The sequence below is a fragment of the Rhinoderma darwinii genome, unplaced genomic scaffold (genome assembly GCF_050947455.1).
Source record: "Rhinoderma darwinii isolate aRhiDar2 unplaced genomic scaffold, aRhiDar2.hap1 Scaffold_721, whole genome shotgun sequence".
Classification (NCBI taxonomy): Eukaryota; Metazoa; Chordata; class Amphibia; order Anura; family Rhinodermatidae; genus Rhinoderma; species Rhinoderma darwinii.
The window spans coordinates 298,899-370,987 of NW_027464282.1; the positions used below are offsets into that span (position 1 = coordinate 298,899).

At 43.2% G+C, this 72,089-nt stretch overlaps 2 protein-coding genes across 4 annotated transcripts; both read right to left on the reverse strand.

Moving 5' to 3' along the window:
• Window positions 1-12: 12 nt before the first annotated feature.
• On the reverse strand, window positions 13-3,260 carry POP7 (POP7 ribonuclease P/MRP subunit). Of its 3 annotated transcripts, none has more exons than XM_075849261.1 (2): window positions 3,097-3,154; window positions 13-935 (listed from the first exon to the last, which is right to left on the reverse strand). In XM_075849261.1, the coding sequence occupies exon 2, from the start codon at window positions 930-932 to the stop codon at window positions 546-548; it is 387 nt and encodes a 128-aa protein (XP_075705376.1). In that variant the 5' UTR covers window positions 933-935; window positions 3,097-3,154; the 3' UTR covers window positions 13-545. The 3 variants fall into 3 exon arrangements, with proteins under 3 accessions (XP_075705376.1, XP_075705374.1, XP_075705375.1); XM_075849259.1 differs by having other exon boundaries at window positions 3,056-3,138; XM_075849260.1 differs by lacking the exon at window positions 3,097-3,154 and adding an exon at window positions 3,164-3,260 and having other exon boundaries at window positions 104-935.
• A 14,120-nt stretch (window positions 3,261-17,380) lies between these two features.
• Window positions 17,381-51,245, reverse strand: LOC142729570 (chloride channel protein ClC-Kb-like; the record flags this gene model as incomplete). Its single annotated transcript, XM_075849255.1, has 22 exons — window positions 17,381-17,622; window positions 17,872-17,958; window positions 20,387-20,491; window positions 25,423-25,485; window positions 25,814-25,881; window positions 26,321-26,360; window positions 26,600-26,736; window positions 27,383-27,516; window positions 27,597-27,810; window positions 27,931-28,041; window positions 34,158-34,227; window positions 36,067-36,249; window positions 36,322-36,409; window positions 39,487-39,588; window positions 40,038-40,122; window positions 40,214-40,339; window positions 40,938-41,016; window positions 41,268-41,345; window positions 41,464-41,603; window positions 44,171-44,299; window positions 50,747-50,875; window positions 51,113-51,245. Coding segments are annotated over 22 exons (2,472 nt in total), but the record flags the coding sequence as incomplete, so codon positions are not given.
• Window positions 51,246-72,089: the final 20,844 nt, after the last annotated feature.

Here is a 72,089-nt window from a genome sequence, read left to right on the forward strand (position 1 = left end):
GTGCAACACATATCCAATTATCTCTTTATAGTTTGATGTTATCTGATATTGGACGTTAGACTCTGAGTTGGGTCAGGTCTGTTAACCCTTTGCACGCAGGAAATCATCTCCTCACACTATTTATTACCGGCAATAACAGAAGTGACGAGTCCTCCGCTCAGGGCGGCCGCGCCGTGATTTATATCCACACAAGTCAGGTCAACGACCGGCACTGTACAGGTTATATCTTTATCATGTCTTTTACTCCAGTCACATCCAGAGCTGCAGTCACTACTGAGCTGTTACATCAGGTCATGTGCTCCAGTCACATCCACAGATTTTATAATACAAGAGATAGAGCGATACATATCAGCATGTGACTGGAGTATAAGACGTTATGTAAGAACAAAGTTATGACTGCAGCTCTGGATGTGACTGGAGTATAAAATATAATGTAAAAGCAGTTATGACTGGAGAAGACGATATATCAGTGTGTGCACAGTCCTCTCATTGTATACAGTCTATAGTCCTGTCCCGGGGCCGGTGGGTCATGGGGTTCTCCCGGCTCACTCCTCATGGGCTCGGTATACTCGGATGTGGATGGCAGAGTTGTTCCTGTTGCGGGTGCCCGGTTCTCCGTCCTCTCCTCCCTCGGCCTCCATGTCATCCGTCAGCTCCACGGTGGAGGTGCTGGCGGACAGGAGGAGGGTCTCCGGCATGGCGAGCTGCAGCTGTAAGGCCAGGTTAATAGCACGGCCGATGGCGAGGCCCAGCCCGTGCACCCTCAGCTCCTTCTGCGCTCCGCTCTCCAGGAGGCGACGACACCGAGACAGCTGGGCCCGGAAATCAGTCTTTGTGTTAACGTAGATGTCATTGGGGCCGCGGGGCGGGCGTGGAGCCGGCCGCCGGCGATGAGTAGGGGGGCGCTCGTGAAGAGACGTCTGCTCAGCCATGACCTGGGGAGGAAAAAAGAAAATAATGAACACAGCGATCCAAGCCCAACTTCATAATACAGATTGTAAGAGATGCCGAAACCTCAACCAATACACACAAAGGGGAGGACCCCTATAGTTGGTGGGCGTATTGGTTAAATGGAAATAGATTTATTGCCTGCCGGCAACAGAAGCCCTGTTTTCCAACTAACACTTAGAAAATAACAAAGTATTTATTGAATTTATGCAAAGAAAAGACAGACTACATATAATTTAAAAATTAGAGTCCATTGCTGACTGCAATCAGCTTAGTGCAAGGTACAGAAAGCCTGGAGCTGACGGCTGCAGCACGCAGCTCCAGACCAAACGTTCAATTCTAAGAGTCAGCAGGACACGTGTTTAAAATTTCAGACTAGAAGCCCCCCCGACATGTTTCGCTACGATGTAGCGTCTTCAGGGGTATCATTAGCCCCGATACCCCTGAAGACGCTACATCGTAGCGAAACATGTCGGGGGGGCTTCTAGTCTGAAATTTTAAACACGTGTCCTGCTGACTCTTAGAATTGAACGTTTGGTCTGGAGCTGCGTGCTGCAGCCGTCAGCTCCAGGCTTTCTGTACCTTGCACTAAGCTGATTGCAGTCAGCAATGGACTCTAATTTTTAAATTATATGTAGTCTGTCTTTTCTTTGCATAAATTCAATAAATACTTTGTTATTTTCTAAGTGTTAGTTGGAAAACAGGGCTTCTGTTGCCGGCAGAAACCTCAACCAACACCCTGCAGATTACAGAGCGCCCCATCAGCACTGCGCCAGAAAACTGCTCCTCTACAGGGGAAAAGTAGTATTACATGAGGTGACCAATACATGATGTACGGTGTCCTCCAGAAAACTGCTCCTCTACAGGAGAAATGTAGTATTACATGAGGAGGTGACCACATAATACATGATGTACGGTGTCCTCCAGAAAACTGCTTCCCTACAGGAGAAACGTAGTATTACATGAAGAGGTGACCACATAATACATGATGTACGGGGTTCTCCAGAAAACTGCTTCCCTACAGGAGAAACGTAGTATTACATGAAGAGGTGACCACATAATACATGATGTACGGTGTCCTCCAGAAAACTGCTCCTCTACAGGAGAAATGTAGTATTACATGAGGAGGTGACCACATAATACATGATGTACGGTGTCCTCCAGAAAACTGCTTCCCTACAGGAGAAACGTAGTATTACATGAAGAGGTGACCACATAATACATGATGTAAGGGGTCCTCCAGAAAACTGCTTCCCTACAGGAGAAATGTAGTATTACATGAGGAGGTGACCACATAATGCATGATGTACGGGGTCCTCCAGAAAACTGCTCCCCTACAGGGGAAACGTAGTATTACATGGGGAGGTGACCACATAATGCATGATGTACGGGGTCCTCCAGAAAACTGCTCCCCTACAGGGGAAATGTAGTATTACATGGGGAGGTGACCACATAATACATGATGTACGGTGTCCTCCAGAAAACGGCTCCCCTACAGGGGAAACGTAATATTACATGAGGAGGTGACCACATAATACATGATGTACGGGATCCTCCAGAAAACTGCTCCCCTACAGGGGAAATGTAGTATTACATGGGGAGGTGACCACATAATACATGTAGTGCCGGCCACATAGTACAGAGTAGCGGGATGATGGGTGATGTAGTGCCGGCCGCATAGTACAGAGTAGCGGGATGATGGGTGATGTAGTGCCGGCCGCATAGTACAGAGTAGCGGGATGATGGGTGATGTAGTGCCGGCCGCATAGTACAGAGTAGCGGGATGATGGGTGATGTAGTGCCGGCCGCATAGTACAGAGTAGCGGGATGATGGGTGATGTAGTGCAGGCCGCATAGTACAGAGTAGCGGGATGATGGGTGATGTAGTGCAGGCCGCATAGTACAGAGTAGCGGGATGATGGGTGATGTAGTGCCGGCCGCATAGTACAGAGTAGGGGGATGATGGGTGATGTAGTGCTGGGAGCTCCTGGTGTGATCACGTGACTATATAATGTATGGTGCAGTGGCCCCGGGTATGACGTCACCACACTATGGATCGCTAGAACAGGGTACAGCACATTATAACAGACGTCTATATCAGCCCCACCATGTGAGACACAAAACACGGGGAAACACCGCGGCACGTACTCCCGGTATAACAGACACGGGAGGGGGGACACGGGGTACAGGCGCCGGGCCGGGACATTTCTCTTACCTCACAACGACCGTGAGCGCGCCTGCGTGCTTCTCAGATCCGCCTTACGCCTATGGGCGGAGCTTGATAAACATTACTGACCAATCAGAGTAGGACATGCAGATGCGGCTTAGTGTTTTTTCTCCTTATTTTTATTAAACGTGCATTTCTCTTGTTACCATGACGACTCCTCAGTGACGGAGCGCGGGAAAATCTCCTCGGCTGCCTAAACGGAATTTGCTCCCTGTGAGGGCCCTGAAGTCGTCCTGGAGGCCGGAGGAGCAACACCGGGTATATGCCATGGACAATACAGTGCATACCTGTGCCACAGTGCCCCCATAACAGGACAGACACAGGGTCCCCCCTGTAACTAGTGCCACACAGCCCCTGTAGGTACTTCCACACACAGCCCCCCTGTAGGTAATGCCACACACAGCCCCCCTGTAGGTAATGCCACACACAGCCCCCCTGTAGGTAATGCCACACACAGCCCCCCTGTAGGTAATGCCACACACAGCCCCCCTGTAGGTAATGCCACACACAGCCCCCCTGTAGGTAATGCCACACACAGCCCCCCTGTAGGTAGTGCCACGCAGCCCCCTGTAGGTAGTGCCACGCAGCCCCCTGTAGCTAGTGCCACGCAGCCCCCCTGTAGCTAGTGCCACGCAGCCCCCCTGTAGCTAGTGCCACGCAGCCCCCCTGTAGCTAGTGCCACGCAGCCCCCCTGTAGCTAGTGCCACGCAGCCCCCCTGTAGCTAGTGCCACGCAGCCCCCCTGTAGCTAGTGCCACACAGCCCCTGTAGCTAGTGCCACGCAGCCCCCCTGTAGCTAGTGCCACGCAGCCCCCTGTAGCTAGTGCCACGCAGCCCCCCTGTAGCTAGTGCCACGCAGCCCCTGTAGCTTGTGCCACGCAGCCCCTGTAGCTAGGGCCACGCAGCCCCCCCTGTAGCTAGGGCCACGCAGCCCCCCCTGTAGCTAGGGCCACGCAGCCCCCCTGTAGCTAGGGCCACGCAACCCCCCCGTAGGTAGTGCTACACACAGCCCCCCCGTAGGTAGTGCTACACACAGCCCCCCCCGTAGCTGGTGCCACACAGCCCCCCCGTAGCTGGTGCCACACAGCCCCCCCGTAGCTGGTGCCACACAGCCCCCCCGTAGCTGGTGCCACACAGCCCCCCCGTAGCTGGTGCCACACAGCCCCCCCGTAGCTGGTGCCACACTGCCCCCCGTAGGTAGTGCCACACACAGCCCCCCCGTAGGTAGTGCCACGCAGCCCCCCCGTAGGTAGTGCCACGCAGCCCCCCCCGTAGGTAGTGCCACGCAGCCCCCCCCGTAGGTAGTGCCAAGCAGCCCCCCCTGTAGCTAGGGCCACGCAGCCCCCCCGTAGCTGGTGCCACACAGCCCCCCCATAGCTGGTGCCACACTGCCCCCCCCCGTAGGTAGTGCCACACACAGCCCCCCCCCCCGTAGGTAGTGCCACACACAGCCCCCCCCGTAGGTAGTGCCACACACAGCCCCCCCGTAGGTAGTGCCACACAGCCCCCCCGTAGGTAGTGCCACACAGCCCCCCCGTAGGTAGTGCCACACAGCCCCCCCGTAGGTAGTGCCACACAGCCCCCCCCGTAGGTAGTGCCACACAGCCCCCCCGTAGGTAGTGCCACACAGCCCCCCCGTAGGTAATGCCACACACAGCCCCCTGTAGATAGCGCCACACAGCCCCCGTGTACATAGACACCCCCCATGGATGACCCCCCCCCCTCCTTCCTGTAGGTGAGCACTCCAGGAGAAGTCTATATATGTCTTCAATGTCTATATATGGACAGTAAAGTCAGGGACTTCTCCTGGAGCGGAATCCTCCTCCCACAGTACCCCCCAAATAGTGACATCCGCAGTACCCAAAAAAGAACACTAGAATTAGTGACTGTCTCTTGTGAGTTCTGATAAGTGGGTGGGGTTAACTGGTGGTGGGCGTGGCCAGAAAATTTTCCGCTAGATTTGTGGCTTCTGAAAACAGAAAATGGCGTAAACGTGCGCCTGCTTATAACAGACGTAGACTTCATTCTCAGGCCTTAGGACAATCTCAATCAATATATAGACTCCAAACAGACTTGTAATAAGGGCTGGGCACTGTTTATAACACAAACGTCCCCCCGTGTCACATCCGCAGCTCCATAGACTAATCCATACACCGCAGAGAAACAATCAGAGCCTTTGACGCCAATATATATATCAAATGTTGCATTTTTATTAAACATATATCACAGACAATATAAAATACAGGAAGATACGACTCTAGTAGGAAGTGCGGAGCCAATACCTGTAGTTATTGCTGACTAAAGTATCTGGGTAAACACGTAAATAATTGGACAGATGCCTATTACAGAAAAATGGTTATTAGTGCGCCTTCCCTCACAAGGAGGGATTCTCTCAAATACAATAAGTGTGATGTACAGGTCTGATGAATAGCTGCGGACAAGAGAAAGTGTAACAAAAGTACCGGAGATTTAGGAAGGTCATCTGTCTGATCACAGTCTTACCCACAGACAGCAAGAGAAGTCGTTAGCAGTGTCCGCTCCGCCACATGAACCCCGACGCGCGTTTCGCCACGTGTGCTTCCTCAGGGGGATGTGTAATCATGTGTGCCCTGCAGCTACCCTTATATAGTCCCTAGAAAATGGGATTAATTAGATGTACAGCGGTGCATCTCCGCTGGAACGGCCGGAAGCGAGGCAAGCCCCACATCCGGGCACGGCAGCACGTATCCGGATTCCTGACGCGTAACGGGAGTTCCGGGCATGCGCAGTGCGCCCGTGGAGGCGGAGGGGGAGTGCATCGCAAACAGCCGCCGCAGCGGGTATGCGCACCACATCGTGAATGAAGATTGTGAGTACGTGGACCAGTATGTTATGCTAATTTGTCTCCCTATCTTCTATCTTTAGGTTGTATTTAGGATATGTTTAATTAATGAACCCGGATGACCATAATCCCCTTATACTCGAGTATATGTGAGACGTATGTGTAGGGGTTATATCGTATATCCCAATGGATTTAAACATGTGTGGGAAAATTTGTATATTTAAAAAAAAAATCAGGACAATCTGACAGACTCCAGTATAAAAACCCCCGTCTGAATAAATCCCCCCCTATTATGGTGATGGGATTGGCCGATTGGACTGAACCTGCGCCTCCGATAAAGCGGTTCCCTGACGTCTGCCCATGACGTCCTCACGGAGCGTTCTGCGGAGATAAGACGAGGACGCCGAATCAGCAAGCTCCTTATTATAGATCCATATTATATCCTAGCGTTCTGCGGAGATAAGACGAGGACGCCGAATCAGCAAGCTCCTTATTATAGATCCATATTATATCCTAGCGTTCTGCGGAGATAAGACGAGGACGCCGAATCAGCAAGCTCCTTATTATAGATCCATATTATATCCTAGCGTTCTGCGGAGAAAAGACGAGGACGCCGAATCAGCGAGCTCCTTATTATAGATCCATATTATATCCTAGCGTTCTGCGGAGAAAAGACGAGGACGCCGAATCAGCGAGCTCCTTATTATAGATCCATATTATATCCTAGCGTTCTGCGGAGAAAAGGCGAGGACGCCGAATCAGCGAGCTCCTTATTATAGATCCATATTATATCGTCCCTTGTCTTATACGGTTCTATCATTAGTAATAGGTGAAGATCAGCAGTGGCCCGAGGCCGCTTATCTCTCAACAGTATAACAAGAGAGCAACTGCATCTTCTCTAAGTCTTCATTCACACGAGCTGTCGTCCGCGCGCTGTCCGTGTTTTTCACGCAACCCATGACTTCAATGGCGACAAGGTCTGCAAAAACGGACCAATATAGGACATGCAGCGAGTTTCACGCAACGGACACGTGCTGTGCGAAAAATCACGGACGTCTGAATAGCCCCATTGATTTGCATGGGTCCGTGTGCTGTCAGTGACTACAACGGACAGCGCACGGAAGCGGAGCGCGTCGTCTGAATGAGCTCCGGTAACAGTCGCTTCCAGCTTGTAATTCTCAGTCCGGACACCAGATGTCGCTGAAGCTCCATATACAGATGTCCTGGTCTCTATATACTGTCTAGTGCAGACACCGGGACTGAGGACAGGATAGGTGTACACGAGAGTATCTGCACTGGATCTCCATGTACTAATAGTGTCCACATATATGTCACCGGCTCAACGCTGCCCCTCATTGCCATTTGCCTCAGCCACAAGTCCAGCCCAAGCTCAATTCCTCATGGCGAAGACGGCGGGGTCAGGACTGGAATCAGTGTCCTGGTTCCGGGATCTAGGACTTCAGCATTTAAAGGGGGTTTCCAGGATTTTTGTATTGATGGCCTTACTTTAGGATAGTTAATCAATATCAGATCTGTGGGGGCCCAAATCCCGGCACCCCCACCGATCAGCTGACTGAAGCGGATGTGCCTGGTAAACTATTAAAAGGTCTATAATAAGGACATTCGGCTCCGGCGGCTGGTTTGTAATGAGGACACTTGGATCTGGGGGCAGGTGTGTAATAAGGACACTTGGATCTGGGGGGAGGTGTGTAATAAGGACACTTGGATCTGGGGGGAGGTGTGTAATAAGGACACTTGGATCTAGGGGCCGGTCTGTAATAAGAACACTTGTTTTCGGGGGCAGGTCTGTAATAAGAACACTTGGATCTGGGGGCAGGTGTGTAATAAGGACACTTGGTTTCGGGGGCAGGTCTGTAATAAGGACACTTGGTTTCGGGGGCAGTTCTGTATTAAGAACACTTGGATCTGGGGGCAGGTTTGTAATAAGGACACTTGGTTTCGGGGCCAGGTCTGTAATAAGGGCGCTTGGATCTAGGGGCCGGTCTGTAATAAGAACACTTGGATTTTGGGGCAGGTGTGTAATAAGGACACTTGGTTTCGGGGGCAGGTCTGTAATAAGGACACTTGGTTTTGGGGGTCAGGTCTGTAATAAGGACACTTGGTTTCGGGGGCCGGTTTGTAATGACACTTGGTTTCAGGTGCAGGTCTGTAATAAGGACACTTGGATCTTGGGGCAGGTGTTTAATAAGGACACTTGGTTTCGGGAGCAGGACTGTAATAAGGACACTTGGATCTTTGGTCAGGTGTGTAATAAGGACACTTTGTATGGGGGCAGGTCTGTAATAAGGACACTTGGTTCCGGGGGGCAGGTCTGTAATAAGGACACTTGGTTTCGGGGGCCGGTTTGTAATGACACTTGGTTTCAGGTGCAGGTCTGTAATAAGGACACTTGGATCTTGGGGCAGGTGTTTAATAAGGACACTTGGTTTCTTGAGCAGGACTGTAATAAGGACACTTGGATCTTTGGTCAGGTGTGTAATAAGGACACTTTGTCTGGGGGCTGGTCTGTAATAAGGACACTTGGTTTCGGGGGCTGGTCTGTAATAAGGACACTTGGTTCCGGGGCTGGTCTGTAATAAGGACACTTGGATCTTTGGTCAGGTGTGTAATAAGGACACTTTGTCTGGGGGCTGGTCTGTAATAAGGACACTTGGTTTCGGGGGCTGGTCTGTAATAAGGACACTTGGTTCCGGGGCTGGTCTGTAATAAGGACACTTGGATCTTTGGTCAGGTGTGTAATAAGGACACTTTGTCTGGGGGCTGGTCTGTAATAAGGACACTTGGTTTCGGGGGCTGGTCTGTAATAAGGACACTTGGTTCCGGGGCTGGTCTGTAATAAGGACACTTGGTTTCGGGGGGCAGGTCTGTAATAAGGACACTTGGTTTCGGGGGCAGGTGTGTAATAAGGACAGTAATTACCTATAACTGTATATGAAGACAAATCAAATCTCCCAAAAGGGAAAAATAATGACACCAAGTACAATAAGTAACTTGCAAAAAATATAAATTCTTTATTACAATATACATAAGAACATATTGGCCATCAGGACCTAAAAACCACAGACAATTAAAATCTACAATGTGGAGAACATGAGGCTACTCAGAATGGCCTATATTCAACATTCAATAATACCAGGCAGGGTCACTGTGACAGTCATGCTATAAATGTACAGTACAAGGATAACAGACACCGCAAAATGTGTCTCCAGAAAGCATGCTGAAACAGAACAATGTAATACAGACCCCGTGAAAAATAGTATACACGAGAGACTTGTAGCTAACACTGAAATCTCAGTGTAAATAGAGTGGTATAGAGACCAGGGTATCACCAAAAATCAGAGCAGGTCCCAGAAGCCATACCAACCCGTGTATTGCATATCAAGCCAAAAATGAGCTCCACAGCAAGAGCCCCCACGCACGTTTCGCGGTAGCTTTTTCAAGGGGTACTGACTAGTAAGGTGACCGGCGTTGTATTTATACTCAGTGGTGGGAGAGGTTTATTCAGAGATAGCAAATAGCAGCACGATATTCTCAAATCCCCAATGCTGAACACCTGAAATGTACCAGGTGTTCTACATTGGTGAATCAGTCTGTTTAAAGTTACCTGAATGCTGATCGGTAGGCAGCAACCGCCGCCATTACAGATGTCCAGTGCACGTCTCAAGGATGCAAACGCGCATGCGCGTGCGCATCAGCCCGCAAGCGCCGCAGACAACAGATGTAATCGCATATATATGACGTATCACATCATAGTGGCCATTTTAAGTATGGGCAAGGACAATCCGAGATCAAGTTATAGGGCATATGTATCACGATCCGATTTTTCACATGAGAGACAAAATAAAATGGGACTCTAATGTCTGAAAATATAAACAATAATACATATATAGAAAAAATACATCATTTGATAATACATCAAACATAGTGTCATGCTGTCATTTCATAAAACCATCAATACAAAAAAGACCATATATTAACTTCTATATATACATGAATAAATATATATAATACGTAGTAAACCGGGGAAACAGTTTATGAAAGAATATTATTTCATAAAAAATAATAATAAATAATAAGTGATAGTGAGAAGTGAGTGAACACACGTGCACAGTGAGGTGATCAATGAAAACCAAATTAAAAAAAAACGTGACAAAAACGCATAAAAAAAAATACAATTCTATTTATTAGTATAAATAATACATACAATAATATAATAAATGTACAATGTCCTAATATACCAAAAATATAATGATGAAAAATATATGTTTTATTATTAGCATATATACAAATAGCAAACGTGTAAAAAATATATATATTAAGAGTGAATATGTGTAGACATGAATGTGAGTATATAAATATAGAAAAATATGCAACATAACGAGTGTGTTGACAACATTTATATAAGGGTATATAAAGTGTATAATAAATATGCGTGCAGTGTGTGCACAAACACACGAATAAAGATAAGTACCTCATGAAAAAAGCTAAAATAGAGTCCAACCAAAAACATTATTCAGAGATATAATATGTGATACATGGTATTCTATTCAGCGCAATAAATACAGATCGTATGGCCCGTAATAAGGACACTTGGTTCTGGGGCCGTTCTGTAATAAGGACACTTGGTTCTTGGGCCGTTCTGTAATAAGGACACTTGGTTCTGGGGCCGTTCTGTAATAAGGACACTTGGTTTCGGGGGCCGGTCTGTAATAAGGACACTTGGTTCCAGGTCTGGTCTGTAATAAGGACACTTGGATCTTGGGGCAGGTGTGTAATAAGGACACTTGGATCTTGGGGCAGGTGTGTAATAAGGACACTTGGTTTCGGGGGCAGGTCTGTAATAAGGATATTTGGTTTCGGGGGTCAGGTCTGTAATAAGGACACTTAGTTTCGGGGGGCAGGTCTGTAATAAGGACACTTGGTTTCGGGGGGCAGGTCTGTAATAAGGACACTTGGATCTTGGGGCAGGTGTTTAATAAGGACACTTGGTTTCGGGGGCAGGTCTTTAATAAGGACACTTGGTTCCAGGGCTGGTCTGTAATAAGGACACTTAGATCTTGGGGCAGGTGTTTAATAAGGACACTTGGTTTCGGGGGCAGGTCTGTAATAAAGACACTTGGTTCCAGGGCTGGTCTGTAATAAGGACACTTGGATCTTGGGGCAGGTGTGTAACAAGGACACTTTGTCTGGGGGCAGGTCTGTAATAAGGACGCTTGGTTTCGGGGGCCGGTTTGTAATAAGGACACTTGGTTTCGGGGGCAGGTGTGTAATAAGGACACTTGGTTTCGGGGGCTGGCCTGTAATAAGGACACTTTGTCCGGGGGGCTGGTCTGTAATAAGGACACTTAGTTTCGTGGGCAGGTGTGTAATAAGGACACTTTGTCCGGGGGCTGGTCTGTAATAAGGACACCTGGTTTCGGGGGCAGGTCTGTAATGAGGACACTTGGATCTGGGGGCCAGTCTGTAATGAGGAAACTTGGATCTGGGGGCCAGTCTGTAATGAGGAAACTTGGATTCGGGGGCAGGACTGTAATAAGGACACTTGGTTTCGGGGGCAGGTCTGTAATAAGGACACTTGGTTTTGAGGGCCGGTCTGTAACAAGGACACTTGACTTCGGGGGCCGGTCTGTAATAAGGACACTTGGCTTCAGGGGCCGGTCTGTAATAAGGACGCTTGGTTTCGGGGGCCGGTCTGTAATAAGGACACTTGGTTTCGGGGGCCGGTTTGTAATAAGGACACTTGGTTTCGGGGGCCGGTTTGTAATAAGGACACTTGGTTTCAGGGGCAGGTCTGTAATAAGGACACTTGGTGCCGGGGGCTGGTGTGTAATAAGGACACTTGGTTTCGGGGGCAGGTGTGTAATAAGGACATTTGGTTTCGGGGCCAGGTCTGTAATAGGAACACTTGGATCTGGGGGCAGGTGTGTAATAAGGACACTTGGTTTCAGGGGCAGGTCTGTAATAAGGACACTTGGTTCCGGGGCTGGTCTGTAATAAGGACACTTGGATCTTGGGGCAGGTGTGTAATAAGGACACTTGGTTTCAGGGGCAGGTCTGTAATAAGGACACTTGGATCTTGGGGCAGGTGTGTAATAAGGACACTTGGTTTCAGGGGCAGGTCTGTAATAAGGACACTTGGTTTCGGGGGCAGTTGTGTAATAAGGACACTTGGTTTCGGGGGCAGGTGTGTAATAAGGACACTTGGTTTCGGGGGCAGGTCTGTAATAAGGACACACATGGTTTTGAGGGCCGGTCTGTAACAAGGACACTTGGCTTCGGGGGCCGGTCTGTAATAAGAACACTTGGTTTCAGGGGGCCGGTCTGTAATAAGGACACTTGGTTTCGGGGGCAGGTGTGTAATAAGAACACTTGGTTTCAGGGGGCCGGTCTGTAATAAGGACACTTGGTTTCGGGGGCAGGTCTGTAATAAGAACACTTGGTTTCAGGGGGCCGGTCTGTAGTAAGGACACTTGGTTTCAGGGGGCCGGTCTGTAATAAGGACACTTGGCTTTGGGGGCCGGTCTGTAATAAGTTACTTTTGCTAGTGATGGTTGAGGTCTGTTAGGAGTCTACAGAGTAATGTAAGTGCCCCCTGTTATAAATGCTGGGACTCTTGCACAGTTTACACCACGAGACTTTCCTGAGTTTTATGTCAATATTTTTTGTATAATAAAATCTTTACAAACTTTTCAATTCACTTTGTGTTTCAATCCTCTTCATTTTCAACATCTCTGCTTGCTGTCAGCGAGTGGTAAGCTCGATGCCTGTTACAAAGTATCGGAGCTCTCTCCTGTGACAGGCTGCGCACCAGTGCGAGCAGGACGGGGCCAGGATGAGTTTTTTAGCCTCTGGATATAATGTTCGCCATCATTGTCAACAAGCAGAGATATTGAAAGTGGAGTGGATGAAGAATGTTTCATTGGACGGTGATGGGACTGGATCAGCCCTGTAATATGCATCACTAAATATTCATTAATCATGGGGACAAGCGGCTCGGGGTCACCTCCCTCATCCCAGACTGCAGGGCTGCATGTCGGCTGGTCACGGGCAGACATCCTGTACGAGGTAAACACTGCGCTTCCCACGACCATTGTCTCCCGCTATGTGTCCAGGAATGCAGCTGGAAGACGCCCGCGCCTTTGATATGAGACCTCTCCTTTTATTACATGGAGCACAATAAATGTCTACACCAGATACACATCGGATCAGTAGCTGCCCCCGGCGGTCAGGCCCTCGTCTCATCCAGCGAGATGGCACCCATGCTTTCCTGTATGTCTGAAGGAGAGGGGCGCCGGCAGTTTTCGAAAACAAAAGAAGCTTGGGAGAGCCGGGTCACTGGTCAAGAATATAGACTTGTATCATAGAGATCATGAATATACAAGATAAACAGTGCCCCCCCCCCCATTATTCACCCAAATATCACCACAACATGGCTCATGACCCCCGACCACAGGCCTTAACCCCTTAATGACCGGGCCATTTTGCACGTTAATGACCAAGGATTATTTTTTGTTTTTTCACGGTCGCATTCCAAGAGTCGTAACTCTTTTTTTATTCCGTCGACATCGCCGTATAAGGGCTTGTTTTTTGCGGGACGAGATGTATTTTGTAATTGGACCATTTTTAGATGCTTATAACATATTGATTAACTTTTATTAACTTTATTTTAGGAGAGAATTGAAAATAAGCAGCTATTCCAGCATTGATTTTCACGTTATAAATTTACACCGTTTACTATGCAGCGTAAATAACATGTTAACTTTATTCTAAGGGTCGGCACGATTACGGGGATACCAAATATGTAAAGGTTTTATATGTTTTTTCTACGTTTGCACAATAAAAAGCCTTTTAGAAAAAAATTACTTGTTTTTGCATCGCCGCGTTCCAAGAGCCGTAACGTTTTTATTTTTCCGTCGATGTGGCCGTATGTGGGCTTGATTTTTGCGGGACAATGTGTAGTTTTCATTAGTACTATTTTGGGGTACATAGGACTTATAGATTAACTTTTATTTTATTTTTTATGGGGGGAATGGGAGAAAAGAGAGAATTTTGACGTTGTTTTTTGCGTTTTCTTTGGACGCCGTTCATCCGGCGGTTTAATTAATGTGTTCATTTTATTGGTCAAGTTGTTACGATTGCGGGGATACCATATATGTGTATGTGTGATTTGTTTTGACAGTTTTACTAAATAAAACCACTTTTTGGGCCAAAAAAGTAGTTTTATTTGACTTTGACTAATTTTTTTTTTTTTTTTTTTCACAAACTTTATTTAACTGTTTTACATTTTTTTTTTTAGTCCCACCAGGGGTCTTCACTATGCGATGTGCCGATCGCATATATAATGCTTCGGTATACTTCGTATACCAAAGCATTATTGCCTGTCAGTGTAAAACTGACAGGCAACCTGTTAGGTCATGCCTCTGGCATCGCCTAACAGGCAGATGCTGAAGACAGACCTGGGGGTCTTTGTTAGACCCCCGGCTGTCATGGAAACCCGACGGCGACCCGCGATTTGTTTGCGGGGGCGCCGATCGGGTGACAGAGGGAGCTCCCCCCTCTGTCAAACACATTAGATGCCGCTGTCACTATTGACAGCGGCATTTAATGGGTTAAACTGCTGGAATCGAAGCGCGCTTCGATTCCGGCAGTTGCAGCAGGAGCCAGGCTGTGTATAACAGCCGTGCTCCTGCCGCTGATCGCGTGGGTACAGTCTCAGTACCCGCGCCATCACAGGACGGATATATCCGTCCTCCTGCGCGAACTAGCAGCTGCTGAGGACGGATATATCCGTCCTTCGGCGTTAAGGAGTTAATAAGTTCAACGAGTCCCTTTTTTCCCCATCATATTCTACATAAACAGCAGTCCCTGTTACTTCTCCTGTACTGATCCTGAGTTATATCTTGTATTATACTCCAGAGCTGCACTCACTATTCTGCTGGTGGAGTCACTGTGTACATACATGACATTACTTATCCTGTACTGATCCTGAGTTACATCCTGTATTATATTCCAGAGCTGCACTCACTATTCTGCTGGTGGAGTCACTGTGTACATACATTACATTACTTATCCTGTACTGATCCTGAGTTATATCTTGTATTATACTCCAGAGCTGCACTCACTATTCTGCTGGTGGAGTCACTGTGTACATACATTACATTACTTATCCTGTACTGATCCTGAGTTATATCTTGTATTATACTCCAGAGCTGCACTCACTATTCTGCTGGTGGAGTCACTGTGTACATACATTACTTATCCTGTACTGATGCTGAGTTACATCCTGTATTATATTCCAGAGCTGCACTCACTATTCTGCTGGGGGAGTCACTGTGTACATACATTACATTACTTATCCTGTACTGATCCTGAGTTACATCCTGTATTATACTCCAGAGCTGCACTCACTATTCTGCTGGTGGAGTCACTGTGTACATACATTACATTACTTAGCCTGTACTGATCCTGAGTTACATCCTGTATTATACTCCAGAGCTACACTCACTATTCTGCTGGTGGAGTCATTGTGTACATACATTACATTACTTATCCTGTACTGATCCTGAGTTACATCCTGTATTATACTCCAGAGCTGCACTCACTATTCTGCTGCAGTCACTGTGTACATACATTACATTATCCTGTACTGATCCTGAGTTACATCCTATATTATACTCCAGAGCTGCACTCACTATTCTGCTGGTGGAGTCACTGTGTACATACATTACATTACTTATCCTGTACTGATCCTGAGTTATATCCTGTATTATACTCCAGAGCTGCGCTCACTCTTCTGCTGGTGGTGTCACTGTGTACATACATTACTTATCCTGCACTGATCCTGAGTTATATCCTGTATTATACTCCAGAGCTGCACTCACTATTCTGCTGGAGGAGTCACTGTGTACATACATTACATTACTTATCCTGTATTATACTCCAGAGCTGCACTCACTATTCTGCTGGTGGAGTCACTGTGTACATACATGACATTATCCTGTACTGATCCTGAGTTACATCCTGTATTATACTCCAGAGCTGCACTCACTATTCTGCTGGTGAAGTCACTGTGTACATACATTACATTACTTATCCTGTACTGATCCTGAGTTATATCCTGTATTATACTCCAGAGCTGCACTCACTATTCTGCTGGTGGAGTCACTGTGTACATACATTATATTACTTATCCTGTACTGATCCTGTATTATACTCCAGAGCTGCACTCACTATTCTGCTGGTGGAGTCACTGTGTACATACATTACTTATCCTGTACTGATCCTGAGTTATATCCTGTATTATACTCCAGAGCTGCACTCACTATTCTGCTGGTGGAGTCACTGTGTACATACATTACATTACTTATCCTGTACTGATCCTGAGTTACATCCTGTATTATACTCCAGAGCTGCACTCACTATTCTGCTGGTAGAGTCACTGTGTACATACATTACTTATCCTGTACTGATCCTGAGTTACATCCTGTATTATACTCCAGAGCTGCAGTCACTGTTCTGCTGGTGGAGTCACTGTGTACATATATTACATTACTTATCCTGTACTGATCCTGAGTTACATCCTGTATTATACTCCAGAGCTGCAGTCACTGTTCTGCTGGTGGAGTCACTGTGTACATACATTACATTACTTATCCTGTACTGATCCTGAGTTACATCCTGTATTATACTCCAGAGCTGCACTCACTATTCTGCTGGTGGAGTCACTGTGTACATACATTACATTACTTATCCTGTACTGATCCTGAGTTACATCCTGTATTATACTCCAGAGCTGCACTCACTATTCTGCTGGTGGAGTCACTGTGTACATACATTACTTATCCTGAGTTATATCCTCAGGATAAGTAATGTATGTACACAGTGACTCTACCAGCAGAATAGTGAGTGCAGCTCTGGAGTATAGTATAATAAGGGGGGGGGGGGCCCTGTGGTATATATTACATCCATTATCATAAAATACACTGAAGAAGAAATGTTATTAAAAAAAAGCATTAAATATTTTTTATTTATAAAGGTTGTGAATTGTTTCCGCCGTTTTGACCGCTGAGGATCCTTTTCTGGGCTGTAGGTTGCTGTAGTCTCTGCGGTTTCATACAGTCATCGTTTATAGCAGTAGTCTGTAATCTGCAACTCTTCAGCTGCTGGGGGAACTACAACTCCAAGCATGATTTGACTGAAAAGCCTTACTGAGCTAATACCTCTTTTGAACTGCTGGGAGTTGTAGTACCCGGACAGCTACATAAGAGAGAGGAGCCACAGGTTGCTGACCGCTGCTTTGTAGTCTCTTGACCTCGTCGTATCTCAGCTCGCTCTCGCATTTAATTCACTGATGATAATAATATAGACACATTTATGATGAGATCCGCAGCTGCCGGCTTGTTGATAAGTCCGCTCTCTCGCTGGATACGATGGGGTCATGTGCTTGAGGTTTTTGTGGACGGTTCTTCTAAATCGTGAGATTGACAGTCTGGGGGGAGATGAACCAGGGGCTGCAGGCAGTAGTCCTCGTGAATGTTGTCTTCGGTTCCGGGGGCTATCCTTGAGGTAAAAGTGCCCTTTACGGTTCCATGGACAGCGTCCTTCAGCTGAGGATAGACATAGCGTGATCAATATTACAGAACCGTTCATGATGATTAGTAGGGTCGACCCCTGATATGTGACAGGGTCAGGATCTGTCATGAATCCCCCACCTCCCTCCCCCCCCCCCAAAAAACCAGCCAAAATCTGTGTGTGTGTGTGTGTGTGTGTGTGTGTGTGTGTGTGTGTGTGTTCTTGACCTTACCACCATCTGTCACACGTTATAGGTGGAAAGCATATGATGACGTCATAGTTACCTCACTCAGGGACACCACACCCACCAGCCGCCCAGTTCTGGTGACGTAAGCGATGCGCAGGCCCAGGAGATTGAAGAGATCGTAACACTGAGGGGACACGAGAAGGCGGATGAGTGGCAGCATTGTACAGTCCTCACATGTTGGGGGATATAGGACTCTCTAGATCAGGGGTATCAAACTCAGCCGGGTAAGCGGGCCACATATAGAAAAAATGGGAAGTTGACGGCCGCATTACTTATAAATTTGATACAATACTAAATGATTGTTAATCAAATAGTTATCAGAACTATAATAATACTACATTACTATAACAATACCACATTACTATAATACTACATTACATTACTATAAACAATACTACATTACTATAATAATACTGCTAGGTTTGAAGATTTAATGGAAATTTGCTCGTTTTCTCCCAAGTTCTTATTTTAACAATTCAGTTTTCCAGTTTAAGTGTCGCTAAATGCAGTTCGGCGGCTCAGTTGGCAGCTTTTGGCAGACACACGAATGTCAAGATTGGGCAGCCCAATTTTAGATAATGCCACAGAGCCCTCTGTACATAATGCCACAGTGCCCTCTGTAGATAATGCCACAGTGCCCTCTGTAGATAATGCCACATTGCCCTCTGTAGATAATGCCACCCCCCCCCTAGATAATGCCACAGTGCTCTGTAGATACTGCCACACACACACCCGTAGATAATGCCACAGTGCCCTCTGTAGATGCCACCCCCTATATACCGCCACAGTGCCATCTGTAGATACTGCCACAGTGCCCTCTGTAGATACTGCCACATTGACCTCTTTAGATACTGCCACACACCCCTTGTAGGTAGTGCCACACCCCCCCCCCCTCAGTAGATAGCTCATTTGGGGCTCCCTCTAGGAGTGGAATCCCCAGCCAGAGTGTTGCGACGCTGGGGCCGTGGATTTCTCTGCTGGAGGAGCCCCTGACGTCACTGTCCGTAGACAGTGACGTCGGGATCCTCCTGTACCGGAATGTGATGTCAGGGGCAACCCCCAGAGAAGGTGTCACAGAGCACTAGTATAGGCTCTGCTCCGGAACTCTGGGGAAGCCACTGACATCAGTGTCCATATATGAACAGTGATGTCAGGGGAAACCCCAGAGCCGGAGTCCCAGAGCAGAGCTCTAGTATAGGCTCTGCTCTGGGACTCTTGGGAAGCCTCTGACATCACTGTCCATATATGTAAAGACAGGAAAGAGAGGCAGTACTCCAAAATTAATTTCAAGAATGTAAATTTATTCTCCCATCTGTGAAAAAGTATGATTCAACATTTCAGCTGCTCAATGCAGCCTTTGTCAAGCAGCTGAAACGCTGCATCATACTTTTTGCACAGATGGGAGAATAAACCTGGATTCTTGAAATCAATTTTGGAGTGCTGCCTCTCTTGTCTTTACCTGTACTGTGGGGATCTACAAGTCGGATTCTTTGAGGCTGGCACCCGTAGTGCCCTGGAGGCCTAGTTCTGCTGTGCTGCCCACATCTCTGCTATTTTTACTGTCCATATATGGACAGTGATGTCAGGGGCTTGCCTAGAGCTGGATTCCCGAAGCATAGCCACTTCTAGCACTCTTCCTGGGACTCCAGCTCTGCTCCTGACATCACTGTCCAAATATGGACAGTAATGTCAGGGCAACCCCGGAGCCGGCGTCGCAGAGCAGAACCCTAGAATAGGCTCTGGTCTGTAACTCTGGGGAGGCCACTGACCTCATTGTCCATATATGGACAGTGATGTCAGGGGCTTGTCTAGAGCTGGAGTCTTGAACAGAGCCGCTTCATGAACTCTGTCCGGGTTCCAGCTCTGCTCCTGACATCACTGTCCATATATGGACAGAGATGTTAGGGGCAACCCCAGAGCTGGAGTCCTGGGCAGAGCGCTAGTAGCGCTCTTCCTGGGACTCCAGCTCTGCTCCTGACATCACTGTCCAAATATGGACAGTGATGTCAGGGCAACCCCTGACCCGGAGTCCCAGTCAGAGCTTCCCCAGAGTCCCGGAGCAGAGCCTATACTAGCACTGTGCCTGGAACTCCGGCTCTAGGGAAGCCCCTGACATCACTGTCCATATATGGACAGCGATGTCAAGGGATTCCACAGAGTCCCGGAGCAGAGCCTATACTAGTGGCTCTGTGTCCCGTGGGCTGCAGATGACAGCCTCAGGGGCCGCGTGTTTGAGAGCCTTGTTCTAGACCCTTGTCCTGCTCTTACTCTTGGCTCAGGATAATTGCAGCTCGGCCTAGCAACTAAATGTCAGGATCTTACCAGTCTACAACAGATGGGAACATCAATGTTATGACTTCCTGTTTTTTTTTTTACACTGCCTGGTATTGTCCTGGGGTAATACAGACTGTATGTGGGAAACATGGAAAGATAAAGCAGCGGGGACGACCTTCCTGATCTGCAGGCTATAATCATTAGTTTGACATGATGTGATGGTTCGTTCCTTTTTAGATGTAGGTTTGTCTTAGCATTGGTGGATATGACCCTCTCACCTGATAAAGGGTCTGTTTCTCCATGAGCCGGTATGGTGCTGGGTCAATGATCAGTTCCTCGACTGGTACAACCTCATTGAGCTGACGACACTCCCACTCCTCCACCTGTAACATACACAGTAACATACACCGTAACATACACAAGTAACATACACAAGTAACATACACAAGTAACATACACTGGTAACATACACAAGTAACATACACAGTAACATACACAACTAACATACACCGTAACATACACCGTAACATACACAAGTAACATACACAAGTAACATACACCGTAACATACACCGTAACATACACCGGTAACATACACAGGTAACATGCACAGGTAACATGCACAAGTAACATACACAACTAACATACACAACTAACATACACCGTAACATACACCGTAACATACACCAGTAACATACACAGGTAACATGCACAAGTAACATACACAGTAACATACACAGTAACATACACAGTAACATACACAGGTAACATACACAGGTAACATACACCGGTAACATACACCGGTAACATACACCGGTAACATGCACAAGTAACATGCACAAGTAACATACACAAGTAACATACACAGTAACATACACAGTAACATACACAGGTAACATACACCAGTAACATACACAGGTAACATGCACAAGTAACATGCACAAGTAACATACACAAGTAACATGCACAAGTAACATGCACAAGTAACATACACAGGTAACATGCACAGTAACATACACAGTAACATACACACTTAACATACACAGGTAACATACACCAGTAACATACACAGGTAACATGCACAAGTAACATGCACAAGTAACATACACAAGTAACATACACAGTAACATACACAGGTAACATACACAGGTAACATACACCAGTAACATACACAGGTAACATGCACAAGTAACATACACAAGTAACATGCACAAGTAACATGCACAGGTAACATACACAGGTAACATACACAGGTAACATACACCAGTAACATACACAGGTAACATGCACAAGTAACATGCACAAGTAACATGCACAAGTAACATGCACAAGTAACATACACAACTAACATACACCGTAACATACACCGTAACATACACCAGTAACATACACAGGTAACATGCACAAGTAACATGCACAAGTAACATGCACAAGTAACATACACAAGTAACATGCACAAGTAACATACACAGTACTGCTAAGAGCCACGTCCACTGCAGCGGTAATACAACTTGTATACAGGACTAAGTGAAAAGCTGGACCGAATAGTGCACATTCAATGGCAGATCCGGGCAATTATAGTGAGATCTGAAGACAATCTAATCTCATAAATATCTAACTGCTAGCAGATAACACAAAAGTCTATGGTCACATAGTATGATACCCCTCCACCTTTAATATACCTCTACCTGGCCGATACATGTACACCCCTCCACCTGTAATATACCTCTACCTGTCCTATACATGTCCACCCCTCCACCTTTAATATACCTCTACCTGTCCTATACATGTCCACCCCTCCACCTTTAATATACCTCTACCTGGCCGATACATGTACACCCCTCCACCTGTAATATACCTCTACCTGTCCTATACATGTACACCCCTCCACCTGTAATATACCTCCACCTGTCCTATACATGTCCACTCCTCCTCCTGTAATACACCACCAACCGGCCTATACATGTCCACCCCTCCACCTGTTATATACCTCTACCTGGCCTATACATGTCCACCCCTCCACATGTAATATACCTCCACCTGTCCTATACATGTACACCCCTCCACCTGTAATATACCTCCACCTGTCCTATACATGTCCACTCCTCCTCCTGTAATACACCTCCACCTGGCCAATACATGTCTACCCCTCCACCTGTAATATACCACCAACCGGCCTATACATGTCCACTCCTCCTCCTGTAATATACCTCCACCTGGCCAATACATGTCCACTCCTCCTCCTGTAATATACCTCCACCTGGCCTATACATGTCCACTCCTCCACCTGTTATATACCTCTACCTGGCCTATACATGTCCACCCCTCCACATGTAATATACCTCCACCTGTCCTATACATGTCCACCCCTCCTCCTGTAATATACCTCCACCTGGCCTATACATGTCCACCCCTCCACATGTAATATACCTCCACCTGTCCTATACATGTCCACTCCTGTAATACACCTCCACCTGGCCTATACATGTCCACTCCTCCTGTAATATACCTCCACCTGTCCTATACATGTCCACCCCTCCACCTGTAATATACCTCCACCTGTCCTATACATGTCCACCCCTCCTCCTGTAATATACCTCCACCTGGCCTATACATGTCCACCCCTCCACATGTAATATACCTCCACCTGTCCTATACATGTCAACTCCACCTGTAGTATACCTCCACCTGGCCAATACATGTCCACCCCTCCACCTGTAATATACCACCAACCGGCCTATACATGTCCACTCCTCCACCTGTTATATACCTCTACCTGTCCTATACATGTCCACTCCTCCTGTAATATACCTCCACCTGGCCAATACATGTCCACTCCTCCACCTGTTATATACCTCTACCTGTCCTATACATGTCCACCCCTCCACCTGTAATATACCTCCACCTGTCCTATACATGTCCACTCCTCCTCCTGTAATACACCTCCACCTGGCCAATACATGTCCACCCCTCCACCTGTTATATACCTCTACCTGGCCTATACATGTACACCCCTCCACATGTAATATACCACCAACCGGCCTATACATGTCCACTCCTCCTCCTGTAATATACCTCCACCTGGCCAATACATGTCCACTCCTCCTCCTGTAATATACCTCCACCTGGCCTATACATGTCCACTCCTCCACCTGTTATATACCTCTACCTGGCCTATACATGTCCACCCCTCCACATGTAATATACCTCCACCTGTCCTATACATGTCCACCCCTCCTCCTGTAATATACCTCCACCTGGCCTATACATGTCCACCCCTCCACCTGTTATATACCTCTACCTGGCCTATACATGTACACCCCTCCACATGTAATATACCTCCACCTGTCCTATACATGTCCACTCCTGTAATACACCTCCACCTGGCCTATACATGTCCACTCCTCCTGTAATATACCTCCACCTGTCCTATACATGTCCACCCCTCCACCTGTAATATACCTCCACCTGTCCTATACATGTCCACCCCTCCTCCTGTAATATACCTCCACCTGGCCTATACATGTCCACCCCTCCACATGTAATATACCTCCACCTGTCCTATACATGTCAACTCCACCTGTAGTATACCTCCACCTGGCCAATACATGTCCACCCCTCCACCTGTAATATACCACCAACCGGCCTATACATGTCCACTCCTCCACCTGTTATATACCTCTACCTGTCCTATACATGTCCACTCCTCCTGTAATATACCTCCACCTGGCCAATACATGTCCACTCCTCCACCTGTTATATACCTCTACCTGTCCTATACATGTCCACCCCTCCACCTGTAATATACCTCCACCTGTCCTATACATGTCCACTCCTCCTCCTGTAATACACCTCCACCTGGCCAATACATGTCCACCCCTCAATCTGTAATATACCACCAACCGGCCTATACATGTCCACTCCTCCACCTGTTATATACCTCCACCTGGCCAATACATGTCCACTCCTCCACCTGTTATATACCTCTACCTGTCCTATACATGTCCACCCCTCCACCTGTAATATACCTCCACCTGTCCTATACATGTCCACTCCTCCTCCTGTAATACACCTCCACCTGGCCAATACATGTCCACCCCTCAATCTGTAATATACCACCAACCGGCCTATACATGTCCACTCCTCCACCTGTAATATACCTCTACCTGGCCTATACATGTCCACCCCTCCACATGTAATATACCTCCACCTGGCCTATACATGTCCACCCCTCCACATGTAATATACCTCCACCTGGCCTATACATGTCCACCCCTCCACATGTAATATACCTCCACCTGTCCTATACATGTCAACTCCACCTGTAGTATACCTCCACCTGGCCAATACATGTCCACCCCTCCACCTGTAATATACCTCCACCTGTCCTATACATGTCCACCCCTCCACATGTAATATACCTCCACCTGTCCTATACATGTACACCCCTCCACATGTAATATACCTCCACCTGTCCTATACATGTCCACCCCTCCACATGTAATATACCTCTACCTGGCCTATACATGTCCACCCCTCCACATGTAATATACCTCCACCTGTCCTATACATGTCAACTCCACCTGTAGTATACCTCCACCTGGCCAATACATGTCCACCCCTCCACCTGTAATATACCACCAACTGGCCTATACATGTCCACTCCTCCACCTGTTATATACCTCTACCTGTCCTATACATGTCCACTCCTCCTGTAATATACCTCCACCTGGCCGATACATGTCCACCCCTCCACCTGTAATATACCTCCACCTGTCCTATACATGTCCACTCCTCTTGTAATATACCTCCACCTGGCCGATACATGTCCACCCCTCCACCTGTAATATACCTCAACCTGGCCTATACATGTCCACTCCTGTAATACACCTCCACCTGGCCTATACATGTCCACTCCTCCTGTAATATACCTCCACCTGTCCTATACATGTCCACCCCTCCACCTGTAATATACCTCCACCTGTCCTATACATGTCCACCCCTCCACATGTAATATACCTCCACCTGTCCTATACATGTCCACCCCTCCACCTGGCCTATACATGTCCACCCCTCCACCTGGCCTATACATGTCCACCCCTCCACCTGTAATATACCTCCACCTTGCTATACATCTCCTTATTTCCACCTGTAATACACCTCCTCCTGGACTCTACATCTACCTGAACCTGTAATATACCTCCACGTGTTGCACGCAGTCTCCATCTGGCCTATATATCTCCAGCCCTCCACCTGTTACCCACACTCTCCACTCACATACATGATTATGAGACACCTGTATTTGCTATACCCACCATTCTCAGGTAATGGTTCCGGAATTTACTTGAGCGTCTCTTGCGGCTTATGGGCCTTTGTGTCTGGGAAAGAGATAACGCCAGAGCTCTAGCTATTAGTTAATTAGTATGAGTATTGTTTTACTGAAGTAAAGGAGCAAAGCCATTAAGCTGCCCATACAGATTAGAAATGAGTCAATATCCACCCATGATGGGATCTGCTGACAATCTTGTCTCTCTGCAGATAAACGGCATCAAAAGTGTCTGGTAGCTGCTTATCTCACCTCCCCCTTTTTAAACAACATGGACTCTCCATGAGGTTATCTGAAGGATCCAGCTATCTTGCGTATGGGCAGCTGACGGACAAGGCCACCTGATGCATCGGGTGCAGGGGGTTTACATTTCTTCTTACCTCTTCACTTTCGTAGGTGACGGTGTCTTGATTGCTGTAGGTCGTTATGTCTCCATTCTCCGAATCCTCTGCCGAGAAGGGGAAATACAGACTGATATTTAATTTTTTTTTGCGTTATCTTTGCAACGTGAATGGACGTTGTTACTGCGGTGACGGTGTTATCTATATACAATATATTTATGTCCTGGGGATCGCCATAGACAACTTTGTAAATGATCTGGATTGTTAACAGAGAATTAGTGGGCGGAGCAGAAATCGTGCATGACTCCGCCCTCTGGAGAGTTGTTGTTTTTTTATCTTTCATTTTTTTCTTCCGTGGGATTGATATGATTTTTGCTACTTTCTATATTTTTATTACAAAGCCGGGAGACTTCTCCTCTCCGGGAAGTTCAGACAAACATTAGGGTCATGGGATCTCATAGTCCTAGGGGTCATGGCACACACATAACTAGATAACCAGGTAGAGACCAATGAAGATAAGAAGAGCAGTAAACAGTAAGTACTCACCAGTTCTGGGCAGTTTAGGTCTGGAGTAATCACCCAGAGACTGAAATACAGGAAATATGACGACATGACGTTAGCTGTATCACATCTGGTCCCATTCCCCGTTCTACTCTACTACTACAATGCCCATCATTTCATCAGACTTGGTTGCCCCTTGAATCACATGATGTGCCCCTTCCCATCAGAAATAATGTCCAACCTCAATGGTGAGTGATTTCCATCAAAACTGGCATCTTAATACAATACCCGGCACCCCCCGTGTTTTCCAATATGTTCTCTTACAGTCACAGTCAAGTTGTTGTCCATGTTAACCCCGGGCTGGTTCATCATATATTGGATTCTCCGCTCAGTGCCCAGTTGGTTAGACAGGAGTTTGCTGAGAGTTTTCCGACTGACAGAACCAAGAAGGATCTTAGAATCTAGAAAGAGCGAGACAATTGTGTAATAAATGATGCAGGTGGCAAAGAGACAAGGTCAAACGTTGATAGTAAATCCTCGATCGGCAGAGATAAGACGAGATGGTAGATATGATACGGGGTGAGGCTGGTCAAAGGTGGCATAACTACATGTAAGGAGGCTTATAACCTTCATGTCGCAACGCTGCTACGAACTGCAAAATCTTTACTAGGTGCACCGGTTATATAAAAATCTGCAGAGCACTGGGATAAGGGAAGATTCCCACCAACACCATACCTGCGTATCCTATAGTTACCCTTGAGGAACATGAAAGTTTGTACTAGACTCTTGGCGCTTCCCAACTCTTGCTCCAGAAGCTCTGTTCAGAAGATCCATGAGCAGCATCCTCCACATGTCTCTGACCTGGCTCTTCCTCCAGTGACGCTCAGGGTTGAAAGTATGGGCTGCCCCCTCATGCTCCATATATATGTAATGAGAAGACTGATGGGGTAATTCGTAATGGGGGGTATGCAGTGGGTGGTAAAACTGAACAGAGCTACTGGGGTGAAGGGTACACCAGGCATCATCAGAAGAGGAAAGCGGAGGGTCACACAAGATTCGGGCCAAGAAGATAGATCACTAAGATTAACGTAGCAAAATAAGAAGAACCTTCAGCGTCGACAATGGGAAACTGTTTGAGATCTGAAGATTTGAGGAGGTTCCGTATATCTTTGTATTTGAAGCCCTTCACGAGATACCGCAGGCCGGTCAACATGAAATCTTCAGCACGTACATCGTGAGCACTGGAAATGAAGAGATGAACACCATTGAGATCCAGCTGAGCCATCGTGGTGCCCGGCGACAGATCTCCACCACCTCTTACCTGTTCTTTCCCATCGCCAATTTTGGGAGGTATGGAAGTTTCTTGACGATGACTATAATATCGAAAAATGAATTCTGGAAGCTTTGGCTGATGGCGTTTGCTATAAGAACAGCAATCAGGACAGGGAGAATATGCGACATTTGTCCCGTTAGTTCGAAGACCAGCAGAGCTGTAGAGATGGTGTGGGTGACGGCCCCAGAATAAGCTGCGGCACCTGCAAGAGAGAGAGGAACTAGATGAGAAGAAGACGTAGACCAACATGACACACCACCAGCAGAGAGGTGAAACATGAACCCCCGGGGTCCACCACAGTATAAGCGACTATAGTACTGACCTGCAAGCGCGTATCCGGCTGGAGTGATCCGAATAGGGATGCCCTCCGAGATAAACCCATTAGGGAAGATTTTGGCAATTATTTCTCCATAGAGACGACCGAGTCCAGCGCCTGTAGGCAAAAATGTCAGATACTGAGGAAGGATGATGAATCCACGCTCATAGATAAACCCCGTCTCCTCTAGCTGACGTTTAGTATTTTATTTTGGGTGGTGTTGGACTCTGTGTGTATTTGTAATGGCAGGAAGAAGGTGAAGGGAAAGTGAGCCCTAATCTACCCACCGCCCTGTCCCTGCCTACTTGCAACGACCCGCCCTAGGCGACGGGGTACAACTGGGCGGCGGTCCCTACGCTGTCTAAGTGCACGGGAGAACAAACAGGGAACACGCAAGGGAAGGGGCAGTAGCCACGGAACGCCGCGAGGAAACGGAGCGGTGAATGAGTCAGTCAGGATCAGGATGTAGTGGAGTATACAAACGTGAGCACGGAGAAAGAAGCAAGCCAGGGGCAAAGCAAAGCAGGTTAAGCGGAACTGCAGCAAGGCAGAAGCACGGCAGAAGCAGGCTGGAGCAAGCAGCAGTGAGGCCAGGAATCCAGAAGCATTACAAGCACTGAGGAAGAGAACACGGCAGGTAATAAAGGACAGGGGGCGGAGCTAACTCCGACTGACCAGGCCGCGATAGGCTCTCCCACTCCTGAGCCTGCCACCCTGGTTGGTGGGAGATGGTGTCAGTCGAACAGGTCTGGCCTCAGGTGTGGATTGATTAATCCCAGGAGTATACCTAGACGTAGTACCTGGCAGATCCCTAACAGTACTCCCCCTTTTATGAGGGGCCACCGGACCCTTACTAAGAGGACCCGGTTTAGTAGGGAAGAGAAGGTGGAACCTCCTGATCAATACCCCAGCGTGAACATCACGGGCAGGTACCCAAGTCCTCTCCTCCGGCCCGTATCCTCTCCAATGGACCAGGTACTGGAGGGAGCCCTGGACCATCCTACTGTCCATAATCTTGGCCACCTCGAATTCCACCCCCTCAGGGGTGAGAACGGGAACAGGAGGTATCCTCGAGGGGGACCAGGACGGGGAGCAGCGTTTAAGGAGGGAGGCATGGAAGACGTCATGTATGCGAAAGGATGGGGGCAGCTCCAGACGGAAGGATACAGGGTTGAGGACTTCAATGATCTTATAAGGTCCAATAAATCGGGGAGCAAACTTCCTGGACGGGACCTTAAGGCGCAAGTTGCTGGACGACAACCAGACCAAATCCCCGACGACAAACCGGGGGTTAGCAGAACGTCTACTATCCGCCTGAATCTTTTGTGCGCTCTGGGACGCCTCTAGGTTCTTCTGAACCTGGGCCCAGACTGTGCACAGTTCCTGATGAACGTCCTCTACCTCGGGATTATTGGAACAACCAGGGGAAACGGAGGAGAACCTTGGGTTAAACCCGAAATTACAGAAAAACGGGGAGACCCCTGACGAGTTACTGACCCGGTTATTCAGGGAAAATTCAGCAAGGGGAAGGAATGAGATCCAATCGAATTGACAGTCAGAGATGAAACACCTTAAATATTGTTCCAGAGATTGATTAGTCCTTTCCGTTTGGCCATTAGTTTCGGGATGGAAGGCGGAGGAGAAGGACAGATCAATCTCCAACTTTTTACAAAAAGCTCTCCAAAATAAGGAAACAAATTGTACCCCTCTGTCAGAAACGATATTGACTGGGGCCCCATGGAGACGCAGGATGTGTTTCACAAACAAAGAAGCTAACGTCTTGGCGTTAGGTAGCTTCTTAAGGGGCACAAAGTGGCACATCTTGCTGAAGCGGTCTACAACCACCCACACCACCGACTTGCCCTGAGATGGAGGCAAATCGGTGATAAAATCCATGGAGATATGGGTCCAAGGTCTCTGGGGAATGGGCAAGGAACGTAGTAGGCCCGCAGGTCGGGACCTAGGGGTTTTGGACCTAGCGCAAACCTCACAAGCGGCGACGTAAGCCCTAACGTCTTTAGGCAACCCAGGCCACCAATAGATTCTGGTAATGAGGTGTTTGGTGCCCAAGATGCCAGGATGACCAGATAGAGCGGAGTCATGGTTTTCCCTGAGTACCCTTAGCCGGTATTGCAGGGGAACAAACAGTTTGTCCCCAGGGACGTTCCCGGGAGCTGCACCCTGATCAGCCGCGATATCAGAAGCTAAATCAGAATCCGTGGCAGAAACGATTATACCAGGGGGTAAAATACAAGCAGGATCCTTCTCGGAAGGAGGATTGGCCATGAAACTACGTGACAGAGCATCAGCCTTAATATTTTTGGACCCAGCCCTATAGGTAACCAAGAAATTAAATCTGGTAAAGAATAGTGCCCAACGAGCTTGTCTAGGATTAAGCCTCCGGGCCGATTCTAGGAAAACCAGATTCTTGTGATCCGTAAGGACCGTTACCTGGTGTCTGGCCCCCTCCAGGAAGTGCCGCCACTCTTCAAAAGCCCATTTAATGGCTAGAAGTTCGCGGTTGCCAATATCATAGTTACTCTCCGTGGGCGAAAACTTCCTAGAGAAGTAAGCACAGGGGCGGAGATGGGTGAGGGAGCTGGTACCCTGGGACAAGACGGCCCCCACTCCCACCTCGGATGCGTCAACCTCCACAATAAATGGCTCCTCTTGGTTGGGCTGAATCAGCACAGGGGCCGAGATAAAGCACTTCTTGAGGGTCTCAAAGGCCTGGACGGCCTCAAGGGGCCAATGGAGGACATCAGCACCCTTGCGAGTAAGGTCCGTAAGAGGCTTAGCGACGACCGAGAAGTTGGCAATAAATCTCCTGTAATAGTTGGCGAACCCTAAAAAACACTGTAACGCCTTAAGGGAGGCAGGTTGGACCCATTCCGCCACAGCCTGAACCTTGGCAGGGTCCATGCGGAATTCATGAGGAGTGAGGATTTGCCCTAAAAATGGTATCTCCTGTACCCCAAAGACACATTTTTCAGTCTTAGCAAACAGATTATTCTCCCGAAGGACCTGGAGCACCTTCCTGACATGCTCCACGTGGGAGGACCAGTCCTTGGAAAACACCAGTATGTCATCAAGGTACACAACAAGAAAATTACCCAGGTAATCTCTCAGGATTTCATTAATAAAATTCTGGAAGACAGCAGGGGCATTACACAACCCAAAGGGCATGACCAGGTATTCGAAATGACCCTCGGGTGTGTTGAACGCAGTTTTCCACTCATCCCCCTCTTTGATGCGGATAAGGTTATATGCCCCCCGTAGATCGAACTTAGAAAACCATTGGGCTCCCTGAACCTGATTAAAAAGATCCGGAATCAAAGGAAGTGGGTACTGGTTCCTTACGGTGACCTTATTCAGGTTACGATAATCAATGCACGGCCTAAGACCACCATCCTTCTTCCCCACGAAGAAGAAGCCAGCACCTACAGGAGAAGTCGAGGGGCGAATGAAACCCTTGGCCAGGCATTCTTGGATATACACCCTCATAGCTTCACGTTCAGGACATGAAAGATTAAATATCCTACCCTTAGGAAGCTTGGCACCAGGCACCAAATCGATGGCGCAATCGTAATCTCTATGGGGGGGGCAACACCTCGGAGGCCTCCTTAGAAAACACATCGGCGAAGTCCTGAACAAACTCAGGAAGCGTGTTTACCTCCTCCCGGGGAGAAATAGAGTTAACAGAAAGACATGACGTCAGGCATTCACTACCCCGTTTGGTAAGCTCCCCAGTATTCCAATCAATCGTGGGATTATGCAACTGCAACCAGGGAAGACCTAATATCAGATCAGACGATAATCCCTGCATCACCAGTACAGAGCACTGCTCCAAATGCATGGAGCCAACCAGGAGTTCAAAAACAGGAGTATGCTGAGTAAAATAACCATTAGCAAGGGGAGTGGAGTCGATTCCTACTACAGGGATAGGATAAGGTAAATCAATAAAAGGCATCTTTAGAGACATAGCAAATTCCACAGACATGATATTAGCAGATGAGCCAGAATCCACGAAAGCACTGCCCGTGGCAGACCGGCCAGCAAACGAGACCTGAAAGGGAAGCAAAATTTTATTGCGTTTCACATTAACGGGAAATACCTGTGCGCCCAAGTGACCTCCCCGATGATCACTTAGGCGCGGAAGTTTTTCCGGCTTCTTATTCTTGCGCCTGGTGTTCAGTAGATGGACAGGTGTTCAGTAGATGCTTGTCGTCCCCACAGTAGAAGCAGAGACCATTCATTCTGCGAAACTCCCTACGTTGTCGAGGGGACATGGAGGCCCCGAGTTGCATAGGTACCTCCGAGTCCTCCGTGGAGGGGCGAGGAGACGGGACCTCGGGGGGGATCGCAGAAAAGTCAGAGGGGAGCACATTGAAGTGTTCAAGCTGACGTTCCCTGAGACTTCGGTCAAGTCGTACTGCTAGGGCCATAACCTGGTCAAGGGAGTCAGAAGAGGGGTAGCTAACCAGCAGATCCTTCAGGGCGTCAGATAATCCTAACCTAAACTGGCACCTTAGGGCCGGATCGTTCCACCGAGAAGCTACGCACCACTTTCTAAAATCAGAACAGTATTCCTCAACCGGTCTCCTACCCTGACGTAAGGTCACCAGCTGACTCTCGGCTAAAGCAGTCCTGTCAGTCTCGTCGTAAATGAGTCCGAGGGCAGAGAAAAAACGATCAACAGAGGAAAGTTCAGGGGCGTCAGGAGCCAAGGAGAAGGCCCACTCTTGGGGCCCTTCCTGGAGTCGGGATATGATGATACCCACCCGCTGGTTCTCGGAACCTGAGGAGTGGGGTTTTAGGCGGAAATACAGTCTGCAACTCTCTCGGAAGAAGAGAAACGTCTTACGGTCCCCTGAGAACCGGTCAGGTAACTTGAGGTCGGGTTCTAGAGGTGAGGTGAGGGGTACTACTAAAGCAGCGTCACCCTGGTTGACCCTCTGGGCCAGGGCCTGGACCTGTAGGGAGAGGCCCTGCATCTGCTGGGTCAGGGTCTCAAGGGGGTCCATGATAGCGTCAGCGTAGGAGAAATGGTAGACTAGGTAATGGCTTGTAATTATGTAATGGCAGGAAGGAGGTGAAGGGAAAGTGAGCCCTAATCTACCCACCGCCCTGTCACTGCCTACTTGCAACGACCCGCCCTAGGCGACGGGGTACAACTGGGCGGCGGTCCCTACGCTGTCTAAGTGCACGGGAGAACAAACAGGGAACACGCAAGGGAAGGGGCAGTAGCCACGGAACGCCGTGAGGAAACGGAGCGGTGAATGAGTCAGTCAGGATCAGGATGTAGTGGAGTATACAAACGTGAGCACGGAGAAAGAAGCAAGCCAGGGGCAAAGCAGGTTAAGCGGAACTGCAGCAAGGCAGAAGCACGGCAGAAGCAGGCTGGAGCAAGCAGCAGTGAGGCCAGGAATCCAGAAGAATTACAAGCACTGAGGAAGAGAACACGGCAGGTAATAAAGGACAGGGGGCGGAGCTAACTCCGACTGACCAGGCCGCGATAGGCTCTCCCACTCCTGAGCCTGCCACCCTGGTTGGTGGGAGATGGTGTCAGTCGAACAGGTCTGGCCTCAGGTGTGGATTGATTAATCCCAGGAGTATACCTAGACGTAGTACCTGGCAGATCCCTAACAGTATTCTAGACAGTAATCTACCTACTGACAAAGTGGAAGAGATTTACTAAGCAAATTGTACCCAAAAATTGAGTACATTTAATAACGCCCAGAGACATGGCATGTGCCCCCCCCCCCCCCCCCCCCCGGAGATACACGTAACTTCAATTATGCCCTGTAGACCTAAAGTACCGGACTAGTTAATTTAGCACAGGATTATTTTTCTTTAATGCCAGATTAACAGGATTTGGACCATTATGTGCCAGACTAATGGACTCTTACTGTGTTTACCTCTTTGGAGAGTTGGAACCATGTAGATTATAAATACATTTACAACGGTACCCCCACGAGAAGTGCAGTGAAGCAGCTCATCCCATACAAAGAAACTGGACAAGATGTAGCACCAGGTAGAGCCATCATAAGGACGAGACGCTGTGCCTGTACAAACAATGAGGGGACTCGGCACTCGCAGGAGGTGTTAGAGGTTAATACCCGCATCAATAAAACATTGATATTCTAAGAATAAGCCATGAATATTAAAGCACTGGTGAACCCTAATAATTTATACATAGGGCTGGCAAGTGTGGCTGCCGCAACATAACTCACCGTATACAAACACAGGCAGGAAGTATCCAGCCGGGATGATCATGGTGTTTGCAAACAGAAGCATAAAAAACTAAAAAGACACAATAAAAAAACACAATAATCCACTTGTCATTCTATAAGACACATATAATACATATATAATAAACATATAATACATATACAATACTAAGATATAATACACATAATACACATAGAATACTAAGATATAATACACATATAATACTTACATACATAATACAAACATAATACGTACATATAATATACATATAATACACATATAATACACATACAATACTAAGATATAATACACATAATACTAACATATAATACATACATAATACTTACATATAATATACATATAATACACATTATACACTTTCTCATACATTTACATAAAGCAGGTCACCTTTTTAGGCAGAATAAAACCAGCTAGTCCTTTAGTGAGGTGTTTTTTTTTAGTCTTTCCTTCCATGCTGAGATCTGTTCACAAGCCGAAGGCTGCACTACTGAGAGATTCTCAAGACAGTATGTCCTGTTCTGAAGCATGCCACGTGCCGTGCAGTGGTGGAGACCTTGTGTGGATCCACATCACCATCCATATAACTGTCCACACTTAAAGTCCACATATAACTGTCCACACATAAACGTCCACACATAAATGTCCACATATAACTGTCCACACATAAATGTCCACACATAAATGTCCACATATAACTGTCCACACATAAATGTCCACATATAACTGTCCACACATAAATGTCCACATATAACCAGCCGCACATAACCGTCCACTCATAACTGTCAACACATAACCGTCCACACATAACTGTCCACACATAACCGTCCACATATAACCAGCCGCACATAACTGTCCACACAACCGTCCACACATAACCGTCCACACATAACCGTCCACACATAACCAGCCGCACATAACTGTCCACACATAACCAGCCGCACATAATTGGTGGATTGGGTATTCGGACACCTCAAGATTGTTACTTTTCTTACATGGATTCACCAAATACTTTTCCACCCAACTTCTTATTGGGCAGAGGTCACCTTTCATTCCTTCAGGACACAGCCCTTATATAAAACTAATAATAATAAATGAGTGGGTGAAAATGTCCCCCACAGAATGGCCGTTATAAGTGCCCTGCCCTTCAGTGAACCCTCTAGTCTGCGGCACAAAGAGGGCTCATGTATTGTAATGACCGCCACTCCCGCTCCCCGCCACTACCATATACTTACCTCCCCATGGCGTCCCCTGGCTCCTGCTCGGCGCCACATTCCTCTCCCTGTCAGGTCTGCTTGCGCCAAATCTGTTACCCAGCTTTCCCCGGGTATAAAGGGACCTCCCTATCCTGAACACATTGCCTGAGCAATAAAATTCATCCTAGCTAGTCTAATTATTCCCTATGTTATAATTTATTGGATATTCTTGCTGTACCTTTGACTGTCCTCACCTGCCGCCTGTCCTGACCTCTTGCTTGTATCCATGTCGAACCTTCGCCGCCTGTACTGACTGTTTTCTCAGCCAACCGTGAGTGCCCGTCTACCGCCTGCTCTGACTTTTGCTACACCTGACTTTGCATACCGTCTGCTATTTCTGTATAACACCGGTTTAAATCGGCCGTCACCAAGGGAGTCAACTCCAGGAATAGCGAAGTCCAGACCAAGGGTTCCCTTAGACTTCGCTCCTTGGTTTAGCCCCATGTCAAATCCCTTGGTGATACACTGCTCCCTGCTGGCCCCATGACCGTTTCATTTCCCACGGGCCTCATGACATATATTAGCGCTGGGTTATTTTATGGAGAGTTAGTCACAGATATGGACAGACGGTAGAACATGGGGTTAGTGAATATCATTGGGGGGCAGGATGAATGGTTACCAGTCAGGTGCCACTTACTTTAAGAACGATAAAGATGGCAAGCTTTTCTACAGAAGACAGGTGTGGATGCGTCCATTGCAGCCAGTTATTATCATATGTGGGGTTGGGCGGCTGTTTGGAGGCGTTCATCATGAGGGACGTTTCCTCCACACCCCAGGTGACATTGTTGAAGAAGGTCTCCAGATGTTCCTTCATTGTTAACTGTGAAGAGGTTTTGACATTTAGGAGACCGGCCGGGAATCCCACACATATCGATTAAGCCTTTGCACTCACCCGCGTTCCACCCATGTACTGGCCAAATCCATGCGGGAAGGTGATGCTCGCCAATACCAGAGCAACAAACGCAGCATAGACGATCTTACTACAATAGAAATGGAGGACTGGTTATATGGGCCGCTCTTCCATCATATTGACGTCCAGTCTTTCTTTTTGGTCGGGGTTCGGTGTCACTGAGAAGGCCGAAGACTGGGAAAAGTTGCTGCAAGACCGGGCATATATGAGAAGACCTGAGGACACTTAATGGTCACGGGTACAGACACGGATTGAGCTGCAGAACGTGACCCTACTATCTGCTACAGAAGACCGGAGAGTGACAATGCAAACACTCAGCCCCAGAATTGAGGTCCTCTAGCTACTTCCCAGGTTAATACTCTGGATATCATCAGCATGTAGGGATCGGACCAAAAATTTAGATACGGTGCCTGTGGACAACAACGAACGTCTATATAATCGTACCGGGAAGAGTATAAGAGATGAAGAGAGGTCAAGCAGTTCAAAGGTTGGCAATGGGAGTCAGGCAGAAACAGGGCAGTACCAGGGGTAAGAGGAACTGTATTCAGGAAGCCAGGAGTCAGTAACGGAGATGTAGCAGAGCCAGGTATGTGGTACAATGGGACAAAGCAAAGAGTAGCCAGGTCAAACGAGTCAAACACGGTACAGGAATTCACAGTAGAAAACAGTCTAGCTCGGGTATGAGACCTAATAACTGGCACTGAGGACCTTGTAACAAGGGTTTAAATCCCCCCCACCTGTTTCTCCTTGTCTATGGGGCTGCGTGCTTTGTGGGTTTTCAGAATGGAATTTCTTAATCAGTTTATCAGAATTTATCTGGTACCCAGGACCATGCATGAGCTGGAGTAAAATGTTTGCAAAAATTTGCGGAAGATTTTCATACATACTAGCTGTTGCGGATTGACAAATGCAAAGTTGTTAGATGGCAGAATGTCAAGATATGACGATATATTCACGGTGGTATAATCCTGGATGACTGGCGAAGGCCCCATGCACGCAACCATAGAATTCGTCCATAATTGCGGGCCGTAATTACGGACCCATTCATTTTTATTGATCACGGACACCTTCCTGTATATTTACGGGAAGATGTCCGGTCCGTAGAAAGCTGGCGCAAAATATAGGACATGTACTAACTTTTGCTTTTTACGGACCGTACTCCCATACTTTGTATGGGAGTACGGGCTAATAATGCGGGTGGCTGTCCGCAGCCGTTGGCGGCCAGCCGTGCTTGCAATTACGGGCACGGCCGTGTGCATGAGGCCTAACAGAATCATGCACCTCACGTAAAATCCTTATCCTAAGCTGGGGAGGCACTAACAGTTTTCCAGTTGAAGTGGACTCGGGAGCACATTGTTTGGACCTCCCAATCTCTGTAGCCCTGTATCTAAGCCTATCATGTGCTAAGCTTAGATACAGGCTCCAGCAGACAGTTTCACACGCATACGCCCTGTATCTAAGCCAACCATGTGCTAAGCTTAGATACAGGCCCCAGCAGGCCCCAACATAGGCCCTGTATCTATGCTTTTCATGTGTGATACTGTCCGCTGAGCCCTGTAGCTAAGCCTATCATTTGTGATACTGTCCGCTGGGCCCTGTAGCTAAGCCTATCATGTGTGATACTGTCCACTGGGCCTTGTATCTAAGCCTATTATGTGTGATACTGTCCGCTGGGCCTTGTATCTAAACCTATCGTGTGATACTGTCCACTGGGCCCTGTAGCTAAGCCTATCATGTGTGATACTGTCCACTGGGCCTTGTATCTAAGCCTATTATGTGTGATACTGTTCGCTGGGCCCTGTAGCTAAGCCTATCAGGTGTGATACAGTCTTCTAAGCCGCTGTATTTAATCCTATCCATAGCTATAGGAGTCGTAGGGCTATAGATATGCCATCTTTAAGACCGTGAAGAGAAGTTGGGGTCCCATGAGGAACTTTTGCACTGGGGCCCATGAGCCTTTAGCTACGCCCCTGCCTGTACCTTAGCGGGATCCATCCGAAAGCCTGTAGCAGAAATAGCGAACCCCAGGAAGGTGACCGCCTGTTCCTTCAAGACAAACTTCTTTTACTTGGCAAATCAATGGTGGTCACATCATTTCTGTAAGACGGTACGTACATGTGACGCATGACTACCGGGGTCTCATGAAAATATCGATAAGTCATCCAAGTAGACCCCCATAAATTTACCTTTCATATCTCTAAAAATATCATTCCTGAAGGACAGCTTGGGTGTAACGAGTCTGAAAGGTATTACTAGGAGCCGAAACGCCCCTCTGGAGAATTAAAAGCCGTCTTCCATTCATCTCCCTTATGGATATGAATAAGATTGGAAGGGATGGGAATGACATGGAGGAGGATGAAGCAAGATCAGGCAGTTTAGAAGTTGGCAACGGGAATAATACAGAGAGAAGTAGTGCCAGGGAGTAGTCAGAAAGCCAGGGTCGGTGACACAGATGTAGCAGAGCTGTGTATGCGCTACAGTAGTGGTAGTCAGATAAGCAATTAGTTCCGTAATGGTGATGTAGCAGAACTGGGTATGCGGTACAGTTGCAATAGTCAGGAGAGTAGTAAGACTAGCCAAGGTTTAGTAACGGTGAGGTAGCAGAACCGAGTATGTGCTACAGCAAAAAGTAGTCAAGCGAGCCAGTTCAAACAGGTTCTTAAATGGTTCTGAAATGAGACCTAATAATTGTCACGAGGCACATACGAGACAGGGTCATGTTAGGAAAAACAAGGACGGTTGGATTTAATCCTGCCCGATTTATTGACTTCCCGAAGACTAGCGGCACCAGAGGTGTCTTGGAGATGCTGATCTCGCTCCCTCTATAAAAGTCACCTAGATGTCCGGATGAGCTGAATGAGGGGCAGTCGGGGGACATAGCTGTTATCTTGTGTGTATTAAGGGCACGTGCTCCCATTTATCTTCCTCCGTATCCGGAACCGGGTTCGTACTAAAACAGGTAAGGATGAAGCTGGCCGGGGAACTACTTTCTTATAGTGCAGCACCTAGATCTCCTCACCCTCAACTTAATAAAACATATTGTTAAAATACGGATAATAACACAAAACATGGCGGAAACCTTCATCACGATCACTGCTATAGTGTATATAGAACAACTTCCCTCCAGGAGAATAACATGACACTTACTTGTTCCTCAGGAATTTTCCTATACGTTCGTTACTATTGATGAAAACCAGTGTGACGCGGTGGAGATACAGATAGACGCAGCAGACACAACCACACACCACGCTGGAACAAAAAAACAATACAAAATGACAATATTGGTGATGACATTGGGAAAATGTGTACGGTGGGAAAACAAATGGATCTTGGACCAGGAGCACAACAGCCAGACTGAAGCTTCATCTTATAGGAATATGACTCAGGAAGCCGTGATTTGTGGTCACTTTCGTGCCAATTATTATTTTATTATTACACGATCTATTATCGGACATCAACATTATTCGGAGTAACATTTGCTTGGGAAATTGGTCTGCTGCCATTATATGGACTACACCATTCAGTGGCTATACGTGCTTTTTGGAACAGAAATCAACTAGCTCTGATAGGTGTAATGATAATCAAGTGAACGTCCTCCAACAACCGCAACTCAACGCTAAGTATTAATGTCGTGGGTGACTGCGCTAATCATAACAAAACGGGAGTCCAACAATAGACTTACTCCTAAATATACTCACCCCAGGATGGCATAAGACAAGTATTCTGGCAGATCGAAGGGAAACTCTACCCGCCAACTGGTACTGAAGAGGATGGCAACAGTCTCTAAGGAAAAGGTGTCAAAGATGAATGTCATAATTATCAATGTTTTTTTATTGAAATCAATCCCGCCAGTTCACGTATCTGCAGAACTCACCCCGCTCGCTATTAATCACAGCCAACAGCCGGAACATCAGAGCTGCACAGGTCGCCGCAAAAAAGCCGCGCCAGTAATTCCGCACCGCAAAATGTGTAGCTGTTGCCTCGACACTGAATAGTACACCTGGGGAAGAAACAGAAATACCGTCAGTCTAGAGATTGTCAATGTCTACACCCAACCTGGCACATAGACCCAGGATGAACATCCGCACTGGTGGTCTTACATTACCACAAAAAGAAGTCATAGACCACTGATAAAATGTATCGGACATCATTTCATTGCCAATTGTTATCATGTGCTCGTGGGAATCGGTTATAATTATCCTACTGGCTGAGGAATTACAAGAGGTCAATCATTGACAGCGATGTTTCCTCATCACAGATCATGGGGACTATGACTGGTTGTCTGTGGCCCGATAGACACTTGGAAAATTACGTCACACTGTCCACTTGGTCTTTGGTTCGTAAGTGGCCAGATTTGTAGGTAGATGTCTTCCTTCCAGAGAAAGGGTAGTTCGTTGGATAAGGAGGCAACTTGATATTTGTACAAACTCGAATAAAACTCTTTGACCTCTTGGAAGGTCTAGAGAAGACAATCAGTAGCCGGAAAAGCCAAAAACAAGGCAGGACATTCTGGAGAAACTTTTTTTTCTGATTGCCAGTCTAAATGGACTTGTCCGAACTAAACTTGGAGGACATAACAATAATAAGGGACTACCTACCTCCTACAGGAGCCACGAAACAGCACGCGACACCCACCGCAGCTCCAGCAATCAGAAGCTCATACTTCCGGATTTGGTTCTGAAGAAATAAAAGTCACATTATAAGGGTCGGTGAACGGGTGTATCCAGCAGGACCCCCAACATCCATTGATATGTCCCTGCACCCATAACAGAGACCTGAGAATGAGACCACGAGAAAAGCAACTGCAGAAACAGACCAGACGACTGCTCCGACTCTACATCTCATACATCTTCCAGCAGGACTCGGGTCCCTGCTACATTGTACCCCAGCGGCTGCATTATTAGGGTATCACATACAAGACTTCTTACCTCCTTAGCACCAACAAGTTTCACCATGAGCCTTCCTAGAAGAGTTGCAAGTATAGTGGCCATATGTACGAAAGGTCCCTGGAGGGATGGACATAAAATATTATCACAGTATCCAGTAACACCACTATGTATCTTTCCATTATTTCTGTACTGTCCTCGCGCACACACAGCTCTGCAGAACAGCAGTAGTACATACCACTTTTCCTAGAAATATTGTGCTACCAGCAGCCAGGGTGCACGTGACACCAATTAACTTCGCAATAAATGTTCGAAAAGTAAAGAATTCAGCCAGGACTACTCCACGCAACGTGACCTTAATTTCTGGGATTCCAGATCCTGTAAAAAAACAACATTTGTTTTTATTGTATGCCTGTCAATGTGTCACCCTGCAGGTGGAGGGGCAGGATCATAGCTCTCTTCTGTATATATCACCCTGCAGGAGGAGATGCAGGATCATAGCTCTCTTCTGTATATATCACCCTGCAGGAGGAGGAGCAGGATCATAGCTCTCTCCTGTATATATCACTCTGCAGGAGGAGGGGCAGGATCATAGCTCTCTCCTGTATATATCACTCTGCAGGAGGAGGGGCAGGATCATAGCTCTCTTCTGAATATATCACCCTGCAGGAGGAGGGGCAGGATCATAGCTCTCTTCTATATATATCACCCTGCAGTAGTAGGGGCAGGATCATAGCTCTCTTCTGTATATATCACCCTGCAGGAGGAGGGGCAGGAACATAGCTCTCTTCTATATATATCACCCTGCAGGAGGAGGGGCAGGATCATAGCTCTCTTCTCTATATATCACCCTGCAGGAGGAGGGGCAGGATCATAGCTCTCTTCTGTATATATCACCCTGCAGGCGGAGGGGCAGGATCATAGCTATCTCCTGTATATATCACCCTGCAGGAGGAGGGGCAGGATCATAGCTCTCTTCTGTATATATCACCCTGCAGGAGGAGGAGCAGGATCATAACTCTCTTCTGTATATATCACCCTGCAGGAAGAGGAGCAGGATCATAGCTCTCTTCTGTATATATCACCCTGCAGGGGGAGGAGCAGGATCATAGCTCTCTTTTGTATATATCACCCTGCAGGAGGAGGGGCAGGATCATAGCTCTCTTCTGTATATATGACCCTGCAGGAAGAGGAGCAGGATCATAGCTCTCTTCTGTATATATCACCCTGCAGGAGGAGGGGCAGGATCATAGCTCTCTTCTGTATATATCACCCTGCAGGAGGAGGAGCAGGATCATAGCTCTCTTTTGTATATATCACCCTGCAGGAGGAGGGGCAGGATCATAGCTCTCTTCTATATATATCACCCTGCAGGGGGAGGGGCAGGATCATGGCTCTTCTGTATGTATCACCCTGCAGGAGGAGGGGCAGGATAATAGCTCTCTTCTGTATATATCACCCTGCAGGAGGAGGAGCAGGATCATAGCTCTCTATATATCACCCTGCAGGAGGAGGGGCAGGATCATAGCTCTCTTCTATATATATCACCCTGCAGGAGGAGGGGCAGGATCATAGCTCTGTTCTGTATGTATCACCCTGCAGGAGGAGGGGCAGGATCATAGCTCTTTTCTGTATATATCACCCTGCAGGAGGAGGGGCAGGATCATAGCTCTCTTCTGTATATATCACCCTGCAGGAGGAGGGGCAGGATCATAGCTCTCTTCTATATGTATCACCCTGCAAGAGGAGGGGCAGGATCGTAGCTCTCTTCGGTATATATCACCCTGCAGGAGGAGGGGCAGGATCATAGCTTTCTTCTGTATATATCACCCTGCAGGAGGAGGGGCAGGATCATAGCTCTCTACTATATGTATCACCCTGCAGGAGGAGGGGCAGGATCATAGCTCTCTTCTATATATATCACCCTGCAGGAGGAGGGGCAGGATTGTAGCTCTCTTCTGTATATATCACCCTGCAGGAGGAGGGGCTGGATCATAGCTCTCTTCTGTATATATCACCCTGCAGGAGGTGGGGCAGGATCATAGCTCTCTTCTATATATATCACCCTGCAAGAGGAGGGGCAGGATCATAGCTCTCTTCTATATATACCACCCTGCAGGAGGAGCAGCAGGATCATAGCTCTCTTCTGTATATATCACCCTGCAGGAGGAGGAGGAGGAGCAGGATCATAGCTCTCTTCTGTATATATCACCCTGCAGGGGCAGGATCATATCTCTCTTCTGTATATATCACCCTGCAGGAGTAGGGGCAGGATCATAGCTCTCTTCTATATATATCACCCTGCAGGAGGAGGGGCAGGATCATAGCTCTCTTCTGTATATATCACCCTGCAGGAGGAGGAGCAGGATCATAGCTCTTCTATATGTATCACCCTGCAGGAGGAGGGGCAGGCTCATAGCTCTCTTCTGTATGTATCACCCTGCAGGAGGAGGGGCAGGATCATAGCTCTCTTCTGTATATATCACCCTGCAGGAGGAGGGGCAGGATCATAGCTCTCTTCTGTATGTATCACCCTGCAGGAGGAGGGGCAGGATCATAGCTCTCTTCAGTATGTATCACCCTGCAGGAGGAGGGGCAGGATCATAGCTCTCTTCTGTATATATCACCCTGCAGGAGGAGAGGCAGGATCATAGCTCTCTTCTTTATATATCACCCTGCAGGAGGAGAGGCAGGATCATAGCTCCCTTCTGTATATATCACCCTGCAGGAGGAGGGACAGGATCATAGCTCTCTTCTTTATATATCACCCTGCAGGAGGAGGAGCAGGATCAATAGCTCTCTTCAGTATGTATCACCCAGCAGGAGGAGGGGCAGGATCATAGCTCTCCTGTATATATCACCCTGCAGGAGGAGGGACCGGCATATTGTTCGTATCTGTGCTGCAGTGGGAGAGACTTTATGTACTTTTATATTTGGGCACTTACCTGCAGCTTGTGGAGCAATGTATTTAGCAACGCCAGCTGATACCATCATTAGTAGAGTGTGGTACAGGACCCAGGAGAAGTATTGTAGATATCTGTACTGGTCTAGAGTATCATACACCCACAGGTTGACTGCAGAAGATATAAATGTGTAAGATGGGGGAGGGGAATGTAATATATTACAGTCAGATGACTCCTATATAAATATCAGGTATATTATAGGTTAATGAATTCTTATTCTTAGGGTATGTACACACGTACTGATCAAAAACGTCTGAAAATACGGAGCTGTTTTCAAGGGAAAACAGCCCCTGATTTTCAGACGTTTTTTGAGCAACTCGCGTTTTTCGCGGCGTTTTTTACGTCCGTTTTTGGAGCTGTTTTCATTGGAGGCTATGAGAAAACGGCTCCAAAAACATCCAAAGAAGTGTCCTGCACTTCTTTGACGAGGCAGTCATTTTACGTGTCGTCATTTGACAGCTGTCAAACGACGACGCGTAAATTACAGGTCGTCTGCACAGTACGTCAGCAAACCCATTGAAATGAATGGGCAGATGTTTGCTGACGTATTGTAGCCTTATTTTCAGACGTAAAACGAGGCATAATACGCCTCGTTTACGTCTGAAAATAGGTCGTGTGAATCCAGCCTTAAGAGTCAAGAACAAAGAACGTGGAAGGAGCGGAGGGTATCAGAACCTTGTTGGACAAATCACACGATGGCGGGTTTTCCCTATTATCGGCTATTTATTATTTATGGTCTCAACCAATAACCTTACTGCTGCCAGTCCTGAGATCTTAGATCCCTTCTGACTTCTGTCAGGTGTGATCACAAACCACATCAAGATCTACACCCTGCCCGGCTTGAATGGTGTCATTATATTTTTATATGTGTGGACATTGATGTGGATGGAGATCCGGATCGTTGTCTTTATGACAACACTACACCGTATAGAGATCAGTAGAGATCTCATTGTCATCACCTCTCAGTAGTGTAGATTAGTGATCAGTATATAAGTAAGTCTCTGTTCACATCTGCGTTCGGGTTCTCCGTTGTTTTGTTTCGCTATAGGAACAAAACAACGGAAAAACATTCTGTCTCATGATGGAAACCAACGGTGCCTGATTTAAACCATTGACTTTAATGAGTTCAGTCAGGCTTCCGTCATGGTGTCCGTTGTTTTTTCTGAAACAATAGCCCAGCACGCTGCGCTATTTTGTCTGGCAAAAACATCTAAATATGCGACGGAAACCTCTGACGTAGATGTGAACAACCCCTAAAATAATCTACGACGTAGATGTGAACAACCCCTAACATAACCTCCAACGTAGATGTGAATAGCCCCTAACATAACCTCCGATGTAGATGTGAACAACCACTAACATAACCTCCAACTAAGATGTGAACAGCCCCTAACATAACCTCCGACGTAGATGTGAACAGCCCCTAACATAACCTCCGACTAAGATATGAACAGCCCCTAACATAACCTCCAACTAAGATGTGTACAACCCCTAACAACCTCCGACGTAGATGTAAACAGCCCCTAACATAATCTCCGACTAAGATGTGAACAACCCCTAACATAACTTCCGATGTAGATGTGAACAACCCCTAACATAACCTCCGACTAAGATGTGAACAGCCCCTAACATAACCTCCGACTAAGATGTGAACAACCCCTAACATAACCTCCGACTAAGATGTGAACAACCCCTAACATAATCTCCGACTAAGATATGAACAGCCCCTAGTATAACCTCCGACTAAGATATGAACAGCCCCTAACATAACCTCCGACAGAGATGTGAACAACCCCTAACATAACCTCCAACTAAGATGTGAACAACCCCTAACATTATCTCCGATTGTAGATGTGAACAACCCCTAAAATAATCTACGACGTAGATGTGAACAACCCCTAACATAACCACTAACGTAGATGTGAACAACCCCTAACATAACCTCCGACTAAGATGTGAACAGCCCCTAACATAACCTCCGACTAAGATGTGAACAACCTCTAACATAACCTCCGACGTAGATGTGAACAGCCCCTAACATAACCTCCGACTAAGATATGAACAGCTCCTAACATAACCTCCGACTAAGATATGAACAGCCCCTAATATAACCTCCGACTAAGATATGAACAGCCCCTAACATAACCTCCGACAGAGATGTGAACAACCCCTAACATAACCTCCAACTAAGATGTGAACAACCCCTAACATTATCTCCGATTGTAGATGTGAACAACCCCTAAAATAATCTACGACGTAGATGTGAACAACCCCTAACATAACCACTAACGTAGATGTGAACAACCTCTAACATAACCTCCAATTTAAATGTGAACAACCTCTAACATAATCTCCGACTAAGATGTGAACAGCCCCTAAAATAACCTCCGACGTAGATGTGAAAAGCCCCTAACATAACCTCCGACTAAGATGTGAACAACCCCTAACATAACCTCCGATGTAGATGTTAACAACCCCTAACATAACCTCCGATGTAGATGGGAACAGCCCCTAACATAACCTCCGACTAAGATGTTAACAACCCCTAACATAACCTCCGACGTAGATGTGAACAGCCCCTAACATAACCTCCGACTAAGATGTTAACAACCCCTAACATAACCTCCGATGTAGATGGGAACAACCCCTAACATAACCTCTGACGTAGATGTGAACAGCCCCTAACATAACCTCCGACTAAGATGTGAACAACCCCTAACATAACCTCCGACTAAGATATGAACAGCCCCTAACATAACCTCCGACTAAGATGTGAACAACCCCTAACATAACCTCCGACTAAGATATGAACAGCCCCTAACATAACCTCCAACTAAGATGTGAACAACCCCTAACATAACCTCCGACAAAGATGTGAACAGCCCCTAACATAACCTCCGACTAAGATGTGAACAGCCCCTAACATAACCTCCGATGTAGATGTGAACAACCCCTAACATAACCTCCGACTAAGATGTGAACAACCCCTAAAATAACCTCAGACTAAAATGGGAACATCCCCTAACATAAACTCCGATGTAGATGTGACCAATCCCTAACATAACCTCCGACTAAGATGTGAACATCCCCTAACATAACCTCCGACTAAGATATGAACAGCCCCTAACATAACCTCCGACTAAGATATGAACAGCCCCCAACATAACCTCCGACTAAGATATGAACAGCCCCTAACATAACCTCCAACTAAGATGTGAACAACCCCTAACATAACCTCCGACTAAGATGTGAACAGCCCCTAACATAATCTGCGACTAAGATATGAACAAACCCTAACATAACCTCCAACGTAGATGTGAACAACCCCTAACATAACCTCCGACTACGATATGAACAGCCCCTAACATAACCTCCGACTACGATATGAACAGCCCCTAACATAACCTCCGACTACGATATGAACAGCCCCTAACATAACCTCCGACTACGATATGAACAGCCCCTAACATAACCGCCAACGTAGATGTGAACAACCCCTAACATAACCTCCGACGTAGATGTGAACAGCCCCTAACATAATCTGCGACTAAGATATGAACAGCCCCTAACATAACCTCCGACGTAGATGTGAACAGCCCCTAACATAATCTGCGACTAAGATATGAACAGCCCCTAACATAACCTCCGACGTAGATGTGAACAGCCCCTAACATAACCTCCGACTAAGATGTGAACAGCCACTAACATAACCTCCGACGTAGATGTGAACAACCCCTAACATAATCTCCGACTAAGATGTGAACAGCCACTAACATAACCTCCAATGTAGATGTGAACAACCCCTAACATAATCTGCGACTAAGATATGAACAAACCCTAACATAACCTCCGACGTAGATGTGAACAGCCCCTAACATAACCTCTGACAAAGATGTGACCAACCCCTAAAATAACCTCCGATGTAGATGTGAACAACCCCTAAAATTATCTCCGACTAAGATGTGAACAACCCCTAAAATAACCTCCGACGTAGATGTGAACAACCCCTAACATAACCTCCGACGTAGATGTGAACAACCCCTAACATAACCTCCGACTAAGATATGAACAGCCCCTAAAATAACCTCCAACTAAGATGTGAACAACCCCTAACATAACCTCCAACTAAGATGTGAACAACCCCTAACATAACCTCCGACTAAGATGTGAACAAGCCCTAACATAACATGCGACGTAGATGTGAACAACCCCTAACATAACCTCCGACTAAGATATGAACAGCCCCTAACATAACCTCCGACTAAGATGTGAACAGCCCCTAACATAACCTCCGACTAAGATGTGAACAGCCCCTAACATAACCTCCGACTAAGATGTGAACAGCCCCTAACATAACCTCCGACTAAGATGTGAACAGCCCCTAACATAACCTCCGACTAAGATGTGAACAGCCCCTAACATAACCTCCGATGTAGATGTGACCAACCCCTAACATAACCTCAGACTAAAATGGGAACATCCCCTAACATAACCTCAGACTAAAATGGGAACATCCCCTAACATAAACTCCGATGTAGATGTGACCAACCCCTAACATAACCTCAGACTAAAATGTGAACATCCCCTAACATAACCTCCGACTAAGATGTGAACAGCCCCTAACATAACCTCCGACTAAGATGTGAACAAACCCTAACATAACCTCCGACTAAGATGTGAACAACCCCTAACATAACCTCCGACTAAGATGTGAACAGCCCCTAACATAACCTCTGATGTAGATGTGAACAAGCCCTAACATAACATGCGACGTAGATGTGAACAACCCCTAACATAACCTCCGACTAAGATGTGAACGGCCCCTAACATAACCTCCGACGTAGATGTGAACAACCCCTAACATAACCTCCGACTAAGATATGAACAGCCCCTAACATAACCTCTGATGTAGATGTGAACAAGCCCTAACATAACATGCGACGTAGATGTGAACAACCCCTAACATAACCTCCGACTAAGATGTGAACGGCCCCTAACATAACCTCCGACGTAGATGTGAACGGCCCCTAACATAACCTCCGACTAAGATATAAATAGCCTCTAATATAACCTCCGACGTAAATGTGAACAGCCCCTAACATAACCTCTGACTGAGATGTGAACAACCCCTAACATAACCTCCGATGTATATGTGAAGAGCCCCTAACATAACCTCCGACTAAGATGTGAACAGCCCTTAACATAACCGCCAACGTAGATGTGAACAGCCCCTAACATAACCTCCGACTACGATATGAACAGCCCCTAACATAACCTCCGACGTAGATTTGAACAACCCCTAACATAATCTCCGACTAAGATGTGAACAACCCCTAACATAACCTCCGACGTAGATGTGAACAGCCCCTAACATAACCTCCGACTAAGATGTGACCAACCCCTAAAATAACCTCCGATGTAGATGTGAACAGCCCCTAACATAACCTCCGACTAAGATGTGAACAGCCCTTAACATAACCGCCAACGTAGATGTGAACAGCCCCTAACATAACCTCCGACTACGATATGAACAGCCCCTAACATAACCTCCGACGTAGATTTGAACAACCCCTAACATAATCTCCGACTAAGATGTGAACAACCCCTAACATAACCTCCGACGTAGATGTGAACAGCCCCTAACATAACCTCCGACTAAGATGTGACCAACCCCTAAAATAACCTCCGATGTAGATGTGAACAACCCCTAACATAACCTCCGATGTAGATGTGACCAACCCCTAAAATAACCTCCGATGTAGATGTGAACAACCCCTAACATAACCTCCGATGTAGATGTGAACAACCCCTAACATAACCTCCGATGTAGATGTGACAGGGCCTCTGACATTAAAGGAAGGTTTTCATATGTTCACTGATATATTATAAGTTTATGATATGAGCAAATGACGTGCGGATGTTTGGATTATGCAGACATAGGGGCCACATATTTACATACGATCGTCTTTGCACTTCTATACGTTGTAATGTTAGTTGCCAAAAAGCAGCGAAGTGGTCAGTCATCCTGCTGAAAACCGGGTCCTCCTCATGTCTATGGGCAGCTCCAGTATACAAAACCTATCTTCATTTACCATCAGGAAATTCTGTTTGGGTCATGTTGGGGATTGTAGTGGAGACTATAATAGAATTGTATTACAGACATGTTGGGGATTGTAGTTTACTATGTAGAGAGTATAATAGAATTGTATTACAGACATGTTGGGGATTGTAGTTTTCTATGTAGAGAGTATAATAGAATTGTATTACAGACATGTTGGGGATTGTAGTTTTCTATGTAGAGAGTATAATAGAATTGTATTACGGACATGTTGGGGATTGTAGTTTTCTATGTAGAGAGTATAATAGAATTGTATTACAGACATGTTGGGGATTGTAGTTTTCTATGTAGAGAGTATAATAGAATTGTATTACGGACATGTTGGGGATTGTAGTTTTCTATGTAGAGTGTATAATAGAATTGTATTATGGACATGTTGGGGGTTGTAGTGTTCTTAACCTGTAATGTACTATTTTCTATAAAGGTTTAGTGCCACCCACCTCGTTGTAACTTGGCAATAGTCACATCCAGTCCAAAGCTGATTGTTGCCATACTGATGCCCAGCAAGAACAGGAAAATCCAATCTTCTCCAAATCGGTGAAGTGCAATCCGTAGGGTCCTGCCCACCGCTTCAATACAAAAACCATGGGAAGATAATTGTGACAATGAGTATGAGAATATAACACGTCCGTAAATAATAATGTACTGTTCTCTAATAATGCCGAGGAGCTACAGTCCATGAGTAATGACACGGAACGTTTCTAAACATCAGAAAACACTATGAACAGTACAACAACTAAACCCGTCAGTGTTTGTGGTGACGGCCCTTTGCTTCAAAATCTACATCAGTTCCTCTAGGGAAGGACTTTGGTCGATGGCTCCAGCATCTTGGAGTCTTCTGTAGACTTTGGCTGCTTCTTTCTTCTGCCTCAGATCTCCAGCCTCCATGAAGGTGAGGTCAGGGCTTGGTGGAGAACATCTGCTGCAGACCTCCGGGCTCTTCACAAGAGATCAAAGAGTCTTCAGTCCAAATTCTATTCCCTCAACGTTTGCTGCTGCGGTTCAGATCCCTTAACCTTGGGTGAGTCTTGAGAGGGATGGTCTCTTCCATGAAGACCCCTTCTGACTTCTCTGGAGTATAGAGGGTGCACTTGGTGTCTATTTCATTCCTGGTTAACAATCTTGCCCGTTTCTTTGGGTTTCTTTTGAAGGACTTTGACAGGATGTTGGTCTGGAAACTCCAACTTTGTGATGAAATAACCCATGTACATATTTATATAAAGATATCGTATCCCCCTCAGCCTTCTCTTCTCTAGGGTAAATGACCTGACTTCATAACTGAGATCATCCAAACCTCCCATTAATTTGTTTGGCTGGCGTTGAATTCTCGCCAGCTCTCTGGTATCTTTTTTTATTGACTGGACTCATACACGAGATGTGGCTGCACCAGTGCTTTATAAACAGGTAAAATAATACTTTCTTCTCTAGAAGACATACCTTTCCTAATACAAGACAATATCTTGCTGGCTTTGATGCAGCAGACTGGCATTACATGCTATAATTCAGTTTATTATCAACAATAACAACAACTAAATCTTCCTTTCTAGACTCAATAAGTAATCAATTCAATTGTTTTTTTGTTTCAAAATGTGTAACTTTACACCTGTAAACACGAAACCTCAGTTACGCATTTGGTCACTTTATTCAGGTCACCAAACAATGAAAAAACATGAGGGGGAGATTTACTGTCAAAAAATGCTCCAAATTCTGACAAATTCAATTTTAGACCAATTTAAGAATAAACTTTTAGACCTCACTAGATACTTTTAAAAAGTGTCTAGAAAGGAGTGTGGCTTAGAGAGAAGGGCTGTAAGAGCAGTCACACTATAGACCCTCTACTGTAAGAGCGGTCACACTATGGAGCCTCTACTGTAAGAGCAGTCACACTATGGAACCTCTACTGTAAGAGCAGTCACACTATGGAACCTCTACTGTAAGAGCAGTCACACTATGGAACCTCTACTGTAAGAGCGGTCACACTATGGAGCCTCTACTGTAAGAGCAGTCACACTATGGAGCCTCTACTGTAAGAGCAGTCACACTATGGAACCTCTACTGTAAGAGCAGTCACACTATGGAACCTCTACTGTAAGAGCAGTCACACTATGGAGCCTCTACTGTAAGAGCAGTCACACTATGGACCCTCTACTGTAAGAGCAGTCACACTATAGACCCTCTACTGTAAGAGCGGTCACACTATGGAGCCTCTACTGTAAGAGCGGTCACACTATGGAGCCTCTACTGTAAGAGCAGTCACACTATGGAGCCTCTACTGTAAGAGCAGTCACACTATGGTACCTCTACTGTAAGAGCAGTCACACTATGGACCCTCTACTTTAAGAGCAGTCACACTATAGACCCTCTACTGTAAGAGAAGTCACACTATGGAACCTCTACTGTAAGAGCAGTCACACTATGGAACCTCTACTGTAAGAGCAGTCACACTATGGAGCCTCTACTGTAAGAGCAGTCACATTATGGAGCCTCTACTGTAAGAGCGGTCACACTATGGAACCTGTACTGTAAGAGCAGTCACACTATGGACCCTCTACTGTAAGAGCAGTCACACTATGGAACCTCTACTGTAAGATCAGTCACACTATGGAACCTCTATTGTAGGAGCAGTCACACTATGGAACCTCTACTGTAAGATCAGTCACACTATGGAACCTCCACTGTAAGAGCAGTCAAACTATGGAACCTCTACTGTAAGATCAGTCACACTATGGAACCTCTACTGTAAGAGAAGTCACACTATGGAACCTCTACTGTAAGAGCTACTGTGTGATTGATAATATAATGATGGATAACTGTGTGATTGATATGATGGATAGCTGTGTGATTGATGATATAATGATGGATAGCTGTGTGATTGATGATATAATGATGGATAGCTGTGTGATTGATGATATAATGATGGATAGCTGTCTGATTGATGATATAATGATGGATAGCTGTGTGATTGATGATATAATGATGGATAGCTGTGTGATTGATGATATAATGATGGATAGCTGTGTGATTGATGATATAATGATGGATAGCTGTGTGATTGATGATATAATTATGGATAGCTGTGATTGATGATATAATGATGCATAGCTGTGTGATTGATGATATAATGATGGATAGCTGTGATTGATGATATAATGGTGGATAGCTGTGATTGATGATATAATGATGGATAGCTGTGTGATTGATGATATAATGATAGATAGCTGTGTGATTGATAATATAATGATGGATAGCTGTGCGATTGATGATATAATGATGGATAGCTGTGTGATTGATATAATGATGGATAGCTGTGTGATTGATGATATAATGATGGATAGCTGTGTGATTGATGATATAATGATGTATAGCTGTGATTGATGATATAATGATGGATAGCTGTGATTGATGATATAATGATGGATAGCTGTGTGATTGATGATATGATGATGGATAGCTGTGTGATTGATGATATAATGATGTATAGCTGTGTGATTGATGATATGATAATGGATAGATGTGTGATTGATGATATAATGATGGATAGCTGTGTGATGATATAATGATGGATAGCTGTGATTGATGATATAATAATGGATAGCTGTGATTGATGATATGATGATGGATAGCTGTGTGATTGATGATATAATGATGGATAGCTGTGTGATTGATGATATAATGATGGATAGCTGTGTGATTGATGATATAATAATGGATAGCTGTGTGATTGATTATATGATGGATAGCTGTGTGATTGATGATATGATGGATAGCTGTGTAATTGATGATATAATGATGGATAGCTGTGTGATTGATGATATAATGATGGATAGCTGTGTGATTGATGATATAATGATGGATAGCTGTGATTGATGATATAATGATGGATAGCTGTGTGACTGATGATATAATGATGGATAGCTGTGTGATTGATAATATGATGGATAGCTGTGTGATTGATGATATAATGATGGATAGCTGTGTGATGATATAATGATGGATAGCTGTGATTGATGATATAATGATGGATAGCTGTGTGATTGATGATATGATGGATAGCTGTGTAATTGATGATATAATGATGGATAGCTGTGTGATTGATGATATAATGATGGATAGCTGTGTGATTGATGATATAATGATGGATAGCTGTGTGATTGATGATATGATGGATAGCTGTGTGATTGATGATATAATGATGGATAGCTGTGTGATTGATTATATAATGATGGATAGCTGTGTGATTGATGATATAATGATGGATAGCTGTGTGATTGATGATGGATAGCTGTGTAATTGATGATATAATGATGGATAGCTGTGTGATTGATGATATAATGATGGATAGCTGTGTGATTGATGATATAATGATGGATAGCTGTGTGATTGATGATATAATGATGGATAGCTGTGTGATTGATGATATAATGATGGATAGCTGTGATTGATGATATAATGATGGATAGCTGTGATTGATGATATAATGATGGATAGCTGTGTGATTGATGATATAATGATGGATAGCTGTGTGATTGATGATATAATGATGGATAGCTGTGTGATTGATTATATGATGATGGATAGCTGTGTGATTGATGATATAATGATGTATAGCTGTGTGATTGATGATATGATGATGGATAGATGTGTGATTGATGATATAATGATGGATAGCTGTGTGATGATATAATGATGGATAGCTGTGATTGATGATATAATGATGGATAGCTGTGTGATTGATGATATAATGGATAGCTGTGTGATGATATAATGATGGATAGCTGTGTGATGATATAATGATGGATGGATGTGTGATTGATGATATAATGATGGATAGCTGTGTGATGATATCATGATGGATAGCTGTGTGATTGATGATATAATGATGGATAGCTGTGATTGATGATATGATGATGGATAGCTGTGTGATTGATGATATAATGATGGATAGCTGTGTGATTGATGATATAATGATGGATAGCTGTGTGATTGATGATATAATGATGGATAGCTGTGTGATTGATGATATAATTATGGATAGCTGTGTGATTGATGATATAATGGATAGCTGTGTGATTGATGATATAATGATGGATAGCTGTGTGATTGATGATATAATGATGGTTAGCTGTGTGATGATATAATGATGATAGCTGTGTGATTGATGATATGATGGATAGCTGTGTGATTGATGATATGATGGATAGCTGTGTAATTGATGATATAATGATGGATAGCTGTGTGATTGATGATATAATGATGGATAGCTGTGTGACTGATGATATAATGATGGATAGCTGTGTGATTGATGATATGAAGGATAGGTGTGTGATTGATGATATAATGATGGATAACTGTGTGATGATATAATGATGGATAGCTGTGATTGATGATATAATGATGGATAGCTGTGTGATTGATGATATGATGGATAGCTGTGTAATTGATGATATAATGATGGATAGCTGTGTGATTGATGATATGATGGATAGCTGTGTGATTGATATAATGATGGATAGCTGTGTGATTGATGATATGATGGATAGCTGTGTGATTGATGATATAATGATGGATAGCTGTGTGATTGATGATATAATGATGGATAGCTGTGTGATTGATATAATGATGGATAGCTGTGTGATTGATGATATAATGATGGATAGCTGTGTGATTGATGATATAATGATGGATAGCTGTGTGATGATATAATGATGGATAGCTGTGTGATTGATGATATGATGGATAGCTGTGTGATTGATGATATAATGTTGGATAGCTGTGTGATTGATGATATAATGATGGATAGCTGTGTGATTGATGATATAATGATGGATAGCTGTGTGATTGATGATATAATGATGGATAGCTGTGTGATTGATGATATAATGATGGATAGCTGTGTGATTGATGATATAATGATGGATAGCTGTGTGATTGATGATATAATGATGGATAGCTGTGTGATGATATAATGATGGATAGCTGTGATTGATGATATAATGATGGATAGCTGTGTGATTGATGATATGATGGATAGCTGTGTGATTGATGATATAATGATGGATAGCTGTGTGATTGATGATATAATTATGGATAGCTGTGTGATTGATGATATAATGGATAGCTGTGTGATTGATGATATAATGATGGATAGCTGTGTGATTGATGATATAATGATGGTTAGCTGTGTGATGATATAATGATGATAGCTGTGTGATTGATGATATGATGGATAGCTGTGTGATTGATGATATGATGGATAGCTGTGTAATTGATGATATAATGATGGATAGCTGTGTGATTGATGATATAATGATGGATAGCTGTGTGACTGATGATATAATGATGGATAGCTGTGTGATTGATGATATGAAGGATAGGTGTGTGATTGATGATATAATGATGGATAACTGTGTGATGATATAATGATGGATAGCTGTGATTGATGATATAATGATGGATAGCTGTGTGATTGATGATATGATGGATAGCTGTGTAATTGATGATATAATGATGGATAGCTGTGTGATTGATGATATGATGGATAGCTGTGTGATTGATATAATGATGGATAGCTGTGTGATTGATGATATGATGGATAGCTGTGTGATTGATGATATAATGATGGATAGCTGTGTGATTGATGATATAATGATGGATAGCTGTGTGATTGATATAATGATGGATAGCTGTGTGATTGATGATATAATGATGGATAGCTGTGTGATTGATGATATAATGATGGATAGCTGTGTGATGATATAATGATGGATAGCTGTGTGATTGATGATATGATGGATAGCTGTGTGATTGATGATATAATGTTGGATAGCTGTGTGATTGATGATATAATGATGGATAGCTGTGTGATTGATGATATAATGATGGATAGCTGTGTGATTGATGATATAATGATGGATAGCTGTGTGATTGATGATATAATGATGGATAGCTGTGTGATTGATGATATAATGATGGATAGCTGTGTGATTGATGATATAATGATGGATAGCTGTGTGATTGATGATATAATGATGGATAGCTGTGTGATTGATGATATGATGATGGATAGCTGTGTGATGATATAATGATGGATAGCTGTGATTGATGATATAATGATGGATAGCTGTGTGACTGATGATATAATGATGGATAGCTGTGTGATTGATAATATGATGGATAGCTGTGTGATTGATGATATAATGATGGATAGCTGTGTGATGATATAATGATGGATAGCTGTGATTGATGATATAATGATGGATAGCTGTGTGATTGATGATATGATGGATAGCTGTGTAATTGATGATATAATGATGGATAGCTGTGTGATTGATGATATAATGATGGATAGCTGTGTGATTGATGATATAATGATGGATAGCTGTGTGATTGATGATATGATGGATAGCTGTGTGATTGATGATATAATGATGGATAGCTGTGTGATTGATTATATAATGATGGATAGCTGTGTAATTGATGATATAATGATGGATAGCTGTGTGATTGATTATATAATGATGGATAGCTGTGTGATTGATGATATAATGATGGATAGCTGTGATTGATGATATGATGATGGATAGCTGTGTGATTGATGATGGATAGCTGTGTAATTGATGATATAATGATGGATAGCTGTGTGATTGATGATATAATGATGGATAGCTGTGTGATTGATGATATAATGATGGATAGCTGTGTGATTGATGATATAATGATGGATAGCTGTGTGATTGATGATATAATGATGGATAGCTGTGATTGATGATATAATGATGGATAGCTGTGATTGATGATATAATGATGGATAGCTGTGTGATTGATGATATAATGATGGATAGCTGTGTGATTGATGATATAATGATGGATAGCTGTGTGATTGATTATATGATGATGGATAGCTGTGTGATTGATGATATAATGATGGATAGCTGTGTGATGATATAATGATGGATAGCTGTGTGATTGATGATATAATGATGGATAGCTGTGTGATTGATGATATAATGATGGATAGCTGTGTGATTGATGATATAATGATGGATAGCTGTGTGATTGATGATATAATGATGGATAGCTGTGTGATTGATGATATAATGATGGATAGCTGTGTGATTGATGATATAATTATGGATAGCTGTGATTGATGATATAATGATGCATAGCTGTGTGACTGATGATATAATGACGGATAGCTGTGATTGATGATATAATGGTGGATAGCTGTGATTGATGATATAATGATGGATAGCTGTGTGATTGATGATATAATGATAGATAGCTGTGTGATTGATAATATAATGATGGATAGCTGTGCGATTGATGATATAATGATGGATAGCTGTGTGATTGATGATATAATGATGGATAGCTGTGTGATTGATGATATAATGATGGATAGCTGTGTGATTGATGATATAATGATGTATAGCTGTGATTGATGATATAATGATGGATAGCTGTGATTGATGATATAATGATGGATAGCTGTGTGATTGATGATATGATGATGGATAGCTGTGTGATTGATGATATAATGATGTATAGCTGTGTGATTGATGATATGATAATGGATAGATGTGTGATTGATGATATAATGATGGATAGCTGTGTGATGATATAATGATGGATAGCTGTGATTGATGATATAATAATGGATAGCTGTGATTGATGATATGATGATGGATAGCTGTGTGATTGATGATATAATGATGGATAGCTGTGTGATTGATGATATAATGATGGATAGCTGTGTGATTGATGATATAATGATGGATAGCTGTGTGATTGATGATATAATTATGGATAGCTGTGTGATTGATGATATAATGGATAGCTGTGTGATTGATGATATAATGATGGATAGCTGTGTGATTGATGATATAATGATGGATAGCTGTGTGATTGATGATATAATGATGGATAGCTGTGTGATGATATAATGATGATAGCTGTGTGATTGATTATATGATGGATAGCTGTGTGATTGATGATATGATGGATAGCTGTGTAATTGATGATATAATGATGGATAGCTGTGTGATTGATGATATAATGATGGATAGCTGTGTGATTGATGATATAATGATGGATAGCTGTGATTGATGATATAATGATGGATAGCTGTGTGACTGATGATATAATGATGGATAGCTGTGTGATTGATAATATGATGGATAGCTGTGTGATTGATGATATAATGATGGATAGCTGTGTGATGATATAATGATGGATAGCTGTGATTGATGATATAATGATGGATAGCTGTGTGATTGATGATATGATGGATAGCTGTGTAATTGATGATATAATGATGGATAGCTGTGTGATTGATGATATAATGATGGATAGCTGTGTGATTGATGATATAATGATGGATAGCTGTGTGATTGATGATATGATGGATAGCTGTGTGATTGATGATATAATGATGGATAGCTGTGTGATTGATTATATAATGATGGATAGCTGTGTGATTGATTATATAATGATGGATAGCTGTGTGATTGATGATATAATGATGGATAGCTGTGTGATTGATGATATAATGATGGATAGCTGTGTGATGATATAATGATGATAGCTGTGTGATTGATGATATGATGGATAGCTGTGTGATTGATGATATGATGGATAGCTGTGTAATTGATGAGATAATGATGGATAGCTGTGTGATTGATGATATAATGATGGATAGCTGTGTGACTGATGATATAATGATGGATAGCTGTGTGATTGATGATATGAAGGATAGGTGTGTGATTGATGATATAATGATGGATAACTGTGTGATGATATAATGATGGATAGCTGTGATTGATGATATAATGATGGATAGATGTGTGATTGATGATATGATGGATAGCTGTGTAATTGATGATATAATGATGGATAGCTGTGTGATTGATGATATGACGGATAGCTGTGTGATTGATATAATGATGGATAGCTGTGTGATTGATATGATGGATAGCTGTGTGATTGATGATATAATGATGGATAGCTGTGTGATTGATGATATAATGATGGATAGCTGTGTGATTGATATAATGATGGATAGCTGTGTGATTGATGATATAATGATGGATAGCTGTGTGATTGATGATATAATGATGGATAGCTGTGTGATTGATGATATAATGATGGATAGCTGTGTGATTGATGATATAATGATGGATAGCTGTGTGATTGATATAATGATGGATAGCTGTGTGATTGATGATATAATGATGGATAGCTGTGTGATTGATGATATAATGATGGATAGCTGTGTGATTGATGATATAATGATGGATAGCTGTGTGATGATATAATGATGGATAGCTGTGTGATTGATGATATAATGATGGATAGCTGTGTGATTGATGATATAATGATGGATAGCTGTGTGATTGATGATATAATGATGGATAGCTGTGTGATTGATGATATGATGGATAGCTGTGTGATTGATGATATAATGTTGGATAGCTGTGTGATTGATGATATAATGATGGATAGCTGTGTGATTGATGATATAATGATGGATAGCTGTGTGATTGATGATATAATGATGGATAGCTGTGTGATTGATGATATAATGATGGATAGCTGTGTGATTGATGATATAATGATGGATAGCTGTGTGATTGATGATATAATGATGGATAGCTGTGATTGATGATATAATGATGGATAGCTGTGTGATTGATGATATGATGATGGATAGCTGTGTGATTGATGATATAATGATGGATAGCTGTGTGATTGATGATATAATGATGGATAGCTGTGTGATTGATGATATGATGGATAGCTGTGTGATTAATGATATAATGATGGATAGCTGTGTGATTGATGATATAATGATGGATAGCTGTGTGATTGATGATATAATGATGGATAGCTGTGTGATTGATGATATGATGGATAGCTGTGTGATTGATGATATAATGATGGATAGCTGTGTGATTGATTATATAATGATGGATAGCTGTGTAATTGATGATATAATGATGGATAGCTGTGTGATTGATTATATAATGATGGATAGCTGTGTGATTGATGATATAATGATGGATAGCTGTGATTGATGATATGATGATGGATAGCTGTGTGATTGATGATGGATAGCTGTGTAATTGATGATATAATGATGGATAGCTGTGTGATTGATGATATAATGATGGATAGCTGTGTGATTGATGATATAATGATGGATAGCTGTGTGATTGATGATATAATGATGGATAGCTGTGTGATTGATGATATAATGATGGATAGCTGTGATTGATGATATAATGATGGATAGCTGTGATTGATGATATAATGATGGATAGCTGTGTGATTGATGATATAATGATGGATAGCTGTGTGATTGATGATATAATGATGGATAGCTGTGTGATTGATTATATGATGATGGATAGCTGTGTGATTGATGATATAATGATGGATAGCTGTGTGATGATATAATGATGGATAGCTGTGTGATTGATGATATAATGATGGATAGCTGTGTGATTGATGATATAATGATGGATAGCTGTGTGATTGATGATATAATGATGGATAGCTGTGTGATTGATGATATAATGATGGATAGCTGTGTGATTGATGATATAATGATGGATAGCTGTGTGATTGATGATATAATTATGGATAGCTGTGATTGATGATATAATGATGCATAGCTGTGTGATTGATGATATAATGATGGATAGCTGTGATTGATGATATAATGGTGGATAGCTGTGATTGATGATATAATGATGGATAGCTGTGTGATTGATGATATAATGATAGATAGCTGTGTGATTGATAATATAATGATGGATAGCTGTGCGATTGATGATATAATGATGGATAGCTGTGTGATTGATGATATAATGATGGATAGCTGTGTGATTGATGATATAATGATGGATAGCTGTGTGATTGATGATATAATGATGTATAGCTGTGATTGATGATATAATGATGGATAGCTGTGATTGATGATATAATGATGGATAGCTGTGTGATTGATGATATGATGATGGATAGCTGTGTGATTGATGATGTAATGATGTATAGCTGTGTGATTGATGATATGATAATGGATAGATGTGTGATTGATGATATAATGATGGATAGCTGTGTGATGATATAATGATGGATAGCTGTGATTGATGATATAATAATGGATAGCTGTGATTGATGATATGATGATGGATAGCTGTGTGATTGATGATATAATGATGGATAGCTGTGTGATTGATGATATAATGATGGATAGCTGTGTGATTGATGATATAATGATGGATAGCTGTGTGATTGATGATATAATTATGGATAGCTGTGTGATTGATGATATAATGGATAGCTGTGTGATTGATGATATAATGATGGATAGCTGTGTGATTGATGATATAATGATGGATAGCTGTGTGATTGATGATATAATGATGGATAGCTGTGTGATGATATAATGATGATAGCTGTGTGATTGATTATATGATGGATAGCTGTGTGATTGATGATATGATGGATAGCTGTGTAATTGATGATATAATGATGGATAGCTGTGTGATTGATGATATAATGATGGATAGCTGTGTGATTGATGATATAATGATGGATAGCTGTGATTGATGATATAATGATGGATAGCTGTGTGACTGATGATATAATGATGGATAGCTGTGTGATTGATAATATGATGGATAGCTGTGTGATTGATGATATAATGATGGATAGCTGTGTGATGATATAATGATGGATAGCTGTGATTGATGATATAATGATGGATAGCTGTGTGATTGATGATATGATGGATAGCTGTGTAATTGATGATATAATGATGGATAGCTGTGTGATTGATGATATAATGATGGATAGCTGTGTGATTGATGATATAATGATGGATAGCTGTGTGATTGATGATATGATGGATAGCTGTGTGATTGATGATATAATGATGGATAGCTGTGTGATTGATTATATAATGATGGATAGCTGTGTGATTGATTATATAATGATGGATAGCTGTGTGATTGATGATATAATGATGGATAGCTGTGATTGATGATATGATGATGGATAGCTGTGTGATTGATGATGGATAGCTGTGTAATTGATGATATAATGATGGATAGCTGTGTGATTGATGATATAATGATGGATAGCTGTGTGATTGATGATATAATGATGGATAGCTGTGATTGATGATATAATGATGGATAGCTGTGATTGATGATATAATGATGGATAGCTGTGTGATTGATGATATAATGATGGATAGCTGTGTGATTGATATAATGATGGATAGCTGTGTGATTGATTATATGATGATGGATAGCTGTGTGATTGATGATATAATGATGTATAGCTGTGTGATTGATGATATGATGATGGATAGATGTGTGATTGATGATATAATGATGGATAGCTGTGTGATGATATAATGATGGATAGCTGTGATTGATGATATAATGATGGATAGCTGTGTGATTGATGATATAATGTATAGCTGTGTGATGATATAATGATGGATAGCTGTGTGATGATATAATGATGGATAGATGTGTGATTGATGATATAATGATGGATAGCTGTGTGATGATATAATGATGGATAGCTGTGTGATTGATGATATAATGATGGATAGCTGTGATTGATGATATGATGATGGATAGCTGTGTGATTGATGATATAATGATGGATAGCTGTGTGATTGATGATATAATGATGGATAGCTGTGTGATTGATGATATAATGATGGATAGCTGTGTGATTGATGATATAATTATGGATAGCTGTGTGATTGATGATATAATGGATAGCTGTGTGATTGATGATATAATGATGGATAGCTGTGTGATTGATGATATAATGATGGATAGCTGTGTGATGATATAATGATGATAGCTGTGTGATTGATGATATGATGGATAGCTGTGTGATTGATGATATGATGGATAGCTGTGTAATTGATGAGATAATGATGGATAGCTGTGTGATTGATGATATAATGATGGATAGCTGTGTGACTGATGATATAATGATGGATAGCTGTGTGATTGATGATATGAAGGATAGGTGTGTGATTGATGATATAATGATGGATAACTGTGTGATGATATAATGATGGATAGCTGTGATTGATGATATAATGATGGATAGATGTGTGATTGATATGATGGATAGCTGTGTAATTGATGATATAATGATGGATAGCTGTGTGATTGATGATATGATGGATAGCTGTGTGATTGATATAATGATGGATAGCTGTGTGATTGATATGATGGATAGCTGTGTGATTGATGATATAATGATGGATAGCTGTGTGATTGATGATATAATGATGGATAGCTGTGTGATTGATATAATGATGGATAGCTGTGTGATTGATGATATAATGATGGATAGCTGTGTGATTGATGATATAATGATGGATAGCTGTGTGATTGATGATATGATGGATAGCTGTGTGATTGATGATATAATGTTGGATAGCTGTGTGATTGATGATATAATGATGGATAGCTGTGTGATTGATGATATAATGATGGATAGCTGTGTGATTGATGATATAATGATGGATAGCTGTGTGATTGATGATATAATGATGGATAGCTGTGTGATTGATGATATAATGATGGATAGCTGTGTGATTGATGATATAATGATGGATAGCTGTGATTGATGATATAATGATGGATAGCTGTGTGATTGATGATATGATGATGGATAGCTGTGTGATTGATGATATAATGATGGATAGCTGTGTGATTGATGATATAATGATGGATAGCTGTGTGATTGATGATATGATGGATAGCTGTGTGATTAATGATATAATGATGGATAGCTGTGTGATTGATGATATAATGATGGATAGCTGTGTGATTGATGATATAATGATGGATAGCTGTGTGATTGATGATATGATGGATAGCTGTGTGATTGATGATATAATGATGGATAGCTGTGTGATTGATTATATAATGATGGATAGCTGTGTAATTGATGATATAATGATGGATAGCTGTGTGATTGATTATATAATGATGGATAGCTGTGTGATTGATGATATAATGATGGATAGCTGTGATTGATGATATGATGATGGATAGCTGTGTGATTGATGATGGATAGCTGTGTAATTGATGATATAATGATGGATAGCTGTGTGATTGATGATATAATGATGGATAGCTGTGTGATTGATGATATAATGATGGATAGCTGTGTGATTGATGATATAATGATGGATAGCTGTGTGATTGATGATATAATGATGGATAGCTGTGATTGATGATATAATGATGGATAGCTGTGATTGATGATATAATGATGGATAGCTGTGTGATTGATGATATAATGATGGATAGCTGTGTGATTGATGATATAATGATGGATAGCTGTGTGATTGATTATATGATGATGGATAGCTGTGTGATTGATGATATAATGATGGATAGCTGTGTGATGATATAATGATGGATAGCTGTGTGATTGATGATATAATGATGGATAGCTGTGTGATTGATGATATAATGATGGATAGCTGTGTGATTGATGATATAATGATGGATAGCTGTGTGATTGATGATATAATGATGGATAGCTGTGTGATTGATGATATAATTATGGATAGCTGTGATTGATGATATAATGATGCATAGCTGTGTGATTGATGATATAATGATGGATAGCTGTGATTGATGATATAATGGTGGATAGCTGTGATTGATGATATAATGATGGATAGCTGTGTGATTGATGATATAATGATAGATAGCTGTGTGATTGATAATATAATGATGGATAGCTGTGCGATTGATGATATAATGATGGATAGCTGTGTGATTGATGATATAATGATGGATAGCTGTGTGATTGATGATATAATGATGGATAGCTGTGTGATTGATGATATAATGATGTATAGCTGTGATTGATGATATAATGATGGATAGCTGTGATTGATGATATAATGATGGATAGCTGTGTGATTGATGATATGATGATGGATAGCTGTGTGATTGATGATGTAATGATGTATAGCTGTGTGATTGATGATATGATAATGGATAGATGTGTGATTGATGATATAATGATGGATAGCTGTGTGATGATATAATGATGGATAGCTGTGATTGATGATATAATAATGGATAGCTGTGATTGATGATATGATGATGGATAGCTGTGTGATTGATGATATAATGATGGATAGCTGTGTGATTGATGATATAATGATGGATAGCTGTGTGATTGATGATATAATGATGGATAGCTGTGTGATTGATGATATAATTATGGATAGCTGTGTGATTGATGATATAATGGATAGCTGTGTGATTGATGATATAATGATGGATAGCTGTGTGATTGATGATATAATGATGGATAGCTGTGTGATTGATGATATAATGATGGATAGCTGTGTGATGATATAATGATGATAGCTGTGTGATTGATTATATGATGGATAGCTGTGTGATTGATGATATGATGGATAGCTGTGTAATTGATGATATAATGATGGATAGCTGTGTGATTGATGATATAATGATGGATAGCTGTGTGATTGATGATATAATGATGGATAGCTGTGATTGATGATATAATGATGGATAGCTGTGTGACTGATGATATAATGATGGATAGCTGTGTGATTGATAATATGATGGATAGCTGTGTGATTGATGATATAATGATGGATAGCTGTGTGATGATATAATGATGGATAGCTGTGATTGATGATATAATGATGGATAGCTGTGTGATTGATGATATGATGGATAGCTGTGTAATTGATGATATAATGATGGATAGCTGTGTGATTGATGATATAATGATGGATAGCTGTGTGATTGATGATATAATGATGGATAGCTGTGTGATTGATGATATGATGGATAGCTGTGTGATTGATGATATAATGATGGATAGCTGTGTGATTGATTATATAATGATGGATAGCTGTGTGATTGATTATATAATGATGGATAGCTGTGTGATTGATGATATAATGATGGATAGCTGTGATTGATGATATGATGATGGATAGCTGTGTGATTGATGATGGATAGCTGTGTAATTGATGATATAATGATGGATAGCTGTGTGATTGATGATATAATGATGGATAGCTGTGTGATTGATGATATAATGATGGATAGCTGTGATTGATGATATAATGATGGATAGCTGTGATTGATGATATAATGATGGATAGCTGTGTGATTGATGATATAATGATGGATAGCTGTGTGATTGATGATATAATGATGGATAGCTGTGTGATTGATTATATGATGATGGATAGCTGTGTGATTGATGATATAATGATGTATAGCTGTGTGATTGATGATATGATGATGGATAGATGTGTGATTGATGATATAATGATGGATAGCTGTGTGATGATATAATGATGGATAGCTGTGATTGATGATATAATGATGGATAGCTGTGTGATTGATGATATAATGTATAGCTGTGTGATGATATAATGATGGATAGCTGTGTGATGATATAATGATGGATAGATGTGTGATTGATGATATAATGATGGATAGCTGTGTGATGATATAATGATGGATAGCTGTGTGATTGATGATATAATGATGGATAGCTGTGATTGATGATATGATGATGGATAGCTGTGTGATTGATGATATAATGATGGATAGCTGTGTGATTGATGATATAATGATGGATAGCTGTGTGATTGATGATATAATGATGGATAGCTGTGTGATTGATGATATAATTATGGATAGCTGTGTGATTGATGATATAATGGATAGCTGTGTGATTGATGATATAATGATGGATAGCTGTGTGATTGATGATATAATGATGGATAGCTGTGTGATGATATAATGATGATAGCTGTGTGATTGATGATATGATGGATAGCTGTGTGATTGATGATATGATGGATAGCTGTGTAATTGATGAGATAATGATGGATAGCTGTGTGATTGATGATATAATGATGGATAGCTGTGTGACTGATGATATAATGATGGATAGCTGTGTGATTGATGATATGAAGGATAGGTGTGTGATTGATGATATAATGATGGATAACTGTGTGATGATATAATGATGGATAGCTGTGATTGATGATATAATGATGGATAGATGTGTGATTGATGATATGATGGATAGCTGTGTAATTGATGATATAATGATGGATAGCTGTGTGATTGATGATATGATGGATAGCTGTGTGATTGATATAATGATGGATAGCTGTGTGATTGATATGATGGATAGCTGTGTGATTGATGATATAATGATGGATAGCTGTGTGATTGATGATATAATGATGGATAGCTGTGTGATTGATATAATGATGGATAGCTGTGTGATTGATGATATAATGATGGATAGCTGTGTGATTGATGATATAATGATGGATAGCTGTGTGATTGATGATATGATGGATAGCTGTGTGATTGATGATATAATGTTGGATAGCTGTGTGATTGATGATATAATGATGGATAGCTGTGTGATTGATGATATAATGATGGATAGCTGTGTGATTGATGATATAATGATGGATAGCTGTGTGATTGATGATATAATGATGGATAGCTGTGTGATTGATGATATAATGATGGATAGCTGTGTGATTGATGATATAATGATGGATAGCTGTGATTGATGATATAATGATGGATAGCTGTGTGATTGATGATATGATGGATAGCTGTGTGATTGATGATATAATGATGGATAGCTGTGTGATGATATAATGATGGATAGCTGTGATTGATGATATAATGATGGATAGCTGTGTGATTGATGATATGATGGATAGCTGTGTAATTGATGATATAATGATGGATAGCTGTGTGATTGATGATATAATGATGGATAGCTGTGTGATTGATATAATGATGGATAGCTGTGTGATTGATGATATGATGGATAGCTGTGTGATTGATGATATAATGATGGATAGCTGTGTGATTGATTATATAATGATGGATAGCTGTGTAATTGATGATATAATGATGGATAGCTGTGTGATTGATTATATAATGATGGATAGCTGTGTGATTGATGATATAATGATGGATAGCTGTGATTGATGATATGATGATGGATAGCTGTGTGATTGATGATGGATAGCTGTGTAATTGATGATATAATGATGGATAGCTGTGTGATTGATGATATAATGATGGATAGCTGTGTGATTGATGATATAATGATGGATAGCTGTGTGATTGATGATATAATGATGGATAGCTGTGTGATTGATGATATAATGATGGATAGCTGTGATTGATGATATAATGATGGATAGCTGTGATTGATGATATAATGATGGATAGCTGTGTGATTGATGATATAATGATGGATAGCTGTGTGATTGATGATATAATGATGGATAGCTGTGATTGATGATATGATGATGGATAGCTGTGTGATTGATGATATAATGATGTATAGCTGTGTGATTGATGATATAATGATGGATAGATGTGTGATTGATGATATAATGATGGATAGCTGTGTGATTGATGATATAATGATGTATAGCTGTGTGATTGATGATATGATGATGGATAGATGTGTGATTGATGATATAATGATGGATAGCTGTGTGATGATATAATGATGGATAGCTGTGATTGATGATATAATGATGGATAGCTGTGTTATTGATGATATAATGGATAGCTGTGTGATGATATAATGATGGATAGCTGTGTGATGATATAATGATGGATAGATGTGTGATTGATGATATAATGATGGATAGCTGTGTGATGATATAATGATGGATAGCTGTGTGATTGATGATATAATGATGGATAGCTGTGATTGATGATATGATGATGGATAGCTGTGTGATTGATGATATAATGATGGATAGCTGTGTGATTGATGATATAATGATGGATAGCTGTGTGATTGATGATATAATGATGGATAGCTGTGTGATTGATGATATAATTATGGATAGCTGTGTGATTGATGATATAATGGATAGCTGTGTGATTGATGATATAATGATGGATAGCTGTGTGATTGATGATATAATGATGGATAGCTGTGTGATTGATGATATAATGATGGATAGCTGTGTGATGATATAATGATGATAGCTGTGTGATTGATGATATGATGGATAGCTGTGTGATTGATGATATGATGGATAGCTGTGTAATTGATGATATAATGATGGATAGCTGTGTGATTGATGATATAATGATGGATAGCTGTGTGACTGATGATATAATGATGGATAGCTGTGTGATTGATGATATGAAGGATAGGTGTGTGATTGATGATATAATGATGGATAACTGTGTGATGATATAATGATGGATAGCTGTGATTGATGATATAATGATGGATAGCTGTGTGATTGATGATATGATGGATAGCTGTGTAATTGATGATATAATGATGGATAGCTGTGTGATTGATGATATGATGGATAGCTGTGTGATTGATGATATAATGATGGATAGCTGTGTGATTGATGATATAATGATGGATAGCTGTGTGATTGATGATATAATGATGGATAGCTGTGTGATTGATGATATAATGATGGATAGCTGTGTGATTGATGATATAATGATGGATAGCTGTGTGATTGATGATATAATGATGGATAGCTGTGTGATTGATGATATAATGATGTAAAGCTGTGATTGATGATATAATGATGGATAGCTGTGATTGATGATATAATGATGGATAGCTGTGTGATTGATGATATAATGATGGATAGCTGTGTGATTGATGATATAATGATGGATAGCTGTGTGATTGATGATATAATGATGGATAGCTGTGTGATTGATGATTTAATGATGGATAGCTGTGATTGATGATATAATGATGGATAGCTGTGTGATTGATGATATAATGATGGATAGCTGTGTGATTGATGATATAATGATGGATAGCTGTGTGATTGATGATATAATGATGGATAGCTGTGTGATTGATGATATGATGGATAGCTGTGTGATTGATGATATGATGGATAGCTGTGTGATTGATGATATAATGATGAATAGCTGTGTGATTGATGATATAATAATGGATAGCTGTGTGATTGATGATATAATGATGGATAGCTGTGTGATTGATGATATAATGATGGAAAGCTGTGATTGATGATATAATGATGGATAGCTGTGATTGATGATATAATGATGGATAGCTGTGTGATTGATGATATAATGATGGATAGCTGTGTGATTGATGATATAATGATGGATAGCTGTGTGATTGATGATATAATGATGGATAGCTGTGTGATTGATGATTTAATGATGGATAGCTGTGATTGATGATATAATGATGGATAGCTGTGTGATTGATGATATAATGATGGATAGCTGTGTGATTGATGATATAATGATGGATAGCTGTGTGATTGATGATATAATGATGGATAGCTGTGTGATTGATGATATAATGGATAGCTGTGTGATTGATGATATAATGATGGATAGCTGTGTGATTGATGATATAATGATGGATAGCTGTGTGACTGATGATATAATAATGGATAGCTGTGTGATTGATGATATAATGATGGATAGCTGTGATTGATGATATAATGATGGATAGCTGTGTGATTGATGATATAATGATGGATAGCTGTGTGATTGATGATATAATGATAGATAGCTGTGTTATTGATGATATAATGATGGATAGCTGTGATTGATGATATAATGATGGATAGCTGTGTGATTGATGATATAATGATGGATAGCTGTGTGATTGATGATATAATGATGGATAGCTGTGTGATTGATG